Here is a 72,089-nt window from a genome sequence, read left to right as displayed (position 1 = left end):
CTAAATTTAACCTCATAGATACCTGGCGGCTTCATCACCCGGATTCCAGAGATTATACTTTCTATTCCGCTCCACATAACTCATATACTAGAATACACTACATTCTTATTTCAGGCTCGTTCACACATTTAATTGAACACTCAGATATATCACCTGAGTTAGTGTTAGATCATTTGTGCATTAGTGTTATATTGGTGGGCAGTCACAACGAACCTTCGCGACAAAGATGGGTATTTAACAATGATGTTTTATCAGATCCTGCTGACAAAAAGAAAATTGAAGAGGCTATTATAGATTATCTTAAATATAATGATACTGTAGAAAGTTACGTAAATACTCCTTGGGATGCTCTGAAAGCCACCTTCAGGGAAATAATCATTGAAATTAAAACAAAAATAAACAAACACATTAAAGCTGAATTAGTTAAACAGTAGAACTCACCAGAGAAGGGAAATTGAAGGGGAAATATTATATATTTGTATACAGAGACGAAGAGAGCGAGACAGGTAGAAAAAATAGATGGTAGTTGGATAAAAACAAACAATGGAGAGAGAGTGGGTGAAAGAAAGGGAGAGATAGAAAGAAGTGTAAGATAGACTGCTGCAGGAGAAAACAGAGGTAGAGCATAGAATGAGATGGAGGAAATCTGAGACAAAAAGTGAGAGCATAAAGAGTCAAAATAAGAGAAAGAGACAGGTGGAAAAAATGAGATGGGAGGATTTACATGGAAGTTATTCCGGGCCTATTTACAAACTGCACTTTGTAACAACTGTTTGTGGTACTACAAACATACTACAAAATGCTATTCTCAAACGTATATGTGGAGGTTCCACCACCTCCGCTTCTATCATTTTTATGCAGAGAGCACCACCATCACTTCAGAGTCTATGCACAAGCAAGTATACATTTTAGTAGTAATGTGGGATAGACAGAGGAGAGTGGCTGGAAAATGGGGAATAGTTACGACTAAAGGGTAGGGAATGAGGAAAAAGTAAGGAAGGGTTTAGGGAGAAACATTCACCCACCCACAAAAGACTAAGCCTATTTCAGTTCACAAACTGCACTTCTAAATTTACTACAACCAAGCAGGGAGCCAAAGCAGTAGTAAATTACTTTAGCTCAGTGCTGGAGTAAGTCTAGCACCACACATGGCCACTCATTGGTTCTGCAACACCCGCCCATAGAAAATAATGAAGGCAGGGACTGAAGACCCCATAGGAAATAATTTGAATTAAAATATTTATAATAGTTAAAAAATAATATAAATTACTGTCAACAAAATGTATACAAAATAAAACATATCTATTATTTAATTATAAAACATTTTAATAAAATGTGTTTTAATTGAATTAGGGAAACTTCGCAGTTGAGGGAGGAGGAGATTTATGTATGGTAAAGTATAAGGAAAACTAAAACAAATGTATTTGTTTAGTAAACTTCAGAAAGGAGTGAAAGTATTTTTATGTTAAATATTATTGCTAATTCATTCTATATATTTATTTTAAAAGTAGAAAAAAAGAAAAACATGTCACAGCATTATTAACTTAATTCTGAATTAAATCTTTAATGAATTTTAATATATTATATTATAATTATTAGATTTTAAGTTTACATTTAAAAAGCATTCCGACCTAAATAAAAATATATTTTTTATTATGCAGTAATAATTATTCAAAGTGATGTACAGAATACATTGAAGGTAATTTATATGTATGATATTTAAATGCAATGTAACATACATTTTTAAATTAAAAAAGTTTTTTAAAATTTAATATTAAATGTTATATTTGTATACTTGTTCTAAACATGAAATTCATATATTTATATTTGTAACTATTTTAAATAATTAAATTTAATTCAAAATTATTTCTATGGTGGTTTGTTGCAAGTCCCTACCTCCATAATTTTCTATGGGGGGGTCTTGCAGTATCAATGATTAGCCACGTGTGCTGTTGGACTTGCTACTGTTTAGTTTTGGGCAGTATTAACTTACACTTGTCAATTTGACTCTACCCCCTTACTTAGGGGCTAGAGACATGTAAGCCTACAATTTTCAGTAACTTTACATGCTGGTTTAGTGACAAGTCAGAAGTAGTAAAGTTACTCAAAAGTGCAAAAGTAAATAAAAAGTGTAAAGTACTCACAAGTGTAAGTTTCCTTTGTTAATAGCCCAATCATGTTTTGACCAATGCTTCTAGCTTAATGTGCTTTCAAATGCACACATTTGAACTAATTATGTACAAAATAGCATGAGATACACAAACATCCACTCGCAAAGAGGTAGAAACATTCCTATTAGAATATGGATAATATTATTTGCCCTACGTTCTTTTTTGCAAATCTCTTAACACTAGTACTCTGCTCATTCTCTTGTTATTTGTTTGTTACTATACGCTCTTGCTGAGAAGTGCATACACTTTCACATTAAAAGTTTATGAGTAATGTCTGGATCTGTTGTGAAGTTTCAGAAAAGCACAGCCAATATTTCGAGAAGTACAAGGTCTATTATGATGGTTATATCATTGTTTTTCTCTTATATGTTTCGACTTTGCCCCTATTTACTGCCTCATCAGACAAAGCCTGAGTTTTTTTTCTTTCCATACACTGCAAAGTCAAATATTTCCCCCATGCAAGTAAATGTTTTCGTTTCCCAGGACACATGGCAGGCTCCCATATTTCACAATGTTGCAGAAACATGCATGCCTGTCCAAGCAATTTTAGCTGTCTAGTCGGTGCCACAATAAGAAGTCCTTGATAGGGGCCTAGTGCACATGAAAGAAGTGGAGATATATGTCTTTTCTGGGCAACAGTTCAGTCGTCTCTACTAGCCAAATTGGAAAAACCAATCGAGCATCGGCACATATCAGATTCTTGATGCAAACTGTGAAACCACCACTCACTCGCAGACCCTAAGGGAAGGACTGCTGTCTGGTCAGCTATGTCTCTTCTGACTGGAGATGGAATTAGTGTCCCCAACCTAACCACAAGTCTCAACTGGAGGCAAGTAAGGCTAGCACCATCCCCACACCCTATCACGCCTATCTGACTTGCAAGCAGCTGTCTGACAAAGGTCTTACTTTGTACAGCTCCTTCAATGCAACATGCCTGAAACCATGAGAAGAAGAGGTGTATGCCTGTTTAAAATTCATTGATTTTTGACTGATTGTTTGATTAATGTTATTAAACTAGCTAACAGTTACCACACCTTTATGGTATTTGTCGGTATCCCCCCCCCCCCCCACACTGTTCTTAGAATTGCTGTTAAATTATATCTAGTTTTGCCATTAATTTCTCCAAACATCCTAGAAGAGTTTTGTGAGAAATTGGGTTGTTGGTTGACTGAGGTGGAGCCCTGGTCAAGCAACATCCACAATCCCTTGTAAGGTGAACCACAAAAAGTCACTAAATTAACCTGTGCTTAACTGTGGGTACCTTGGCACAAAAAGCAGTCAGTCTTAATGAAGAGGCAATGTATAAAGTATTTATGGAACACACAAAGTAATAAAGTAAAAACACATCTCAAGAAAAATCTGTGACCAATTTAGAAAAATTGAGTACATTCTAATAAACTATTTGACAGCAAAACAACAAAAATCAAATCAGTAGAGCCGGAGCTATGAAGATTTAAAATTCTTAGTAAGAACAAGCACTTAAAAGATCAAAATGCTAACCGCAGACATCTAGATGCGCGACACCGGGTCAAAGTAAAAAAATATGGACTACGGTGAGAGCACAATTCAGATAAAAGAAGTGGGTTGGTCCCACTCATCGCTTACCTTTAGACTTAGAAGACATTTTCAGACAGAGGGTCTGTAAAGTTCAGCAGGGCAAGGCTGCAGGAGGTGTCTGAGGAGGGAGCGTCATTGTCGGCTAGCAGTGGGTCGCAGCCACAATGAAGATTTCTATGCTGAGACGTAGCCTCATTTGGTGGAAACTCAAAAATCACCAGCGGCAGAGGGCTGTAGTGGAAGACAGTTCCACAAGCCAAGATACCCCTCTGGCGAAGGACCATGGTACATGATTTGCTGCTGCAGAAAGAATGTAGCGGGAGAAGCCGCGAAGTCAATCTGAAAGGTGATGCACTTGGGGGTAATAGGTAAGCTTGTTGGTCCGGTCTCCTCCTGTTTCTCAGAATAGTTTTTGGCAAAAAAATTTCTAAGTCCTCTATTCTAGAATTTGGCACCACAACCAAGGGTCCAAGATTGGTGAGACACCACTTAGGGGTTCTAGACAGGCTGGGTCCATGTGCGGGTTCAAGATGGTGGGAGCCTTTTGTGTCCCTGGGGCTCTGAATAGGAGGCCAGCAAACTAGCCCATGAAGTCACTCTGGTAGTCCTGGATTCAGGTGAAGGTGCAAGGCTCAACAGCAGGAGTGACCTCTGAGGGTTTAAAGCTGGCTCCAGGCAGCAAAGCTGGTTTTCCAGGTAGAGGAAAGCAGTATTGCAGAGTGTACAGGAGCAGACAGTCCTCTAATAGTCCTTCCACAGGTGCGGGAGTAAACTAAATAGTTGGTGTCCCAGGTCCTATTTTTATACCCTGGTGTCCTCCTTCTAGAAGGTGGGAGAGGTTTCTAGACAGTACCTACGAAGTGCAAGGAATTTCCTGACTCCACTGATCTGGCTCCAAGCTGACTGCAATGATAATGTGGAGGTGATAGGTCCTTTGTGTGAGGGCAGAGCACTCCCTATTTAGTTGCAGGTATTGCTATAATCAGCTCCACCCCTAACCCCCTCCTGGAAGCAGATGGCCCATTCAGGCACACCTAATCCCTCTATTGTGTGATTGCCTGGGAGAAATTCACAAAGTCTAACTCTCAGTTACTCTAATAAAAGAGAGAGGGACCCTCTACCAAAGGGATGGGGTACCAACTATTGACTTTGTCAAATAAGAAATTCCCTCTGGCCACATAAATCAAGACAACATAAATGACAACCAACAATACAGGCAAACTAAGTAGTGCAGTAGAAACCGAAACTATGAAACAACAAATAAATCTCCAAATGTATAAATTTATTAAAATATAATTAAAAACTAAACAAATAGTAATGGTAAAATCAAGGGAACACAGTCAATATAGGGAACATAAAATCTTCACAGTTAATCACACAAGTTCCTAAAGTATAAAAGAAGGAAGAACTCAATAAGGTTATATTCAGCAACAGTCAGAATAGTCCTTAGTTGGTAATATGAGTTCTCTCCCCCAATTCTCAACGCGTTTCGACGGACCAAAGCAATTGTAGCCGTCTTCTTCAGGAAGTTTATTAGCTGTATTCCCCAGAGTTACTTTTCAAGGGGTGTCGTTCACTCCTGATGGTTAAAAAGGGGAAAGTTCTCTCTTTACAATGCCGTATGTACGTGCAAAAAATGTGATAGTTAATATAATCCTCTTAATGATCCGCGCTCACTTTCAATCGAGCGAATACCAAGGGTCTGTTCTTCATAAAAGAAGTCTAGCACTCCCGCGTGAACTTCCCGCGTGTCTTCTCCGTACAAAGCTTTCCTGTAATTACAGGAAAGCTTTGTACGGAGAAGACACGCGGGAAGTTCGGAGTTTCATTCCTTAAGAAGCAATAGCCACCACTGTTTGGGAGACGGAGGCAGCCCCAGTTCAGTTGAGTTGGCGCTAAGATTATCGTATTATTTCCTTCTGTTCCTGGAAGATTTTAAATTTAACAACCCTTCTACCGCGTGATCAAAAGAGTGCTAGACTTCTTTTATGAAGAACAGACCCTTGGTATTCGCTCGATTGAAAGTGAGCGCGGATCATTAAGAGGATTATATTAACTATCACATTTTTTGCACGTACATACGGCATTGTAAAGAGAGAACTTTCCCCTTTTTAACCATCAGGAGTGAACGACACCCCTTGAAAAGTAACTCTGGGGAATACAGCTAATAAACTTCCTGAAGAAGACGGCTACAATTGCTTTGGTCCGTCGAAACGCGTTGAGAATTGGGGGAGAGAACTCATATTACCAACTAAGGACTATTCTGACTGTTGCTGAATATAACCTTATTGAGTTCTTCCTTCTTTTATACTTTAGGAACTTGTGTGATTAACTGTGAAGATTTTCTGTTCCCTATATTGACTGTGTTCCCTTGATTTTACCATTACTATTTGTTTAGTTTTTAATTATATTTTAATAAATTTATACATTTGGAGATTTATTTGTTGTTTCATTGTTTCGGTTTCTACTGCACTACTTAGTTTGCCTGTATTGTTGGTTGTCATTTATGTTGTCTTGATTTATGTGGCCAGAGGGAATTTCTTATTTGACTAACTCTCAGTTACACCAAGTCATGTGACCCAAGGCAGACTGCAGGCATAAAAGGGCTAAGGGCAGAAAAATTACAACTTTCTAAATGTAACATTTTCAATATTGTAATCAAAAACCCAACTTCACCATTAAATAGAAGCTTTAACTACACCTCCAAAGTCACCAAACATGACAAAGCTACTTGCCCCAATTAAAAATGACACAGCCTATTAAATGTAAAAGGAACCTCCAATTATATCCTATGGGAGAGGTAGACCGGATAGTAGTGAAAAACAAATGTAGGAGTTTTTCACTACCAAGACATGTAGAACTAAAACATAAATATCCAGCCTTTCAAATACACTGCACCTTGCCAAATGGGCTACCTACACCGTACCTTAGGGGTGACTTGTACATAATGAAATGGGTGTTTAGGGCTGGGCAAGGGATTTTATTGCCAAGTTGACATGGCAGTTTAAAACCACATATAGGGTGCAGTGACAGGCCTCTGCCATGTTTAGAGGTGCTACCTAAGTGGGTGGCACAATAAGTGCTTGACAGACTCAGCCTGTTCACAGGATTCCATCCCCATGCTTACGGAACCTTTCCTACCCACAGCACTTACCGAATTGCCTGTAACCTGGTTATGATGACGACCTGAAGTAATTACAGGTTGAAACGTCCTTGACCATCCAGCGCACCTCTTGGTGCCCTTATGGTTCCATAAAACAGTGGATTAACTCTTGTACTCCAAAAAATACTGTTCTGGAACCAATTTTTCATTCTTCTGCGCTGTTCCCCTCTGCTTTTCACATTATTTCATGTGTCACTTGCGCCAATCATTTCTTGCACGAGCACGTATGTGCACACATTTGTTTAGGTTACACCCACATACATTGATAATAGTGCTCATATAACTATTGATGTATACCTAATTTTCTTAATACAGACCGCTGTTTATATCTCATACAAATCTTGAGTGTCTTCCTTTTCAAAGTGCAATTGTAATTTATCTGTTTTACTCTATTAACTTGCTTTGTTTTAAACATTACCTGTTGAGACATTGTTGATTGTTATAAAGCAGGTCCACTGGTAGCATTTAATTTACAGGCCTTGGTCATATGGTATACCACTCTATAAGGGATTTGCAAGTAAATTACATATGCCAATTGGGTATACCAAATTGAATCTTGTTTTAGGGGAGTGAACACAAGCACTTTAGCAGTGGCCATCAGTGGTAAAGATCACAGAGATAGCAAAATGGAGGAGTAGAGGCAAAATGTTTGGGGGAAGACCACCCTTTTTAAGGCTGACAGGTCTAACAAGTATTGTCGGAGTATTGGCAAAGTCGTCTTTAAATTAGTGGTGTGCGACATTCAAACTTTTCCCCCAAATTTGTTCAGAGTTTGAAGTTTTCCCCCTCCACATAGGCAGAAATCAGTTCTTGACTTTACTTGCTGTGCAGTTTATCCCACTGGACCTCCTGTGATGGTGATTTCAAATGCAGAGTATCCAGCCCAAAGAGGTAGGACATCTGACAGAAGTGAATTGCAGAGTGCTCAAGCTGGACAACCACCAGCTCTGGTATGGTGTGCGTTGTATTCAGGTAGAAGGTATTGTGATGTTTTCACGTTCCAGCTAGTTGGAATGTGAGTAGATTGAGGTTCCTTGTTTGTGTTCAAATAGGAACATTCCCTGGAGGTCAGTTTGTTTACTGACCAGCTGGGGAGTGTCCGTTTATGTTGGCGTAACCACCTGAAATAAAGAAGATTGCTTACCTACGAGCAGAGGTCCTCATTTTCCTTTCCTACAGTGTGCTTGAAAGATCCTCATGCATGGCAGCAGACAGGTGGCAGAAATAACCCACTGACCCTCACGACACTGAACTGTAATGGGAATAGTTCGTCATGACGTCAATGGACTGCTAACATTGATCCCATTTTCAAAGAAATTGCATTTCTTCGAGCTTAAAAAGTTTAGAAACAATACAGAAGACCATAAATCAGCTGACTTTGCAGCTTTCCAATCCCCTAATTTAAACCCATCAATGTTGTGACCAAAATACGGGTAATGAGAGCCCCTCTTTCTTTTTGTGTCATTACAGGGGGGTGTGCTGCCCTGAACATATATGTCTGGATACAGGCATGCCTCCTCCCAGTCTTTGTCCTCAGCTACAAATCTAGATAATCAATTTGCAGTATTATTTATTGAAACGGGCAGTATTTCACCTTAAAGGTATTTTCTTTTAATTTACTACCCACCATCCCATTAACAGGTATCACTCTTTTCAATAATTAAATTGTTAAGTGTAATTAAGTTCTGCTCCACTCTAGAGGCACACACAGTGGGCTGATCTCATCTATATACAACCAGTACATGCACTGTATCCAACCTTTTGCAACTGGCATCAGTGAAAATAAAGGTATCTTTGCCAGTATAAAGGCTTTGAGATTAGGAGCTCTCGTTACACCAATCTTAATAGTTGTAAATTCTCTATCACAATCCTTGCTTGAAATACACTTTGGTTTTTTAACAACTCCTTCATGACACTTGTTTTATTTGATAAACTGTGAATAATAAATCTGCTGCAGAAATCTGGAATTGCAAGAAAAGAGGACAATTCCTCCTTATTGAAAAGGTGTTTCCATTACCTAATGGTTTACACTAAATCTTTCTTAGATGAACCACTACGGCCTAAATACAAAATCGCGTCTTTGTAAAAACAACACTGGGCTCAAAATTTAGTTAATGTGTCTGTTGTTTGACTGTTGAGTTCTGAGCTCTTGCCTCCCACACTAAGGGGGCTGATTCTGAGATTGGTGGTCCGACTTCCGGACTACTGCTGTGACAGTTAGGAGAACGCCGCCAAGCTTGTGGCATACTGACCACCATATCCTGCCACAGGATGGCAGTGAGTCGTAATCGGTGGAATGGCGGCAACATGCCTTGGCTCATAAGGAGACCCTGAAGCACATGCCACCGCAGAGCAGTGCCACTTGCACGTCGGGTGCACTGTGTACCATGCACCATGTTATTTATGCCACATAGTGCATGCACAACAGTGTAAGCAGAGGTGGACACACCATGTGACCCCATGTACAGTTCCCTCTATGCAAAATTGCCCAAGGGCCATGTTTGGGCCCCTTACCTATTTTTTTGCTGACGTTTTCATGGCTCACGAATCGGTCTGCAGAAAGGCATGTCAATATCACCACTGCGGTGCTGGCTTCGGCACCGCCTCCATAGGTGGACGCTTTCCTGACCGCCGTGGGACCCAAGATCCTGGTGGTTGCAGTGGTCTTGTGGTGGTCCGGTCTCCCCACTGATAATCAGGCGGTCGGACCTCCAAGGAGGCGACAGTCGGACCGTCACCAACGCTACAGCAGTCTCAAGACTGCAATACCCGGCATCAAGCCCTAAGTCCCTGAGAAGATTGCAACTGCTCACACTTGCTATCCTGAGCATCAGGCGCAAAAGCCTGTATTTCACCTAATTAGCACAGCCATAGCAGAATGGGTCCTACAACATCAGTGGCAAAAGACAACAAGCACCATGCTTGGGGCCCAGTAGGCTGTATGCCCTGTGGTTTATGAGAATGGGTCTGACACTTCTCAATGTGAGGGTGGTGATGTTGAGCAAAAAGGGAAATAATTCATCACCATCTCACCAGTCAGATGGTACTGAAAGCAAGCCACTGTTCAACTAAATGTTCAGTTCAAAGTGAAGTACCAGGAGAAATGGAAAGTGTCAAACAACCATAGTTCCCCCAAAAATCTAACAACAGACAGCAGTTGTTCACTGCTGATGCCCACCGTCTATCAATCATCAGTCCTCAAACAACCCTAGATCCTTGGGTTTAAAGTCCAAATGGATTTTTCAGGATATCCTCCAAAACACCAGTGGCGACTCCTTGAGTTAGTGCTGTGGGACGGCGGGGGAGAGGCAAGCTGAGGGGTAGTAAACTCTGGAATTGGGCCGAACGGAGTTGAGTAAAGAAATAAATCAATACAATGAATTACATTCTCCCTGCATCATTTGTTTTTTTTATTTATTTCTTTACTCAACTCCGTTCGGCCCAATTACAGAGTTTACTACCCCCCACACTGCCTCTCCCCCCACCTCATCCCCCGCAGCACTCCCTCAAGGAGCCGCCACTGCAAAACACCAAGTGCATGTACTAGTTTGATTCTGTCAGAAACTGTAGATCCCTAATTTGGATATTTTTGTTACTGTTACTACCAAGGACCACTTTGTATTTTTCATGAGAGGTTGAAGTTCATAAAAAAAAGGCTGGGAACTATGAACCTAAGCACAATGAGGACGGGGACAGTAAGTGTTGGATGGAGCACACACATAGCTAAAAAGAGGATATTCTGCAACTATCTTGTTTGCCTTTCACCATCAGATAAATGCCTACAAAATATAATGTCCACATGTTAATTGAAAAATACACACAGTTTATAGTACTCAATGGCGACTCTACTCTGATGTTATGAGAGCTCAATTGGTTAATCCAATCACTGCATCTGTTAGTGTGTAATCAGACACTCACAGGACTGTATCATGGTTGGTACAGTGGGAAAAAGTCACGTGTATTTATAGAGCTATGAGGTCCCAGCCCACCAGACTGAACACACTGTGAATATGCAAGCCATTATTTTAAAATTGTATTGCACACAGGTTAAGACTGGCCACATCAAAATATGCAAAGAGAGTTGTCTGCCTAATGCAATTAAAAAAAAATATCTTTAGTAGGACAAATAAGACTACATCTTTGTCACCATGAAGCCTCAAAGGGTTCCATCAATTAAAGCCACACAGTAGTTCCCAAAGAGCCTTTAGATTTGCTGATTAACAAATTGCATACATTTAAATTTCTATCAGGGAGCAGGCACTGTGGGAAGAATGCTTCTTTCTCCTTTTAGCCTGATGGAACTCAAGGTTGGCATTAACTGTCATAGATAGGTTGGTTTATAACAACAACAAAAAACGTACCTGATTTAAACAAATTAGAAAAAGACTGGGAACGTTAGATTCTTGCCACTTCAACCCCCTGTTTTGCATACTCTCTGACAAATGTGTGCATTGGGAATCAAGGTAGATATATTTTTCACACATAACTTGGAAGGCAAACATGCCACAGAAAAATATGCACACCGAGAGAAGCCGACAGGTACTAAAACGTCCTCATTTTGATTTCTTATAGCCAGCAAGAAGAATGAGGTCGTAGAAGCTGTCCCTCCAGCCTTGTACAATTTTGAGGACACCAAGCCAAAGTATGTTTGCAACCTTTGAAGTTTTACAAATATCTGCCCCCTGCTCTTTCTAGATCATTATAAAGCATTTCGGTCACCCAAAAAGGCGTTGGACATTTACAGCCTTCTTTTATGGCACTGGCCCTCGTTACGTTTTTAGGTCTCAGCCTGCGAAAGACTGCGCACATGCACAGTTGAGCTGGCGAGATTTAATGATATAGGGAGAGTTTCACTAGCGAGGTTAAGCCCAGCCCCTCTTCTCCATTGGCTGGTCTCCTAAACGGTGGCCAGCCATTGGAGAGGAGGTCCTAGTGAAGTTCTTCTTTCTCGCTAAGCCCCGTCCTTTTCAGACGGGGCTCCTTGACTTACTGCTGCCATAAAAGGTTTCTTATCTTCTTTATGGGTCCAGATGGCCCCATAAAGAACATAAGGAACCTTGTATGCCAGCAGGAAGTCACCAGGACGCACACCACCACGTCATCAAGACGCAGAGGAAAGAGGAAGACCCATCTCCGTTTAAGCCGAGCTGTGCTTAAGGACAGGAGAGATCTACGGAAAGTAAAGCTCCCCCCTACGAGTCAACAACGCCGGACTCCAATGCCAGCCTCTTGACGCCAGGTTATGGTCCGATCAAGCGATCAGAATCAGTGCCTGAGACCATTGCGGAGGGGAGCGCTGCAGGCGGGCCGTGTCCTGCTGATTTTGGAGCTGGGTTGGCCGGCTCACATGCATGCCATTACAGGCGTATGTTACCGGGGCCGGTTACAGCGGCCACTATAGTCTAGATTCATGTAGTCCGAGGTGCCCCCAGCTGGCGAACAGCAATCCCCAAAGTCAATATTGAGGTACTCGCCTCCGGGGCTGTGGGGTTCAGGCCCCGTAGGGTGCTCGGTCATACTCTGTAGCTCTGTAGGGTCCGCACACTATCCAGTGCCAGCCGTGTGGTTCGCACTGTCCGGCAGCGGTGTGGAGGATGCTCTCTGGACTGGGCAGGTTCAGGGACCGGGCGTGCACTGCCTCCTCTGGCTGCAGGCGACCCGGGGAGTGCATCAGCACATACTGGTCGCTGTCACCGTGAACCTGCGGGTGGAAGAAGCAGTCCGGAGGGGTGGCTATGGCCTGACTGCCAGGGAAATTAGAACGAGTAGAAAAACCCGTCTAGTCGCGCACTGTTCACACGGTGTTTTATGCACACCTTATTACAATAATCCTGTTATACCAAATCCTTTTTGCTCATGTTCCTCAATCATTTAATATTCATGAATTCATTTTTTGCAATTGAATAACATATCATATGACGATCATTTCAAGACTTGATACATAAATCATAACATGTAGTCATTGTGCATTTTCATATTACATTATCTTCATGCATTCATAATACTGCATTTCTCATTGTATTAACACATTTTTTGTTCATGCCCAATGCATTTCTGTACCAGCTGTACCTTCCTCAGGGGCCTATCTGTAAAAATAAATGGATAAAAGATGTCTTAGTGTTAATGCCCATGTGTGCTTGTGTTATCTAATGTGTGATATTCAAAGTCATACCTGTGGGTGAACTGATAATAAACTCTGTCGTCTAAAAAAGACAAGAAAAAAAGGACTCCTGATAAATAACCCTGTTTAGAATGTTTACCTAAGGTAAACAAATGAGAGTGATGTAATCTTACCCTGTAACTCCCTGAAGTGGTCAATGATGAGCTGTCAAAAAATGCAGTGAATGGATACAAATTAATATCAACAACTGATAATAACACTTGAGAACTCAAATGTATTGCTATAATGTCTGTTTAAACTGACATTCCGCATACCTGATGTGGACGAATACTGATGTCGCACCCTAGGAAAAATAATGATAATTATCACGAGATGAAAAATCGCCCAACACGTCAACAACAGTGTGTCTTTACTTTCAAAAGCCATCATACCTTGTGAGTTTGGTCTCCAAGCGTATCTAAAAATAAAATGAGCGTGACAGCGTCAGTACACTCTGACACTAATAAAGTGTAATAGTAATAAAGTCTATTCTATATTCTCGTTATCGGCTAAACGGATCCATCCTTACCTCGTAACTCCTAAACTGTGCCGGAATAACCCGCCGGGGAAATAGTAACACCCGCTGCAACACGCCACCTCAAACACGGGAGATAAATGCCATTGTTTCGAAGTCACGAGCAGTGACATAGACGATGGACTCAACGTAAAGAAACATTGTCTCTAAGATGGAAAGTCAGCCGCCATGTTGCATTGTATACACAATGGAACAGAATATGTTCCTACACGCGACCGAATCGTTCCTTAAAAAAAATGTTAAATGCGTGAATGATGGTCTCCGCTTCTAAAGTTCGACATCTAAACTTCAGAAATTGTGATTTCATGAATAATGTAGACAATATGCTCTGGGTACCCCAGTACCGTAATGAACTCTCTCTCTAGTCCATAATGACTTACATAGTTGCTGTCATGAAACCGATCTAACAGAAAAAATTGCAATGCTAAAAAAAAGGAAAAAAGGAAAGTCCTAGAGTTGAATGAAGCTGGGGGAAAATTACTAAGTAAAGGGCTCGACTAGTGCTAGACCTCTGAAATGTGGTGTGTGTTATATGTATGATCTGCTGTGTTGTCCCCTCCGCGTCATATAAACTGATATAGCAATATTTGATACTCATACCATATGGTTAAAACACATTTATGTAATAAACCTGGAACTTGTTCATCTTAAAGCTTCAGCACTCAGATATCATGGTAAACTCTTTACATTTAAAGAAATGAGTTTATGATAGTAAACCTAAGTTATAGGTAACATGAAAGATCGTACCTATCATTAAGACCTATGGGAGACATGGTACGCAACATTTTGATCCAATATAATTCACGTTTCAATAACTGTTGGTGGTTATCAATCCCTGGGCGAAGTATCACTTTTTCAATGATAAAGAATCGTAACTGAGAGATAGTGCGTTTTGCGTCTTCCCAGTCTGTGGCTAATGGTGATGACATCATCTGGTTTCGGATTCTACTTTTGTGTTCCGTGATTCTGATTTTTAGTTTGCGCTCCGTTTTGCCCACGTACATCTTGCCACATGGGCATTTAATCCCATATACTACATTCTGGGTGTTACAGTCACTCGTATGTCTTAGTTTTCCAGTTGTGAGGTGGGTGAACGTATTCCCTACAATAACATTATTACAATGAGTACAATTCTGACACCGTACTGTGCCTCTGGGTGTAATAGGTGTTTGATCAATGTTGGTCCGTTTCAATAGTTTCCGCAAATTCTTTCCTCGTGTATAGGCATATGTTGGTAATTCACTAAATAAATCTTTAAAGTCTGGTTCAGTGGATAAAAGTTCCCACCTCTGATTGATTATGCTTTTGATTGCTTTGGACTGAGTGTACAAAGCTTTATTTCTATATAACAATATCTTAAAAGCACATGACAATAGAAATACAATTCATGTTGTTAAAAAACACTTAATAAATAGTTAAAAAGACAGTTTAAAACAGTATTAAACAATTTACAGCTTTGGATTTAAAAGAGGAAGGAACAAGGGATTGCCTAAGAAAGGATTCGTCACATAGCTTTACATCTGATCACCCACGCCCAACTAAGGAATTTGGCTACCCCGCACGCCAGTACTGTGTTAGGATTAGATTGTAAAATTCTTAGTGCTGGGGCATAGCCTCTAGTCTCAAGAAGGCGACAGACTGGTTTTAGCCATTTGGATCTAGGCTTATTGTAGGCACTGCAGACAAAAAAGACATGTGGAATAGTTTCCAGTTCAGTGCTGCAGTGCGGACAGGTGGCAAGCGTCTGATAGGGGGGTTTCCATTAGGAGGTGTGTTCACGGACTGGTAGGGTTCCTATTCTAAACTGTACATATAATGCCCTATCGTTGGGTTTTCTAATAAAGTCCATGTAGGGTTCAAGTAAGGGTACAGTTTTGTGCAGTCGAAACTCGTCGGTGAGTCTGCCCAAGTTATCCGCTCTAGATTCTTGGGCGTCGACCCACCACCAGTAAGCCCGCTTGACTTCTAGTTTGGACAATGAAGCACCGGACTCCCACGCCACCCAAAGGCCAATGGCCGTCAGAAGTTCCTTTATTTTAGAAAGCCAGGCTATTTTGTGTGACCCCTGCAAGCTCATGGTTTCTTTGAGGCCGTCTGCGTAGCTCTCTAGCTCTGGTGTACGCCACAGGCGAGCCCAATAAAGAAGCGGACGCAGATTTATAAGATCTTTAATAGATCTGCGTCCAAGGTCGTATTGAATGGGCTTGCTGGGGGAGCTCCTGGGGATGGACAACAGCTCCTTGAAGAATTGGTTTTCGGCCATTACAAGGGGGTCAACATTATTAAGGCCCCAGAGCTCTGCCCCGTACAGTGCACTGCCTACTGCTTTTGCTGAATAGATCTCTAAGGCAGGGGCTATAGGCCTTGAGACTGAGGATCTGTGCTCCCTGCTTATGGCGCCCACGACCCGTTTATGGTTTAAAGCCATTTTTTCGATATGGGGTTTCCACTTAAGTTGGTCGGATATCCTGATCCCAAAATAATCGAACGTTTTGACCCGCTCTAGCAGCTCTTCATTGAGAGTGAGCGTACGATTAGCTTTTCTACTGGGATTAAAATATAGGAGCTTTGTTTTAGAAGTATTGATAACCAAGCCCCTTAAGTTACAGGAGAACAAAACCGATCCAACAGTTTTTGAAGCCCCATGGGCGTTTTGGAAACTAGTAACGTATCATCGGCAAAGAGCATGGCGGGGACCTTCACGCCAGCCAAACTAGGGGCGTCAGCATCAATGTCAGATAGAAAAGAAACCACCCCATTAACAAATAGGGAAAAGAGGGTCGGCGCCAGAACACATCCTTGGCGGACGCCTCTGTTCACCTGAATTTTTTCTGTTATCTACAAATTTGTGCCCCACCGAATGCGTGCGAAAGTTCCATCATGCATGCGGGCCAGCAGGTGCAGAATGGTCAGAGGGAACCCCATCTCATGAAGGACCTCCCACAGCCGCCCTCGGGGGACCAGATCGAACGCGGTCTTCAGATCGATAAAGGCCAGGTACAAACCACCCTTGCTAATCAAGACTGTCTTCCAATGCAGTAGTAACAGCCTGAAAGCCTGGTCTACAGTGCTTGTACAGGCCCTAAACCCCGCCTGGAAAAGGGAGATAATGTTGTTCTCCTCTGCCCAGGAGAGGATCCTTTCGAGGAGGATTCTGCCAACCACCTTCTGACCAGCATCGATCAAGCTGATCGGACGATAGTTGGCAGGGTCAGCCCTTGGCCCCTTCTTATATATAGGGATAACTTCTGCTCCCTTCCATGAGTTTGGGACTGGAGACCCAAGGAGGAGGGCATTGGTCAAAAAGGAGAAGAATTTGGACCATTGCTTAGGGCTGGCACGGAACAGGTCGGCAGGGATGCCATCCTGGCCCGGTGCCTTGCCTTGGACGATTTTACTAATTGCAGACTCTACCTCCCTCTGCCCTATTGGATCGATAGATGGGGGTATATCGTGATGGGGTAGTGTGCGTTCAGCTGTCGTTTCGATGTTCTCGGGAACCCCTACCCCTGCACACAGTTTCCTAAAGTGGTCAAACCATTTCCCATCCGTGATGTGGTTGGGTAGTGGGTCTGTTCCATCATCGTTATTATTTCTCACTAGAGCCCAAAATCGTTCCCCATTCCTATTCTGGCTAGCCATTTTTAACTCTTCCCAGTGGGAATCATCCCAAGCCCTCTTTGCCACTAATAGTGCGCGCCTATACACGGCACGAGCTAGGCGAACCTCAATTGGATCTCGGGTTTTGATAGTACAGATCAAATTAGACTTTGCCACTCTGCATTCGTGGTTATACCACCTGACAGCAGGCTTCCTACGTTTCAGCCGGCTTGTCCCACGTCCGTCAAGGAAGAGAGCGGCCATCCTATCTATTGTCTCCTCATAGACCACATTGACCTTGGCAGAGCTGGGATCATCGGCACAGAGTGTGGAAAGCTTCTCCGTCTGATCTTTAACGATTTCTCCCAGGGCATTTATCATTTGCTCATTAATGGCAAATTTGTGCCATTTAATGAACCTTTTGCAGTTCGAGGGTACTATTTCTCTTGTCGCCATTGTTAATCTATTGCTAGACGGGGGGTTCCCCACATTTATCAGATTGCACAGGCTAAGTGATAGGGGGTTGTGGTCACTATGGATAGAAGGGATAACCACCATATCCAACACATATTTCCACAGTCTCTTGTCTACCAGAATGTAGTCAATTCTACTGGGACAACTAACTCTATTATAGGTACACGCACCGGAGAAGTCAGACGGCGTGCGTCCGTTCACTGCTACCAGAGCATGTTCCAACACCAAGGCATTTATTTGGATAGTGATAGGTGTCCACTTTTTGATCGGCGCAGTCGTCAATTGCGGGATTTCCCATCTCGCATCTTCCTCCAATAGACCTGCCGCGCCGTCGACAGCCAACGGCTCGAATGTGCAGTTGAAGTCACCAGCAATTAACGGCAGTGTATCACAGAGTGAGTCTGCAAGTAGAGCTATGGTTGGAGATTTACCACCCCCCGGTATACCTCTAGCATAGATGTTAAAAACTTCCAGAGTCTCTGGGGCTTGGGGAATCCGAATCATTAGCCTCATCATGTCATGGGAGATGTTAGGGGAGTGGGAGATCTTACAGTTTAATGAAATTTTAACCCAGACAAGCAGACCTCCAGACGGGCGACCCCTTCTAGAGGTAGTTGCAGGGACATGGAAAGTGGAATAGCTGGGCTTGTATACTGGTTCCAAGCACCATGTCTCTTGGAAGATACACAGGTCCTACCTTCTTATCAGTTCGTTCCAATCAGGAAGAGCTGTTTTGTTCCCGAGACCTGCGACATTCCAAGAAACAACGCTCAAGTCTCTACTTTTACCATTGATGAATAGTGTGACAGGTTCAATCGCATGACCAACGGTGGAGGTTGGAATGTTGGGACTGGCGGAAACTATGAGCTCCTCGATCCCAGCATTACCGGTATCCTGCGGTGTAATACAATCTACCTCAATTCTTCTCTCACATAGGGTACGATCGTTGCCCTGTTCTTTGTGGTTGTCATCCCCGGTTACTAAAAAGGAGGGCATTGGGTTGCCACAATCTAGGTTTAGCCTCTGTAAATTGCTAGTTTGGTTTTCTGCAGTCTCCGTTAAAGCTATAGGAGGGCAAGATGATCCTGGGGGTTCCATAAGTCAATCGACAGCCTCCAGTGCACTGTACCGGTTGTGACAGGGGATGGGAGGTTGGGTGAACTGGGGGACATACCATTTGTCGCTACGCAGACTACCTCCGTGGGTAGGCCACCCTCTTCTGCGCTGTGGCGAATTCCATCCTTCTGCTACCCTGCCACCTGGGATGAAGCTGTTCAAGTCCCTATGCACCTCATACCTCCTCCCTCCCCGGGTATAGTTGGTATCCCTCAGCCAGCTCCAGCCATTATCCAACTGCTCCGCGGGCATATAAAAATAGGACAGCGGTCTAGCCACGATCGCAGTGCCATTGGTTCTGGGTTTCCCCATGCAAATGTGCTCTACAGTGCGAGGGTCCTCAAAAGTCACTACGACACAATCTCCCTGAAGTACTTTTCTGTTAGGACCCACCCAAGGGGCTCTCTCAACCATCAAGATGTTACTGTGGGTGTTGGGTGGTAGTGGGTGGATGTTTGCTAGCAAGTGGCATACCTTATTTTTAAGCGCCCAGAAAGGCTCTAAAGATGTCGGGGCCAATTCCGGTACACCTGTCAAAACGATTACAAAGCGACAGGCTTCAGGTGGTAAGTTGATGTTTCTACGCTTCTGGCTCTTAGCGGGGTGAGAAGAATCCGGTTTTAGAGTGGTGGCAGCGTGATTATTTGCTTTAGTTTGGTTAGTGTGCTCAGCTAATACGTGGGACCGGGCACCCCCTTTTTTGGGCTCAGGTTTAAAACTGGTCGGCAATGGAGTCTTAGGTGTGTTATTTTTTGCTACCACTGGGCGTTTGATGGCTGGTTGGGGGTTACTAGCTGGGGCAGTGGCGTTAGTTGCCCTATTCGCACAGAGTGAAACCTGGGGTCTTAGGTCCTTTTGTAATGCTTGGAGCAATTTTTCTATTCCTAGGAGCCTAGCCTCTAGGGGAGCTAGTAAGGTTTTAATGACATTGGTCAGGGCTTGGGCTAAGGGCTCATCCCCTCCAGCTGAACCTCCCAGTCTATCAGCTCCTGGCTCATCAGCTATAGAGCTGTCTTCAAGGATGACAGCCATGGTGTTGTCCAGGATGGTGTCATCTAGTATACTCAGTGGTAAGCATAGGGCCTCGTTTCGGGGCTCTTCAATCCCCGTATGGTTCCCATTGGATACTCTATCGGGTTCCCTCTCCTCTTCTATGCTGTCTCTCTCGTTATTAGAGAAGCCAGTACTTCTGAGTTTTGTTCCGCTGGCTTTCTTGGTGTTGGGGATAATGGTCTTGGGTTGCCTACATTTCGGGATAGCCCCCTCCCGCTTCCCCCTCTTGCGAATGGTTGAATTATCATGTTTGGGGTCAGCCAAAATGGCTGATGGGCTAGAATCAGGTTGGGTTTGGGACAGGGACTGCGCATCAGGAGGTGTAAGGTCTGATACTGCTGGCTGGCTGTTGGTATCATTATGAATCTCAGCGTGGATCAGTACAGGGTTATTAGTGCTTGTAGAGGTGTTAAGAGTATGCACAGAACCGATATGGCCCAGGGATGACCTTTTAGTGCTACTAGTTCTTGGGAAAGTCTTCTTTCCATCAATACAATTCCTTGGTCAATTAAAGAGTTGGCACGTAAAAGTGAAAGAGTTACTGTTTTGGAAGTCTTCCGACTGGAATAGAATTACCACACTTTAAACTAGGACACTAGAGGTGTAAACCACTACAGGAGCACCGGTGTTAGATTGTTACCTCACCCACAGGAAGCGGGTGCATAGGTGCCAAAGTGTGTCGGGTTTCGTCGTGTAGATCTATGGAGCCTGGAGATGAAGATGCTGCAGGCGGCCAGGAGAGAAGAGTCCGGTTGGATCCAAGGGTGGATCGAAGATGTAGAGTACCTGAAAGCAGTGGGGACAGAGTCTGTGTCACTAACCAGTGACCAGGATGGAACCAGGAAGGAACCAGGCAATGTCGGGCGCAATCAGGTGGTTGTCGTGAAGCTTGTCTCTGCTGCCACGTGGACTCTGGGGCATCGACGATGACCAGGAGTAGAGCACGAGCTGTCCCACAAAGGTTCTCACTGTCGGCGGTGTCGGCTTCCGGATCGGATGTAACAAGCCTTGGAAAGACCAACCCACGCAGGATTTGAAGATCGCTTCTTACTCGGACCAGCAAGGTCAGAGCGGTGGCTCCTTTTCAGGGAAGCGAGGGCAAGTCTGGAGCAACCAGACTAGCAGTTTAAATTTCAAGATTCGTCGGTTCTGGGGCCACTAGCTAACGGGCAAGTGACTGGACCAACGTGTCAAGCAGGAAAATGCAAAAGGGCCCCACACAGCACTCGATGAGTGTGGAGGGGAGATCTTCGGTGCACAAGCTGCTCGGGGCCAAGGCTTCTCAAAACCTAATGCACAGCTTTGAGGGTGCCTCAGAAGCTGCATGGTCAGCACTTTTCAGTCTTTCCAAGATGGCCGGCTCCACACTTCACGTCGCCTCCACAGGTCTCAGATTCGCTGGGACTGTGGATCAGGCTGTTAAAAATCAGGGAAGCTGGGTCTTGTTGATCTCTGTTGCTCGAGTTCTGGCAGGAACTGCAACAAAGCAAACCATTGGGCACTGGATGGTGCCTGTTTGCACAGGGTGGTCACTCCTTGACCACAAGGGAGATTCTGCAGTCTTCCACGTCGAGTGGGATGTTGAAGGGTCCAGAGTTCTGTATCAAAGTTTTGTTCAGGATAATCTAATGCTCCTGGGCACAGCTCCTACCTTTATTCCAATTCAAGGGGCTGGATTACCTGCTAGGTCCCTCCTATGGGTGGAACCCAGGAAGGGGGTGGTTACACCCATTTCCCTTTGTCCAGTTTCACGCCAGAGCTGGGACTGGAGTGTCCCAGCACTGGTTTGAACTGGACTATGTATGGGAAGCCTTGTGCTCCCCAGGCAGCGTCTAGTTTCATTCAACCCTCCCTGCTACAATCCACTATCTCCTGTCTGGGGTGGTGTAACACCTCCCTGTGACAGGATATCTATTGTCCAGGCCTCCCCTGCCGGAGTTTCGGTCATCAGCAGGAGGCCAGACTCGTGTCTGTGGCAGCAGCGTCCATTTTGTGATGCTGGGGCTTTGGTTAGATGTAACCGCGTTTAGTTAAAGTAACATGTCTTCTCCCTCTAGAAGGGTGGAATGCTACCCCCGTCACCAGGACTGGCGAGTGGGTAGTATTCCAAAGCGTATGACACCTTACACGACTGTAATGGCTGCCTTTTTGCTGGCTCTTTGGAGAAGGAGAATGATGGAGAGTGACTCCAGCCTATCACCCCCATAGCATAGGGATTAGGCCGATAGACAGGGACCCTGTTTTACATATATTAGGGCATTTTCGTACCATTTTCCTTAAAGTAAGGCTTATGAATTTAAGTTAGGGGATAGATATATAAGTATTAGTTATGATTTGCTCATTTACTAACATGCTGGGCTATTTTCTATAGAGCTATGCATATTGTGGGCTCCGTAGGCCTTAAACGAGACAGACTCCATTTTGCTTTCTGCCCGGTAGCCGAGAAGGCTTTCTAGGTCAAATGTAGTGTTTTAGTTTCAAGCTGTTGTTCACTTGGAGAGAACCGGTTCAGGCTGACCCTTATCGAAGGAATGTATTTTTCTCCACTCCGAAGACACAACTTCAGGCCGGCCGGCTGGGAAAGTGTCCTTGGTACGGGGAGGTACAAGAATTTGGTGGGCGGCAGGTTACTGGCCGTGAATTTCCATGAAGGAACGGGCTTTGATATTAGCGAAGGTGTTAGTCAGTTTGTGAGTTAGTCCGTAGGCGGCATCTAGCCGTTAGCATTTCTGCCATTATTCATCTCATGGTGGACAAGTCGCCATCTTTGAAGTCGGAGAAAGATTTAAGACCGAAACTCTCTGAGAAAGACTGAATGAGAAGCAGCGCGGAGCGCACTGCCAGAGAGAGAGAGAGACGGTAGCTAATAATCAGCAAGGTTCCGGTGTCCTGAGGGGAAGCAGACGAGGTTGAGCCTAGCGGTGCAGACGTGTACTTGTGACGGCTGAGGGTGACTGCAAGGCGAGCCAGGATACAGAGACGAGAAGGGAACCTAGATGACTGCCGAGTCCAGACTTCCCACTAATAAGGTGACCTCTGTCTAACTTTAATAGAATGTGCACTCTAATCTTTACCTTTTTCTTGCAGGAGTTATGTTGCATAGTAATGTGATTTGTGTCTATTGTTAATAAATACCCTAATTCTTACAGAATTATTGTGTACCTGGTGTTCGTGTTCAATCTTGGTAAACTGCATTCCTAGTTGAAAGCTGTTTAGGTGAACGGATGAGAAATCCCGATCAGGTAAATGGTGATCGAATAAAGAGGGAGTGAGTGGACCTTTGATGCCAAGAGCAGGGAGTACACTATACAATCTTGAACTATATTCAAAGTTATTATTGTAGTTTTATCCCGAGTAGACCACTGAGATATTATCCCAATAATGGTTCATAGGAATGTGGTCGTCGTTGATATGCGGCGTTAGTGAGAACGTTGGGGGGGAGACCAACGCTTATACCCACTGGATTGTGGCTTGAATAAGTGAGAACGCCAGGGAGGATACTGGCGCGTAGTTTCGCAGGATTGCGAACAGTTTGGAAAAGGGAGCATTGGGTTCTGCAGGCCCATGTGTAGACGCACCGGATTGTGTGTCAGATTTGCCCTAGGGTAGAACGGTCTGGGTCGGGGTGGCCGCGAGACCAACTGATGTGAATAAGATATTGTAGAAAATCCGTACATGTATATTGTCATTCCCCATCCTTAGGTGCGACCTGTATATATATCTGTATACCTATTCATTGTGAATACGATCTGAGGAGGGAAGGTGAGTACGTTTTGGCTGGGTCATAGGGGCCCCTGGGGGCTGATCCCATCTAAACAGAAAATCCAGCCATTACATCTGGCGTCACGAACTGTTTACGAAGCCTGTGTGCATTGTATTGTTTTAATCTTGTTGGTTTGCGCTCGGCTTGTACGTATAAAATTTTGTTTATAATTGTGTATATAATTTTTTTGTTGTGTCATTATGTTTGCGAAAAAATCATCGTCGGTTTTCAAGTTACCGATTCAGATTCCCGGCTGGGAATGTACTCCCTACAAGGCTTTGGCCCGTGAGTGGGCCGATTCTACTGGTTTGAGTGAAAATTGGTCTTCATGCTTGGAGCAGGCGGAGCCTGCCGATGTTGTGTCGTGCTTACAGAAAGCGCCAGTAGTGAAGGGTGATGAGCTTCCTATTTTAGGACGCAGAGGTTGGATTGTTCTTAATGCATACGGGATATTGCATGAGAGGTTAGTTCAGCTACAGAAACAGTTTAAAGACATGGAAGGTCAGTGTGTTGAGTTGCAAAATGCGCATACTTTGTTGCGTTGTCAAAATAAATTGCTTGCCGACAAACTTGAAACATATCAGACCATTCCCGAAAGGGCTGCGGTCCGTATTGCACGATATAAGTATAAACATCGGCGTGGACGTGTGTCTTCACGCAAAGTGCGTATGGTTGTAGCAAAAGCTGGAATGGATTGGAACCCCGATGAGTGGGATGGTAATATCTGGGATTCTCATACTTCTGACTCCTCGGCAGAGGAGGGTGACAAGCGCGAGTCTTCTCGCTCCGGACGCGATTGTAAATCTGCTTCATGTATCGATTTAAGTCCTGATTGTGACCGTGCTCGTTCTTCCCGTGTGGATGACGTAGCTTGCCCAGATTGTACTGCTAAATCTAAGATGCGGGCTTCCTCGGAAGCTCTTCCTGCAGTTTCTGCTCACCCGATTTTTCGACGAAAGTTACAACAGGCCCCGGGTAACCCGGGTGGTATAGCTCTTGATTGTATTGAAGACTTTACTCAGCAGGAGGTTAGTGACATTTTACAACGATTTCGACAACGGCCTGGTGAGGCCTTGCTTACCTGGATGGTGCGCCTTTATGAGCTTGGCGCTGCCGGTATTATGCTTGATGCTGTTGATTGTTTACGATTTTGCTCTTTGAGTTCTGATTCTACGATTCAGGATCATTTTCGAAATTATAATGGTGCTGGTCAAATTTCTTTGCTCCAGCTTGCGTCTGACGGCTGTAATCATAAATATCCAACTGAATCTGATTGGCCTACTGATGAGAAACCGTGGTACACGCTGCGCGATGCGTCGCAACGTTTAAAAGAGGAAGTCATGAAAACGGCTATCTTCCTTAGCACTGCTGACAAGTTATTGGATGGTCTTTTAACATCTTCTGTGCGTAATCGCATTATCCGTTCTTCTCCTGTTGCTTACAAGCAGGTCATGATGACATTATTGATTAACCAAACTGGCAATCCTTTGTCTGTTGTGCTTGAGTCTGTTCGTCAGCTTGGTGAGCTGGGTGAATGGTTTAAACCTGAAAGACAATCTCGACCTGAAGGTCGTACTGGTGGTGACTATAAGTTCTCTAGACGTGACATGTTCCTTGCCCTCATTGCTGATGGTGTCAAAAGGGAAGACATTGATGGCGAGCCTAATAATCGCTTATGGGACATGTTTCGTAAGCGTGGTTTGGATCGAAAGGAGGGTGCCCGTCGTGTGCGAAAGAATGAGTATGATCGTGGTTCGGATGACAGTGGTGATGAGAGACGACGTGTGAATTCTGATCGCCGTGATGATCGGCGCTATGAACGTGATGGATCCCCTCGTCGTACTGATGGGAGGGGGAGAGAGGATGATCGTGAAAGGGGAAGAGATGATCGTGTTTCTAGCAGACGACGAGATGCAAGGAGTTATTCCCCTGACGTAAGAAAGAGGGAGGATCGTAACAGACTCTCTGACCGTAACTCACAACTTTTTGAACCTGACACTAATCCGTTTCGTACTGGAGACGGATATGAACAAGACATTCTAATACCGAAGAAAACCGAGAATATTTACCCTGATTTGTCTTGGTTGACAGAGCGCAGGAACAAGGACTAGGAAATAGGTCAAGCTCCGGTACGCAAGTGGGCCCACAGAGATTATAGACCCTATGTAGATATTGAGATTTTTTGGAAACATCGTAATATCCAAAGGGCCCGAGCGTTAGTTGATACTGGGGCGGAGGCCACTTTTATTCATGGTAAGTCGAGAAAATTTCATGGACAGTCTTTTACGATTACTGGTCTGGGTGGTAAGGAGACACCCGCAGTTCAAACTGCACTCGAAATTAAAATTGGTAGAATTCCTCGTAGAGAATACTCTGTGTTGGTTGTGCCACTTTTGGAATACATGATTGGAATTGACATTTTGAAAGGTATGACTTTGCATTTAGATGATGGATGCTATCAATTTGGTACACGACAGTACATTTCGACCAGACCCGTACGGGTTGGCCGTTTACGCATGCCACCTATTAAAATACCTTTAGCAACGAAAGTGATTTCTCAAAAGCAATATCGCATCCCAGGTGGTCATGAAGAAATTACCGCTACGATTCAGGATTTGGTTGACGCAGGAGTCATTACTCCGGTCACATCTGCTTGGAATAATCCCGTTTGGCCCGTGCGCAAAAGTGACAACTCTTGGCGCATGACTGTTGATTATCGAGAATTAAATAAAAATACACCTAAATTGACCGTTGCTGTGCCTGACATTGTCACACTGATTCAGAGAATTCAAAAGCATCCAGGTACGTGGTATGCTTCTATTGATATTGCTAATGCGTTCTTTTCAATTCCGATTGCCCCCGAATGTCAGGAACAATTCAGTTTCACATGGAATGGACGTCAAATGACGTTCCGGAGTCTTCCTCAAGGCTATGTACATAGTCCTACGATCTGTCACCGGCTGGTGGCGGAACATTTGTCTGAAGTGCCCACGAATCCACAAGTTCAGGTTTGTCATTATATTGACGACATTTTGATTCAAGGTGAAACGCAGGACCAGGTGCAGTCCCATTTAGATCAAATCATTGACTGTTTGCGAGCGAAAGGCTGGGAAATCAATCCTGACAAATTACAAACTCCATCCCAAGCTGTGAAATTTTTAGGAAATAATTGGCATGAGGGTCACAGAGAGGTGATTCCACAGGTTAAACGAAAAATACTTGATTTTGCTATTCCCAGAAACAGGAAAGAAGCTCAATGCTTTATTGGTTTGTTTGGATTTTGGCGTCAGCATATTCCCCATTTGAGTCAAATCTTGGCTCCACTGTATCGAGTCACTCGTAAAAAGAATGCGTTTGAATGGGGTGAACCTCAACAGACTGCTTTCAATCTGGCTAAAGAAGCTATTCAGTATGCTTTGGATTTGTGGCCCGTGAGTGAAGGTGATGTGGATTTGAATGTGTCCGTGGAAGGCCTGTATGCCAATTGGAGTTTGTGGCAAAAGCAGGGCAGACAAAAAGTGCCATTAGGTTTTTGGACCAAAAAGTTACCTGAGGCTGGTGAGCGTTACTCACCTTTTGAAAAACAGCTGCTTGCTTGCTATTGGGCTCTGGTGGATACCGAGCAATTGACCCTAGGCCATGCTGTGATTTTAAGGCCTGAAATTCCCATTATGCAGTGGGTTTTGAGTTCACCAAAGTCCCATCGAATTGGACATGCTCAGGAGGCTAGTGTGATTAAATGGAAATGGTACATTCAGGACAGGGCACGTGTGGGTCCGAAAGGTGTGGCGGTTTTACATGAGCGAGTGGCGCAGGCGCCCTCCAATGAGAGTGAAAGTGAGTGTTCGGTTCCCGTAGTGCAGGAGTCTCCCGTGAAGTGGGGTAAATCATTTGATGATCTGTCCGCGGAGGATAGAAAACATGTGTGGTTTACGGATGGTTCTGCGAAGTTCATTGGTGACAAAAGACATTGGAAAGCTGTCTCTTATAATCCGATTACACAGAAATTGTTAAGCACAACTGGAGACGGTAAGAGTAGTCAATATGCTGAACTCTATGCAGTTTACCAAGTTTTGAAACAGGAACTACCTGGTACATGTCATATTTTCACTGATTCCTGGTCCACTGCAAATGGACTTGCGGTGTGGTTGCCAACATGGCATTCTCATAATTGGGAATTGCATTCGAAGGAATTGTGGGGCAAAGAGCTGTGGCAAGAAATTTGGGAATTGCTCCCGCAGAGTACTGTAACAATCTTTCACGTGGATGCTCATACTCCGATTGACTCCCTTGACAAATTTTTTCATAATATTGCAGATGAACAGTCTAAAATTTCTGAGGCAGTGGTTGACATGCAGGATTCTGATTTGGCGGGATTGGCGAAGTGGGCCCATCAGAAAGCAGGACATTTTGGAGAGAAAGCCACTAGCAGGTGGGCTGCCGATAGAGGAATTCATATTCCCTTTTCTTTAATAAAAGATGTCATTCTACATTGTCCCATTTGCCAGCATTCTAAGAAAAAAGAGGTGCCTCAGATTGTTCGAGGTCACTTACATCGAGGTAAATTGCCCGCCCAAATTTGGCAGATTGATTATATTGGTCCGCTCCCTATGAGCAGAAATTGTCAATATATTTGTACAGTGGTTGATACTTATAGTGGCCTTTTGGTCGCTTTCCCTTGCAAGAATGCTACCCAAGTGAATACAATTAAAACCCTGGAGCTAATTGTTCTGTACTATGGTGTCCCATTCCAGATTCAATCAGATAATGCATCCCACTTTCGTGGAAGATTGGTGCAGGAATTCTGTACGGAAAATAATATTGATTGGGTGTTTCATATTCCATATTACCCACAAGCTTCAGGATTGATTGAGAGAATGAATGGCTTGTTGAAAGAACAGTTGCGCAAGTTGACTGATGACCGTTACAGCCAGTGGAGAGATGTCCTGCTTCAAGCTTTGTTTATTTTAAATAATCGTCCTTTGTTACATGCTGAATCTCCTTTAATGCGTTTGTTTCCTCCACATGTTGATGCGAAACCAAATTCTATATCAAATACTGTCATGTATTGGGAAATTACCCCCGGTGCTTTGGCTCCATGTAGAGCAACCCCAGGTTCCGCAGGTCTCGACCTGCATGCTTTGAATGATGCTAAATTTCCAGGAAAGGATCGAATTATTGTTGAAACTGGCGTTGGTGTCTGTATACCTGCCGGTAGTTTTGGATTAATTGCCCCTAGATCTGGCCTGGCCCTGAAAGGTGTACAAGTACTCGGAGGAGTAATTGACAGTGATTACCAGGGAGAGATTAAGGTTCTCCTGCTTAATAGCAGTGAGACGGATTTGTTCATCAAAAAGTCTGACCGTGTTGCTCAGTTATTGATTATGCCTGTCTTCAGTGGTGAGATCAAAAAAGGCTCTGCCCCAACGTTGCTAACGGTGCGAGGCCAAAGAGGCTTCGGATCGTCTGATCTTCCTGGAGCTAAGATATGGGTGCAATCGCCTAAAAATCCTCCTGAACAGGCTGATATTATTGCGACCGGTCATGACAACACCGTTTTGGTGATGAAGCCAGGGAAAGATGGCTGGGAAGCTGTCCCAGCTGATAAATGTTACTTACGAGAATGATTAAGGCCTGTGTTTGTATTCTTTCAGATCATTCTTTGGATTGCTGCTGCAGGATGTGTCGGCGCTGGACTCCTTTTGGCCTGCTACGCCGGGAGAGGGGAGGATCCACCGACGCCGGTTGATGGGATAATAAGAGCCCCGCGGTCCGCGTGGGAAACGTCATCGAACTTTTGGATTACACTCGCAAAGCGGGTGACGAACTCTCCGCATTTTTGCCTTACTCCCATGAAGTCTGTCACTGACATTTTAGCGACCTGTTTGGTTGCTGTCCCTGCATCCACTGAAACTTTACGTCATATTTTTAACATATCTAATGCCCGACCTAATGTTATTCTGGGCGACTTTGCGGCCCATGAATTTTGTCCCTCATGTACTGCTCTCCCGGACCTTGATGTCCCTATTCATTCCCGCATTACTACTTTTAATATTACCCCTGGAGATCTATGCTTTATAATGACTTGCGACCCAAAAGCTATTACTGAGTGCTTGAAGCTTAAGCTCCAAGCCGCTACTTCCTTTTCAGCTCATCAACGTTTGTTATGTTCACAGAGACCTCCGAATTCATGTCTTTCAGTTAAAAATAATATGACATGTAAACGTTTATTAGTAGCCACTAGTCATTATCGTTCGATGCTATTGCCAGCTGGATGGCTCTTTTCCTGTGGGAATTCATCTTGGCCCTATATTCCTGCAAATATTTCTGGTGGCCCATGTGCCATCACTAGATTAAGTTTGCTAATGTTTTCCTCACATCCTACTTCACATTCCCGTATTGTACGTGATTCGATGTCATTGCATGAAGATTGTGATTCCTCTGTTCATCTCTATTCTAGATCAGAGTACCTTGGTTTAGCTTTTTCTATCATTGGAGTGCCTGCATTGGCCGTTTATAATGCCAAAACAATCGGCAAAATGGCCTGCTGGATGGTTAAGTCCATTAACCAAACATCTACTGTTTTATCTGATCTCTTATTAGATGCCCAAGGTGAACGTAGAGCTATTTTACAGAACAGGGCCGCCATTGATTATCTCTTGTTGAAACATGGTCATGAATGTTCTGATTTTGAAGGTCTATGCTGTTTTAATTTGTCTGACCATTCTAAAGCTATCCAATCCCATATTGACAAACTCCATGACTTGACTGCAGAAATTAGACAACACATAGATCAGGGTTTCTTTGACTGGCTTTTTAATTGGGCTCCCTGACATGCATTCCTTACGACAGATTTTAGGGGGGATTATTGTCGCTATTTGTGTCCTAATAGCTATTTGTTGCTTTATCCAGTGCATCCCTTCCCTGCTGCAATTTTTTAGACTTAACAAGGGTCGTAGATCAGTTAGTTTTGTTTCATATTATTCTTCTACCAATGTTAGTTCCATTTAGTTTGTGGTTAATAGACTGGAGTCAAGGGGTGTAATGTAATGGCTGCCTTTTTGCTGGCTCTTTGGAGAAGGAGAATGATGGAGAGTGACTCCAGCCTATCACCCCCATAGCATAGGGATTAGGCCGATAGACAGGGACCCTGTTTTACATATATTAGGGCATTTTCGTACCATTTTCCTTAAAGTAAGGCTTATGAATTTAAGTTAGGGGATAGATATATAAGTATTAGTTATGATTTGCTCATTTACTAACATGCTGGGCTATTTTCTATAGAGCTATGCATATTGTGGGCTCCGTAGGCCTTAAACGAGACAGACTCCATTTTGCTTTCTGCCCGGTAGCCGAGAAGGCTTTCTAGGTCAAATGTAGTGTTTTAGTTTCAAGCTGTTGTTCACTTGGAGAGAACCGGTTCAGGCTGACCCTTATCGAAGGAATGTATTTTTCTCCACTCCGAAGACACAACTTCAGGCCGGCCGGCTGGGAAAGTGTCCTTGGTACGGGGAGGTACAAGAATTTGGTGGGCGGCAGGTTACTGGCCGTGAATTTCCATGAAGGAACGGGCTTTGATATTAGCGAAGGTGTTAGTCAGTTTGTGAGTTAGTCCGTAGGCGGCATCTAGCCGTTAGCATTTCTGCCATTATTCATCTCATGGTGGACAAGTCGCCATCTTTGAAGTCGGAGAAAGATTTAAGACCGAAACTCTCTGAGAAAGACTGAATGAGAAGCAGCGCGGAGCGCACTGCCAGAGAGAGAGAGAGACGGTAGCTAATAATCAGCAAGGTTCCGGTGTCCTGAGGGGAAGCAGACGAGGTTGAGCCTAGCGGTGCAGACGTGTACTTGTGACGGCTGAGGGTGACTGCAAGGCGAGCCAGGATACAGAGACGAGAAGGGAACCTAGATGACTGCCGAGTCCAGACTTCCCACTAATAAGGTGACCTCTGTCTAACTTTAATAGAATGTGCACTCTAATCTTTACCTTTTTCTTGCAGGAGTTATGTTGCATAGTAATGTGATTTGTGTCTATTGTTAATAAATTCCCTAATTCTTACAGAATTATTGTGTACCTGGTGTTCGTGTTCAATCTTGGTAAACTGCATTCCTAGTTGAAAGCTGTTTAGGTGAACGGATGAGAAATCCCGATCAGGTAAATGGTGATCGAATAAAGAGGGAGTGAGTGGACCTTTGATGCCAAGAGCAGGGAGTACACTATACAATCTGGAACTATATTCGAAGTTATTATTGTAGTTTTATCCCGAGTAGACCACTGAGATATTATCCCAATAATGGTTCATAGGAATCTGGTCGTCGTTGATATGCGGCGTTAGTGAGAACGTTGGGGGGGGAGACCAACGCTTATACCCACTGGATTGTGGCTTGAATAAGTGAGAACGCCAGGGAGGATACTGGCGCGTAGTTTCGCAGGATTGCGAACAGTTTGGAAAAGGGAGCATTGGGTTCTGCAGGCCCATGTGTAAACGCACCGGATTGTGTGTCAGATCTGCCCTAGGGTAGAACGGTCTGGGTCGGGGTGGCCGCGAGACCAACTGATGTGAATAAGATATTGTAGAAAATCCGTACATGTACATTGTCATTCCCCATCCTTAGGTGCGACCTGTATATATATCTGTATACCTATTCATTGTGAATACGATCTGAGGAGGGAAGGTGAGTACGTTTTGGCTGGGTCATAGGGGCCCCTGGGGGCTGATCCCATCTAAACAGAAAATCCAGCCATTACATCGACATGTTTTGATTAAGCCAAACCAGAGTTAGCAAATAACCGCGAGGATTATAATGCACTTAAGAGTATATGGTATGGCAATATCCTGGAACAGCTAAGGGAATTGGTCCCGACAGCTGCAGACAGGCTCAGCTCATGCTAGAGCACCATCTCACATAAAACCAAGCACTCTGCCTCCAGGATTGTTAAGGCCTGCCATAGGAGTGACTTATAGGTATATATGTGTCCAGATATAGGTTTAGATATAGGTATACTATATCTAAGCAAGGGGTGATTACACGACCTTGCCCCAGCTGAGTGATCAGCCAGTCGTGTCTGTTTGGATAGCTAGCCAGGGGTGGCAAAAGATATGCTGCTGCCCCTTGTAGGCCTTGGATACACCTTTGCCCTGGGCACCTATAGTGCACTGTACAGGGGCTGATAAGGTGAACCAATGTCCAATTGGGTATGTACCTAAAGTACATGGATGTGAATTTAGAGAGAGAACAGCAGGCTGTGGGTCTGATTAGCAGGCCCACAGCCACATTATGTCGAAAACCAGTGAAGAAAAAGCAAAAATCTGGGGTGACCATAGGAAAGCAGACCCTACTCTCCTACACTCTGTATGTGTGTGTGGCTCTATGTGTGTGTGTGGCTCTGTGTGTGTGTGGCTCTGTGTGTGTTGTGTGTCTGTGTGTGTGTGTGGCTCTTTGTGTGTGTGTGTTTGTGTGGCTCTGTGTGTGTGTGTGGCTCTGTGTGTGTGTGTGTGTGTGGGTGCAAATGCAATAGGTCTCGCATTTGTGAGAGATTAAGCTATTGGCATTGTAAATTAAATGCCATTTATTTATCTGTTTTCAAAACCAACACATAAATATACATTTTGTCATTTACAATGCCAATAGCTCTAACTTTTGCAAAGGCGAGACCGTTGCATTGTAAATGCATGTTTTCTTTACCAAGAATGTGTTAATTGTCCCAGTGAACCTGTAACATTCCCTACAGGGCGTTTACACAAAAATTCTGTGAATGCACAGAATCTATTCGTCCAAAATGGTAGGTACCGGGACACTATACCTACCTTTAATAGACAAAAATGTAAAAATAGGGCATATACATCGAGGGAGTCAGTGATGAACATCTTTCACCTTACTACAGGTACGTACGTATATGGATCAGCGTACTGTAACAGAATACAGCGGCATCTCTACATATTATTCTAATTTCACGGTTGTGGCACTTGGTCAACCACCAGCTCAACTGCCATGCAGAGAATTCACTGGCACGTACCTATGCTATGTTCAGAACGGGGCAGTCACACACAGTTGTCAACACCCTAATGAAATCCAGTGCCAAAATCCTGAAAAGCTTACGCCAAGGCTTATGTTGGTTCTTGCAATGACAGCATTATGTCCTTGAGCTGGGAGAAGACAACCATGTTCACTACCCTGTTGTGTTCACTGACTGAATGTTATTTAGCAGGATTTCCTAAAACAAGAAACATGGATTGCTGCAATTTCATTCAAATGTTGCAAGTTATGTAAACAAATACAGTCTATATAATCGAACAATATCCGAGCGATTTATGTAAAGACTGAAAGGAAAGAAGCCATGTTTCACAAATAATACCATATACGGTATTTGTTTATGTACCGTTTTGCCATTATTTTTTTTTTAAATAGATGGATATGTTGTTGTTCTATATAGGTTTACATTTTCTGATTTATTGCATTATTTGTTTTCTTAATGCTGCCATTTAGCTTTTGTTTTATATCTACCTACGAATGACCTTTATATTTTACATACATATACTGTCCCAATTAGCCTGTATCACTTATTATATTTTATGACCTTGTATATTCCTTTGGTTTAAAATTCCAATAAAATTATTTAAACACAAAACAAAAAGTTGCAGGGTATGTGGACATTGCAGCTTTTTTTCAGAGCCCGAACGATATCAAATAGGCTGCAAAGCACTTCTGGGATACCGCAGCCTGGGTTACCATAATGAAAATAGACTATCACCTGTTTGTACAATAAAAGCCATCAATAACTATGCGATGCTGGGCAGGCGTTAAGCACCGAGAACTTTCTCACTTCTTGATTGAGAGAGAAACTTGTTTATTTAGACCATAGTCTTTTAAACAATACAAACAAAATGCAAACAGAATCGGACAAAGTACGAGCAGACAAAATATTCCTACGTCATAAATAGTTAAAATTCATATTTGTTAAAAAGAAAAAAAAAGAGAAGGTTAAAAGAGGGTAACACCTCCTGATACACAATTCATTAAACCCAAATTCTACCAAAGTTTTCACATATCTGGAAGAATAAAAAGACAGATTTAAACTTTATAAAAGGCTTAAAAGAACTTAAAATCAGTGCCCATCCTTCGATATCTCCCTACCAAAATCTTTTACGGCCTTCAGGAATTTGCCCAATGCGATTGCAATTTCTAGCGAATGCATCTCTGTTAGTAAGCCTATCGCATGGGCACGTGTAAATGTCTTATGTGATAGGAATATAGGACGTAAAAACAATTTCCTTAAATCCTGTACAAATGTGCAATCAAGCAAAATGTGCAACATATCGTTTCTTATACCACGCCCACACTTACAATTACCTTCTGGAGCAATCAGTACAGATTTTAATTTCCCGTCTATCTTCCAGGGGTTGATCCCACCCGGGCCCTTAATATTTCATGTCGTAACCCTTGGTTAGGCAATATTTCCAGATAAGGGAACCAGCCTTCATTTACCCATGAGATCTTTAACCACTGTACTGACTTTTTCTCCTGCATGTAATTTAGGTCCTGTGACCTTGAGAGCGACTGGCCTTGTTCCCTAAGTGTTTTCTTTGTAAAGTGGCCTGGGCAGGACTCAATTTAAGACGCCCTGATACTTTCTGGAGAGTCTTTCTAACCTCCTTTGCCCAGCCAAGATTGCTTGTCAGGATTTCCTCTCCATACCAATGTGAGACCTTAGGTGTCACTCCTGGGTCTTGGCGCTTCCAGAATCTTGCTAGGGCCATTTGAGATTGTACACTCCAGGAAATCAGCCCTAGTTCCATTCTGATTGCTTGAACCATTGTACAATTTGGTAAAGACAATAACATTTTTAAAATTTTTCCCTCTTCCTGTTCCCACGTATGTTTACCGCTCAAGTATAACACTTCTGCCCCATACAATACTTGGGGGGGGATCATTGCTTCAAATGCCTTTATCATTGGTTTGTGTGTCATGTCTCCATATTCTTTATTAAACTTTTTTAGCCCACAGGTGGATGAGAATGCTTTTGCCTTTTGAGCCTCCAAATGGGTGCGCCATTTTAGTGCACTGTCAAACCAGAGGCCTAAATATCTATATTCATTAACTGTCTCTAGTTTGTCATCACCCAAAAACCAATTGAAATTCTTCTTACTCTTCCCAAAACATAAAACCTTAGTTTTCTCCCTATTTACAGTCAGTATTTTCCTATCACAATAGTGTTTAAAAGCGGTTAATTTCCTTTGAAGTCCTATTTCAGTTTGATCCATGATCACTAAGTCATCAGCATAAAGAAGGCAAGGGACTTTATGGCCATTCATTTTTGGGCTTGCACTTCTTTCTACTTCAAGGGCAGCGGGGAGATCTGCCAAAAAGATTGAAAATAACAGGGGTGCCAAGACGCACCCCTGTCTAAGTCCGTTCCCTACTAGTATCTTGTGAGTTAGTGCCCCCTGCATATCTCTAATTACCTGGGCCCAGTTTCCACTGTGAAGCTCTTTTAAGATCATCAACAAGCCAACCGGTAATCCATACTTTGACATATCTTCCCAAAGTTTATTTCGATCCACAGAGTCGAACGCTGCCCTAAAATCGACAAAACAACAATGTAACTTCCCATTTTGTTCTATCGATTTCCGGGCCAGGGCCCATAGGGCGTTCGGTCAACACCCTAATGAAATCCAGTGCCAAAATCCTGAAAAGCTTATGCCAAGGCTTATGTTGGTTCTTGCAATGACAGCATTATGTCCTTGAGCTGGGAGAAGACAACCATGTTCACTACCCTGTTGTGTTCACTGACTGAATGTTATTTAGCAGGATTTCCTAAAACAAGAAACATGGATTGCTGCAATTTCATTCAAATGTTGCAAGTTATGTAAACAAATACAGTCTATATAATCGAACAATATCCGAGCGATTTATGTAAAGACTGAAAGGAAAGAAGCCATGTTTCACAAATAATACCATATACGGTATTTGTTTATGTACCGTTTTGCCATTATTTTTTTTTTAAATAGATGGATATGTTGTTGTTCTATATAGGTTTACATTTTCTGATTTATTGCATTATTTGTTTTCTTAATGCTGCCATTTAGCTTTTGTTTTATATCTACCTACGAATGACCTTTATATTTTACATACATATACTGTCCCAATTAGCCTGTATCACTTATTATATTTTATGACCTTGTATATTCCTTTGGTTTAAAATTCCAATAAAATTATTTAAACACAAAACAAAAAGTTGCAGGGTATGTGGACATTGCAGCTTTTTTTCAGAGCCCGAACGATATCAAATAGGCTGCAAAGCACTTCTGGGATACCGCAGCCTGGGTTACCATAATGAAAATAGACTATCACCTGTTTGTACAATAAAAGCCATCAATAACTATGCGATGCTGGGCAGGCGTTAAGCACCGAGAACTTTCTCACTTCTTGATTGGTCCTTCCCCATCTATGCAGAGCAGGGCCAAAACAGCACCACTCTCGTCATCGCATTTCAAGAGCGAAGTCATCAATGCTTCTCTCACCCCTAAATAGTAAGTACAGCAAAAGTTCAAAATGTTCCATAGTAGTTCAACAGCAGCTCCTCAAACGGCCGCTAGTTTTAAATAAAGGTGATTGGCGATGTTTTTCCAAATTTCAACTCCTGGTAGCTTAACTGCAAACTGAAAAAAGACAAATTCCACAAGGCTAGCAGAAAAAAAATGTTATAGCAAAAACAAATAGTTGATTCTGAAAGACTGAACTACTGAATATCGAACCCCAGAATATTGTTTTTTTAAGTTTTTTTTTAATATACACATTTTTATTTGCTTTTACATAGAATACAATCACAGCCACTGTTACAGGGTTAGCCTAGCTTGGGCAATAGTCGTTTACGCATTGGAGTACATATAGGTAGCCCATTTAGATTGTTTTTTGAGAGAGAAAGAGATGTAAGATGAAAGGATAGACAAATTAGTGGTGAAGCCGAAGAGGAATAGGACAGACAAGAGAGAGATATAGTCTCAGTACATTAACATTGGCATCAGCTATGCAAACTGCATTACATCAGGCGCTATACATAACATTTGCATCAGCTATACATATTACGTTGCTACTGACAAAATTTCTGAATTTTTTAGTCCAGATGCCTGGCCACCGGTGTTATGATAGGGAGCAAACACTTGGGCGGAGGTCGATTTGTTGTTGAGAATCTGGAGCAAAGAATATAGAGGGAGAAAGACAAAGGCTATGATCTAGACCTCATGCCGTATACACACAGTAACTTAAGAACATGCTGTCATGCATAGAGTATGATCAGCATGCAGACCGTGAAATTACCACAAACTCACATCCGCTTATTCCAGCAAGATTGCCATACAATACACTCCTGAGATGCTAGGGCGGTGCTAGGGCGGAGGACTGATTGCCATCGTGGTCAGAGTGTGCCCTCTGCGCAGTATCGTTCGATGCCAGTAAAGTTGAATCCCTTTGACGAAGAAAGGATAGAAAAGGCTCACATCTGTGGGTGGAAGCGTAATGGTAATTTCAGGAGGACGGCTAAGTTTAGGAGGACGCATAAGCTCAAGAGTACAACCAAGGTCAAGAGTAAGGCCAAAATTCAAATGTGCTGACGAAAACAAGAGTGCGGGTAGGCTGAAGAGGAAGTGTAATGTATTGACTTAATTTTCTTGCTGCCTTTCATAGGTGGAAGTTGTAAAAAGGGGAGCTGTGAATACGTTTTTGATATATCCAAGGAGGGTATGCTTACAAAGGGGTATTGGAAATCGAAGACAAGATAGGGTGCAAAACAAACATGTTTCCGGGATGGCGTTTGTAGTCCTGCGGCACCCACATCAATTGGTTTGCCACCCTTAGTTAGTAACTCCAGGGGACAAAGGAGAATGGTTGTTAGGTCGGACTTTACTCAGGTGTTGAAGCAGGGTCGCTGGCCATTCAAACAACGAAATAATCAAAAATGTGGACAGGTGAAGGTCGTCTAGTTGAGAACGGTATGGCAGAATGCCGTTAGTTTAATCGGTGGCCGAGGGGCAGCGGCGATCTAACAGTGCCTTTTTTCTTTCTATTCTGTGACCTTCATACTGTAGTTTCAAGGCATCGGATGCAAGTATGCTGGGGTGGAGATTTTTAGGCAGCAATATTATTATTCCGGTGGGCAGAGGGGGTGAAGACGCCCCTATTCGCTACACTCTCGGGGTGAGGAGCTCACTGCCGGGCATCATCTATATGTTTGTCGGAGGTGCTCCTGCGTCAAGTTTTGGGGGGGGCGAAGCTTTTGGCAGTCACGCGTTATGCTCTATTAGGCATACCAAGATACAGGCAGCGAAATCGGAAGTGTACCTGGCAGCGTGCAGCAGTCCAGCGCTGGGTTGGAATTATTAGTCACGCTATATTGAAGGGCCTTAGCGCTAGATCTGGAAGGTGAAGCTGTTTTTGGGGGGAGGGCGAGAGCACCAGTAGGTTTCTCACCCTGTGGCGGGGTCCCGGGCAAGGAAAATGGCAGGACCTCCTGTTTGACGGGGACTGGCCGGTCTTGGAACAGGGAGGCAGTCAATGGGGCTCCCGGCTGGTGGGAGAGGGGGCGGTCCTGCTGGTGGCCCTGGACTCTCCGGCCCTACCCGAGATGCCGGTGCTTGGAGGAAGCAACTTGGTGAAAGCTGGTGCGCAAGGAAAGTGTTGTAATCTAATTTATCTTAGTACATTCTCTCAGACAGCTGCTCAGCAAGGATGTATGAGTTGTGTGTGTAGAATGTTAGAATGCCTGATGACAGTGTGATTGGAATGTGTGAGAGTGCTTGCTTGTGGGGGAGAATGACAGTTGGAGAGAGTGGGCTGAGCAGCAGTCATGCAGCTCCTGGTGGGATTCCCTTTACCAACTAAGTTACCTTCTTAAGATCTTCTATGGAACAACTATGGATTACAAATAAACCTCTACATGATTATACCACTTGGCTACACCTTGTCATCTATCCAGATTTAACCTTCAACATTTTGGCGACGCTTGGAAAGGAACCCTGTGTATTTGGAACAGAAGTCTAATGAAGGTGAGAGAACATTTATCATTTAAAGGAACTTATTTACAAGTAACTAAAGAAAGACTGCCAACGTAATTAAATAAGAAGACAAGAAAAGAATGCCCTTGAGGATCCCACCAGTGTCCTTTTTCACACGGACAGCCCACTACGGGCAATTCAACCTTCTTGTTTTTGAGTCGAATTTGAAATTAAAAAAAAAAAACATTGCGGTCACATTTTTAAGTAGCTGTCTATGTTTTTGGTTGTGCTGCAACCAATTAATTTAAAATGCTTTGAAGCTGATGTTTGTTACTATGTCTAGCGGCAGCACGTTAGAAACTGCGCACCTGGCAAATGGAATATAAATGTCGGTCTGATCTTCGTTTTTAAAAGGCCTGCATGTTATTAACTGTGCAATGATAAGTGCGCCATAAATGTCAGCTGTATATTCGAGGAAATCTGACAATTGTGTATTCGAGGAAGTGGTTTACTGGTTTGAAACATCGCTTTTGGGACTGTCTGTATTCAAGCTGTTTAAAAGCTGTTATCAGTTCAAATGAAAAGAAAACTGTGTGCCTTTCACAGCTGTTCGAGACTATCACCACACTTTATGATCAAGCGTTTGGAAAGTGTAATTAACGAGGCACTGTTAATGGTACATATCTAAGTGCTGCACACATTTGTTTTGTAAGGAAACCATTAATTTGAACAGCGCATTTGTTTTCTTTCAACCGACAACTTTTTATTTAAAGCATTGCGTGAGGAGCGCGGAAAGCCTACCTTCGCCTCAACCCCTTGTGACGCAGTCTTTCTCATTATACAGCACTTACGTGTTGAGCTGCGGAAGCGTAACCAGAACCACCCGGCCTTACGTCAAAAGACGTGCCACCATCTTGGAAAGTCACGTCCTCCCTACAATCGGAGAATGAGGAAATGCCTGCTGTTCACGTTTTTTGTCCATAAAGTTAAATTAAAGAAAAAACATCTCACGGTTGACAATGGAAAAGCATCTCACTTTTGACTAACCGGATGAAATTACATTAAGGAATCTTTTAAAATGTTCATTGTTCTTTGACTGAGATCGTTGACTTCCCATCGTTAAACTTGACATCTCGTGTGAGAGAGTTCGCTCACCGGCGTAACTTTAACTTGTTTTCTTTGCAGGGTTATTTGCCTTTATTGTTTTATTTATGAGTGTTCTTGCTGTAACTTATTTTCATTCTGGGTTGTTGATGTTTTACTTGATAATGTTCACTGCCATTATTTGCCTGTGTATGTGGTTGCCAGGTGATATGTTGTACTTTGTTTTTATTTTGGCACAATTGTTTCTTGGGTAGTGGGGTGTGGGAGCAGGTCTCCTTACCCTGGTCCATTCTCAGTGTTGGGTGGTGCGCACACTCTTTCACTGTTTCCTTCCCATAGGTGCCTGATCTTCTTTGTTTATGTATTTCACAGAGTGGGTTGTGTTTTTCTTGGCAGTTGTTTTTATGTAGCAGTGGCTTTGTTTATAGTGCACTTTAATTAGTGTAACTTAAAGTGGTATCCAACCCATGTTTAAAAATACAGCGGTGTGTCTTTTACTCTTTTGGCTGTACTTGTAATACAGCGGTGTGGGCTTTATTTTTTTTTGCTGTGTTTTGGAATTTGCTCGATTTTATGTCATTTAGTTTGGGTACCTTGGGTACGGTATTCAAAGGACAGTATACTCTATTTTTGTGGCGTAGCTTACGCCTGAGCGGTGTAGTTTGGGTACCTTGGGTACGGTATTCAAAGGACAGTGTACTCCATTTTGTGGCGTAGCTTACGCCTGAGCAGTGTTTGACACTCTTTATTTTGGTTGTGAAAGGGTACTTCATGGAGTTTGTGTTTTTTTAGGAATGGTTTGCATACATTCTTCAGGTTTACACCCGTGGTGTCGTGGTGTGTGTTGTATTTTAAGCTAGTTGAACAATGACTGTAGTGTGGAGTTTATACTTCATGAATTTCATGTGTATCCTCTACTTTCTTTGTTCTGCACTTTGCTTGAGCACCTGTTTAAGGTGCATTGTGAGGGGTGTTTACCTCCCGGTTAGCAGTGCACTTTTGTGTACTGCCTCATTGATGTTTTTTTGGTGCCTCAGTTGCATTTTGGATTTAGATATCATCCATGGATATTGGAGGTGTTTGTGACATTGATGGTGCTGTGGGATATTTTAATATCATTTTTTTAATGCACTTTTGTCTTTGTCCCATTCATGGATTCATATTTATTTTAACAATTTATATTGTTGGTGGAGGTGTGTGTGACATTGATTATCCACACTATGCCTCCTTTGTGCGATGTGCGGAAACATAGTTGGGCTGGTACTTTTAGTACCTACTTTATTAATCTGTCTCCAACTATGCTTTTAACTTGCATCTTGTTTCTTTTTCCTTTCTTTATTTTCTTGCTTGTACTGGTTGCTGGAAAGTTTATTTATGCACATGTTCATTTGTTTTTCCCTAAGAGAGGAGAAGTGATGTGCTATCTTGCATGCAGTGCTTTCTCATGCTGTGCGTTCTGGCATTCTGTACTCTAAGCTGTGCTAATTCTTTTTTAGCTTTTGTAGCTTCTAAATTCTCATCTATCTTGCCTTCTGTACTTTAGGCTTTGCTAGTTCTCCCTTAGCTTTTGCTGCATTTAAATTTTCATCTATATCTTTAGATGTATAATGCACTATGTATCTTGTTCATCAATTATCTTGGTTTTGGGGCATTATTGCAATCATTATTGTTTGTTGTCTCTAAGGGAAGAGGATGTGTTGTAATCTAATTTATCTTAGTACATTCTCTCAGACAGCTGCTCAGCAAGGATGTATGAGTTGTGTGTGTAGAATGTTAGAATGCCTGATGACAGTGTGATTGGAATGTGTGAGAGTGCTTGCTTGTGGGGGAGAATGACAGTTGGAGAGAGTGGGCTGAGCAGCAGTCATGCAGCTCCTGGTGGGATTCCCTTTACCAACTAAGTTACCTTCTTAAGATCTTCTATGGAACAACTATGGATTACAAATAAACCTCTACATGATTATACCACTTGGCTACACCTTGTCATCTATCCAGATTTAACCTTCAACAGAAAGGCACAAAGCAGTGCCCTGGTGGCCGCGTCTAGGAGGTAGACGTCAGGTAGTTGCCTGGAATGGAAGCAATGGAGATGGGTTGTGGCCTGCTTGTACAACCCGCATACAGTGTGTCATTGGAGGACCTGAACTGTGAATACAATTGTAACTGTAACCTGGGGTTTGCCCCCTCTTTTCCCACCACAAAAGGCACCTTACCAGTGGCTGGTCTTCACTGTGTAGTCTTTATTAATTTTCATATAACTCTAACCATCTTTATTTGGAGATGCACTGTCAACATTAGACCAACTTTTATTAACTAATCCAACACACATTGATAAACATTGGTTGCACAGAATTCAAAGTATGGTGGGACGAATCGCACGTTATATGCCTACTATAACTCCCAGTAATTGGATAGCTGTTCCTGACACTAATTAACATCACCCAGCCAGGCCCGGAAGGTGGGAGCAGGTTTCTGCCCCAAATGCTTGACCACCCTATTATGCGGTGCACTTTTTCACCTGCATTACGGTAAGTTCATTGGGCACATTGGTTTGAGTGCGTTTTCTTCATGAAGTTAGTATTTCAGGCAGATTGTATTGTAAGAGTGACTGAGAAGAGGAGGGATTTGAGTTACTGGGTTTACGTAGATTCATTAGGGCTGTTCTCATTCTTGAGGGCGGTGTGTAATGTGGAGTATGTTTGATGTCTACAGAAGCGGCATGCTCGGTAGCTGAGAGTGTTTTTCAGTACGTTTGATTGTGGTAAGTTTCGAGTACAATACCTACAGTCATTTTGGGTAAGCAGGCTATTTTTTTTTACATCGTTGGTTGCGATTGGTCTATGTGATCATTTCCTGTACTTGGCATGTACAAAGGTTCGCATTCAGTGTGGTTACTGCGACGAGCCTATAGTTACTAGAATTTTGCTGACTGTTAAGTAAAGACAAAGGAGGAACTTTTTTAGCTAGATTTATTATCGAGGTAATACTGGTTTTGGTAACTGGCACATGCTATTTATGACCAGTATGTTTTGAGAGCGAACAGGGAGGACATTGAGTGTACAATTACTTTTTTAGATCCTGACCATTTCCATTGAACTTTAGTAATAGACAGTGGCATTTGGCTGCCACAGTGAGTCATTATACACCATTCACAATGCTTGTTCTTGTATGTTGGTATCTCACGCATGACTGCTCGTTCCTCTAATGAGATCGGACACATTGCCTCAAGATCACTGGGTTGGTTTGTGGTATTATTTGTGTGTCATTGCAATATTTAATTTTTTATGTTTGAAACATTTTTGGTTGATCATTTCACCTTGTGAGCACTTTCGGGTCATTTCCTTTCACTCAGTTATATCTATCATGGCCAAACACTATATTGATTATTTTCCTTGTTCAAGTGCATGTATCACTTTTCACGTGATTTCCGGTTTCTTGCCGCGTGCAAGCATATAGAGGTGATGCACGTCTTTGGACCTTTTCTGAACGTATAACTGTTTGTAATAGCAATGTCCGTGAGAAATAGTGTTGTAATAATATCAATTTGTTTATCGTTTTTTTCAGTGGTCCCTGAAGAAGGGATGCATCAGATCCAGAAATGCATTGGGCTGGGCTGGGCATTTTTGCAGAAAATGTATTAGATTGTTGCAGAGTTGCAAATGATCTGATTTCTAAGCAAACTATTCATTGTTATTCTGTTGTTTTATTGTTTGATATGTATACTTCACGTGTGAGCAGACATTGTTCATTCATTTGACTCTACTGTCATTGGTGATAATACTCATACGTGTTTAAAGTAACTGTGTGCTTTGTTTGCTTATTGTATTCAATTTGGTGGAGTTTGATTCTATATATCCTGCAGTGCACCCAGTATACTGGTGGACATTCACCTGCAGTGCTACTCCCTATAATAACATCATGGCAGTGAGTCGGCGATGACAGGCAGGTATGTCTGAGACTTACCCTACGAGCACTACCATAGAAGTGTAGGGTGGTAATTATCGAGTGATTGTGTGTAATGTCGTGTATATTTCCTCCCAGAACAACACCACTCTCGAGCATTGTCATGCCAGATGGATATAGGAAGCCAGTAGGGAACCACAGAGGATGCAATGAGGATCAAGGGCAAAGCCCCATTCTAAAGAGCTGGAGCGGAGTACGATATAGACGATGAAGGAATTTGAAGTGTATCAAATGCAATTTATAGTTCGAGGCGAGGGATTCCAGCAGTCTGCAGCAAAAACCTAACTGCTTATCTGTTAAAGGAGGGTCTATATGTTCGTCACATGCCATGTGCGCAATTAGGGTGATGACCGGTGTGGTCGATTGCATACTATTGTATAGGCAAGTGATGAGTTTGTGTGGGGATGGGGAAGCATGGATAAGTTCTAGTGCTGGAAAGGGTGGTGGGGGAGAGGGGAAAGTGTCATGAATTGCTCACCAAGCAGCTCTGACTTGATAAGAAGCATGTCTAGGAGGGTAGAAGGTGATGAGGACATGGCCTCGAATGGAGGGATGAAGTGATCCTTGGGGTACGGGTCGGAAAATGTCTTGCGCTGTCGCATCACGCACCAGCATCACAGCACCTCTGTTGTGGAGCAGCGGGATCTGAGGGTTATTGACTAGGGGATAGAGGAGGCATGTAGACACACCAGATCAGCTCTCTTTCATAATCCCTCCCATACCCAGCGTACACATGCAACCGTGTAAATTTTGGCACTCGGTTATTTATTAGGTACATAACGCGCCGTTGTCAATGGCCACGGGGATGCGCAGTCTACCTCTACGGCCGTGTGGGGCAGAAATGTAGTAGAATGGAGCCAGTAGTGGAGAAATTAAGCTTAGGTGCACAGAGTATACAGCTGCATGTCGGGCGCTCCCAAAACACCCTGCACGAGCTTCAAAGTGAGTAGATCCCACGATTCGCACAGTGGCTTATTAGCCCAGCTCAATGCTGTCAGGTTGGATTTAAGACGCTTAAAAAACTGGATAGTCAGTGAAAAGGTAATATTTAGGAACAAGTATAGGAATTTGGGGAGTACTACCACAATGCATCCCGCTAAGGATAAGTGCAGTTTAGACCAAACAGGAATTCTGTCTTCTAGCCAGTCGACGGCTCAAACATAGGTAGCACAACATAGTTCTTGAGGGTCTCGGCTGAGCCATATTCCTAAGTACCAAACTGGTTTTCTTGCCCATTTGAGTGTGTATTCAGCATGGAATGGTAGTGTTCCATCTGAGAAGGAAAAAGAATGGATATGGACCAGTTGATCTGAATTCATGAGTATCTGCCAAATCACACCACCTCGTGTGATAGGGGGGCCAGGTTCTCATGAGGATAGCTAACATAAAGGGTTATATCATACATCGAAACCACCAGTCCTCTGGTGGTGAAGCTGATGCTCGTATTTGCATGACATTGCTTGAGCTGTGCCGCCAGTGGTTTCATCGTTACCAGGAAGAGTAGCTGCATTAGTGGGCATCCTTGTCGCATGCCGCAAGTGATCTGGAAGGGATCTGAGAGTAGTCCATTCAATCTAAGCCGAGCAGTGGGAAGAGTGTATAGGAGCTGTATCTGCCTGATGAACTACAAGCTAAACTCACAGAGTGCTAGCAAGGAAAAGAGGTATACCTATTCCAGGGTATCGATCGCCATCTCCCATGACCGAATATTTTTCTCGAGTCGGGTGAGCTGGCATTGAATGGCCTTCAAGGCTCCCGATTGTTTAGAGACGTATGCTCTATGACTGACCACCTTGGAGGCCTCCCATAGCGTGGATCCACAGAGCCCACATTAATGCAGAAGAAATCTTCTATGGCACAGTGGATCTTCCTCCAAAATACAGCATCACTCAATGTATCAGGCCGCAGCCACCAGATGAACATATGGGGTGCCCCCTGGCAAAGCTGCAGTTCCAGCAGGACTACGGCGTAGGGTGAGAGGGTGAGGCGGAGATGGACCACTCTGGTGGTCCATGTTTGGCAGTCCCTAGATGCGATGGGAGGACTACAGTCGACCATCACCAATCTTACTCCAGGAGTCCCCAACAGCGTAATAATCCACCAGGTACAACACAGGAGGGAGGTGCGACAGGAAGAGGACCTCACCATATCTCACCAGAAAAGGGGGGGGGTTTATGCAGAGAGTATGAGTATTTGTACAACACTCCCCATCCCATAGGAGGAGGAGGACAGCTTGGCACTGGGCACTCTTCAAGTTCAACTCTCTCTGACCCTTGGGATGCCAGGACCATGACGGGGCTGCAGCCTCCACTCCACCACAGGCGCCCAGGAGTCTAACATGTGCAGCAGCTTCAGTCAACTACACTTGTGGCATGGGGCAGCCAGGTCGTTCATTAGGCTGCAGGAATATCTATGACGCATAGAAATCTCACCTCCTGGGCGCAAGCATGGTAAATCATCAGGCACATGGCCCAATAGAAGGCATCACAGAGGGGGCGGTGTGACCTCCTGTCTGAAGGGTTCCAGCAGCCATGGATTTGTCCCCGTGTCAATCATGCCACAGAGCCTCTCCGTGGCTCTCAGAGTAAGCACCAGTAGCCGGAGGGTAGGCAAGGAACAAAGGGGGGGCACATCTGTTTTTTACCGCCAGTATGCAGCGTACGCAGCCCACCTAGTCCGCCAGCACAGCAATAGGGGGTCACTTGGGCAAGGCCGTACCTCGGACAAATTTTCCTCCAGTGCAGGCCTGCCACACTGCTGCAATCCCAGTGAGCTGGGAGCAGGGCCCACATGTCTCCTCTGTGCTTCCCTCACCTGGGTTTTATGAAACAACAATGGTCCCGTGCATGAAATAGTTACCAAACAATAAATATAGACGAAATCAAATCTATATTTAGGAAAGACTTGTCCAGCCGGACAGGGGTCCTTCAAGTTTACTGAATAAACAACAATTACAAAAGTAGAACAAGAATACCTTCCACAGAACCCCTGTGTGGTACACAAGCCTGTGCCCAACACTCGCGGGGTGATTACCGTTGGTGAAGATAGAAAAGGTTTGAAGGCAAAAGCAAACGTTTTTCTGTTTACAAATACATTGCACAGAAAATATCAATTAGCACCGTTACATCAATCTATACAATCAAATATCAGTATAGGGTGCATAAGCAAGTCAACGGCGTTTCGGTTCCCCTAGAGGGTTATGGGAACCATCATCAGGACAAACAGTTATATTGCCTTTTTCATTAAACCTTAATTTGCCTAAAAGAAGGAAAAATACATACTTTAGAGTTGAAGAGTTTGAAAAATTAAAAAACAATAAAAACAAGGAAGAGTTGTGACTTCTTGTGCACTGTGCATATCTTAGAGTGCCAGGTGAATACCGCGTTGAGACTAAGGGTAAGGCAGTGATGGTTTTGAAAGTAGCCCCTTATATTAAAAGAATTGAAAGTCACGAGTAGAACATCAAACCCGTGACTATGGCGAGTACCGCGTTGTAATTGCGGGTGGGGCGGTGGTGGATTGACATAAACGGTCTATGTTCTGAAAGAATTCTGAATATGCGCCCCACCCGCAATTACAACGCGGTACTCGCCATAGTCACAGGTTTGATGTTCTACTCGTGACTTTCAATTCTTTTAATATAAGGGGCTACTTTCAAAACCATCACTGCCTTACCCTTAGTCTCAACGCGGTATTCACCTGGCACTCTAAGATATGCATGGTGCACAAGAAGTCACAACTCTTCCTTGTTTTTATTGTTTTTTAATTTTTCAAACTCTTCAACTCTAAAGTATGTATTTTTCCTTCTTTTAGGCAAATTAAGGTTTAATGAAAAAGGCAATATAACTGTTTGTCCTGATGATGGTTCCCATAACCCTCTAGGGGAACCGAAACGCCGTCGACTTGCTTATGCACCCTATACAGATATTTGATTGTATAGATTGATGTAACGGTGCTAATTGATATTTTCTGTGCAATGTATTTGTAAACAGAAAAACGTTTGCTTTTGCCTTCAAACCTTTTCTATCTTCACCAACGGTAATCACCCCGCGAGTGTTGGGCACAGGCTTGTGTACCACACAGGGGTTCTGTGGAAGGTATTCTTGTTCTACTTTTGTAATTGTTGTTTATTCAGTAAACTTGAAGGACCCCTGTCCGGCTGGACAAGTCTTTCCTAAATATAGATTTGATTTCGTCTATATTTATTGTTTGGTAACTATTTCATGCACAGGACCATTGTTGTTTCATAAAACTGCTCCCCGAGGTCCCTGGCTGACTGTATTGGGGTCCCTTGTTGTTAAAAAAGTCCCTCACCTGGGTGGCTGATGGACCTTCATGGCCGATGGAGGCCCACGCCACTGCAGACAGTCGGGTGGGGGCAGAAGCCACTTCTTCTTTGCGGCAGGCGCTGACTTTCAGGTGGCATCCGCGTGACCACGCAGCGTCAATGCTCCAGGCAAGTTCCCCATTTCGGGGCATGACTCCTGCTGCTCTTTGGCTTACCTACTGGGTCTCGCCAAAAGTATTGGCGCATTTAGAAGGTTTTGGGGCTCAGAGTGCAGGAGGATGCCTAAGAATAAACTTGGACTTGGATGGGCGGGGAGTAACACACCCAGTCGGCCATCTTGCCGGCCACACCCCCACCCTGTGGATGTTCTTTTGCTGTAATGTCTTTTCTGCGCTTTTAAACATTAAAGCTACTTTTGTTCCTTGGCAGTAATTTTTTTTCTGATATACTTATTATGACTATTTATCCATGCAATGTGTGGGAAAGCTTGTCTCACTGCTGGCAACTATGCTTATGCAAATATGCTTCACTGCTTTTGGAGCTTACATTTAGTTTGAGTTTTATTTCAGTGTAATTGTCGAGGTTGTTGTCAGTTAACCCACACACTTTGCTTAATGGTATATGTAGTAGCTTGTAATATAATTATCTTGTTACTTTCTCCCTAGCTGCTCAGCCAATGTGAATGTGATGCATGGAATGTTGGTGTGATGGACTTGAGTGGAATGTTTGGGTGCCAGGAATATTGAGTGTGACAGTTGTAGTATGGGCTGAGCAGCAGCCAGACTGTTCCTGGTGGGGCTGCTTCACTTAAACTCTACAACTTGTATCTGCAACCTAATAAATCTACGTAAAGTACATCTTGGCTACTGAACTTAATTACTACACATTTTTGGTGACGAGGATGGGATTTTCTCCAACTATGACACCTTGTGTGATACTGAGCACTTCACTTGTGCCCTTCACACCGGACAGCCCCAGGCTAGGCGTGCTGTGCTCATGATCATGTTTTGGACTTCAAACACCAGTGGCAGGCTACACCGTTCTGGTGTGCGCTTCTCACGACATCAATGGCTAGCTATAACAAGCTGCTTTAATATTTTTCTCAGTTGTCATGTGTGTGTAAGTCACCCTGTGCTACACGTTTGTTATGTGGTGTGTATGTCACCCTGTGCTGCACCTGTTTTGTATGGTGTTTGTTAGTCACCCTGTGTGTCACGTACACATTTATTTGCTATATGGTGTGTAAGTCACCCTGTGCTGCTGTTGTTTTATGGTGTGTTAGTCACCCTGTGCTACATGTGCACATTTGTTTGTCAAACGGTGTGTAAGTCACCTTGTGTTGCAAGTTTGTTGTATGATGTGTAAGTTACCCTGTGCTACACGTATACATTTATTTGTTAAATGGTGTTTAAGTCACCTTGTGCTGCACGTTTGTTGTACAGTGTGTAAGTCACCCTGTGCTGCACGTACACTTTTATTTGTTATATGGTGTGTAAGTCACCCTTTGCTGCATGTTGTTTTATGGTATGTAAGTCACCCTGTGCTACACGTTTGTTATACAGTGTGTAAGTCACCCTGTGCTGCACGTTGTTTTGTTGTTGTTTTACTGTGTATAAGTCACCATGTGCCACACACACTGATTCTGCCGCTAGGTCATAGTGCCTGTATGGGTAATAGTCAACCGTGTTTTAATTTTTCCCTTAAACTCTTATCCATAGGATGTTGTCGGGTGTGGGTGTCCCTTGTTGTTTCACGTTAATCCACTCCCCCATGTTTTTAGGGACGTTCTTTCTGTGTCCTTCACCCATTTCTACTATATTTATTTAATTTTCAGAGGCGGAGAATGTGTGAACGATTATATTATCTTGTATATTTTTCTATGAACCTCTATGCTTCTGTATTCTATTTGCATATTTTATTATTCATTTATTTGTCTTGGTCTTCTACTTCCTTCCATTCCATCTACTTCATTTTCTCTTGTATTTCCTTCTTGCATGTTCCTTCCATTCTATCTACTTCATTTTCTCTTATATTTCCTTCTTGCATTTAGTGTACTGTTGCATTTTTCTCTTTCTTGGGTTTTTCCTTGTTAGAACCTTATGTTTACTTGCGGTTTCATTTTTGTGTTGTGGAAGGAGGGAGAATGTGTAACCTGCATTGTAATTATCTTGTTACTTTCTCCCTAGCTACTCAGCCAGTGTGAATGTGATGCATGGAATGTTGGCGTGATGGATATGAGTGGAATGTCTGGGTGCCTGGAAGGGATGAAGTGATCCTTGGGGTACGGGTCCGAAAATGTCTTGCGCTGTCGCCCACGTACCCGCATCATAGCACCTCTGTCGTGGAGCAGCGGGATCTGAGGGTTATTGACTAGGGGATAGAGGAGGCATGTAGACACACCAGATCAGCTCTCTTTCATAATTCCTCCCATACACAGCGTACACATGCAACCATGTAAATTTTGGCACTCGGTTATTTATTAGGTACATAACGTGCCGTTGTCAATGGCCAAGGGGATGCGCAGTTTACCTCCATGGCCGTGTGGGGCAGAAATGGAGTAGAATCGAGCCAGTATTGGAGAAATTAAGCTTAGGTGCACAGAGTATACAGCTGCATGTCGGGCGCTCCCAAACCACCCTTCAGGAGCTTCAAAGTGAGTAGATCCCATGATTCGCACGGTTGTTTATTTGCCCAGCTCAATGCTGTCAGATTGGATTTAAGACACTTAAAAAACTGGACAGTCAGTGGAAAGGGAATATTTATGAACAAGTATAGGAATTTGGGGAGGACTACCATAATGCATCCCGCTAAGGATAAGTGCAGTTTAGACCAAACAGGAATTCTGTCTTCTAGCCAGTCGACAGCTCAACCATTGTTAGCACACTATAGTTCTTGAGGGAATATGTGACTTTATTCCGCACACAAATACCCCGCATACCATCACTCCGCAAAAAAAATACCGCAAGTACTATTACTCCTCAAATTAAGACAACGAAAACTTTTACAACGAATATGCCTTTACCACGCATGCCTTTACAACGCAAAGGCATGCATGTTAAAGGTATACTCATTGTAAAAGTTGTAAAGGTAAGTAAGAGTACCCTACCTGTGGAATTTTAGTTTGCGGGCTAAACATCGTCTGCGCCAGCTTGTTACCCACGTACAACATGCATAACAGCCATTTTAGGTAACATGGTCTCTCTGTCCACGATCGACCGCCAGCGCGCCCTCTGACCCAGCAAGCATCCTCCGCGCACCCTGGCTCCCCCTCCCTCCCCCTTATGAGCATAACCCTTCTGCATGACCCTGTCCTTGGGAGTCACACCAGCGCCTGACCAGCACCTCCTCTCCTCCCATGAATGCCCCTCTGTTGATAAACCTTCCCTCCGCGCTCAATTGTCCACGCGGCATGAATACCACTCCATTGATGACCCCTTACCCCGTGTCCGACTGTCCACACAGGTCCGAGGCCATCGCCTAAACCAGGAGATACCGTTTACTGCCCCTCATTGTATGGAGTCGCCCCTCTTCAAAGGACACGCTGTTGATCAGGGCCTCCCCACCCCCTGGGATATGATCAGGCGCACACATCCTAAGACTTGGCGAAACACTCAGCTGCGTGATGACCCCCTCCTCTTATCAGCGGGTTGAGGACCTCTATTGTAAAGGTATATGGGGGTGGGATTGACACGAGGATTACGGGGATGTCTTTTTCCTTATTTCACAATGTTCTGATTGTAATAAAGAGAGATCACATGCCATAAACCAGTGTATAAGAGGCCAGGCCTCCGAGAGGCTGTTAGAGCACCTCGAGACGATACCTTGTTGTCTGATCTGATGTGTTCTGCTCCGTCGGAATAAAACTTCTGTTTCCTGCCTTCTGGTCTCCGGCGCCTGCCTCATTGCTTGGTAAAATTGAATGGTACAAGGGCGGTTAGCGCCGGGCAAATCTTGAGAAAGGTCCTAGCCCTACCTTTTTTCACAATTGGCGTCCCAAAGCGTGGGGCCCATCAGCGACACGTGGATCCAGTGGGAGAGGTCCCGACGACAGAGTGAACGACTGCAACGATCGGGAAGAGCTCGTGTCCGATAGACCCTCGTCTGACAGCCGATCATCCGACCTTCACTAGTTCTGAAAAGACCTCTCTCGAGTGATCTACGGTCCTGACTGGGAACCATCAGGAGTGCCACGAACATCACGAAGGAGAGAGGACGATCGGGCGCTGGATCCAGAGGACAGGAAACCGTCCATGCGGTCCGGGTAAGGTCGTGTAAACGCGACGAATTGAGAAAAGATTGTTTTGTTTGGATAGTACTAGTATTACGCTTTGTTGAAACCTCTGGAGATTCGCTGTCTGCAAACGGAGAAAACAACAGGCTCTCTCTTTGCAAACAGTGAAGGATAGTTAACGCAGACTTTTGTCCCCGTTGTAATCCGTCGTGCCTATCTTCCTCCCCCACTGTTTCCCGAACTGTCGTTCGTGGATTATTGTCTGGAGATTCTTTGTCTGCAAACAGGGAAGAACAAGGTCTCTCTTTGCAGGTAGAGAAAGAGTGGGTAACGATAACTTTTCGTGCCCACTTATTCTCCCCACTGATTGTTTGATTGACCGAGTGTTCGGTATTGGTTCGTTTGAGGTATTCACCGCCGGCAAACAACGGAGAATAGAAATATTCTGTCTAGTCTTTGCCCGCCATGATAAGATAGGTAGTGCAGACTTTTGTCCCCATTGTAATCCGTCATGCCTATCTTCTCCCCACTGGTTGGTAGCCTGTTTAGCCCGGACCGCTTATTAGAGATGAACCATCCGGCTCCACTGGAGGGCACCCCTAATAAGGACATGTTCACTAAGTATGGACTAGTCGCTATAGCTTATACTAAGCTATGGCATAAATATACAAAAAAGAACCCTGAAAGTCAGTGGCCACTGATAGGTTCCTTTGATGATCATAAGATAAAAGCATTAGAAATAGCGCTCCAGAAAAATAAAACTACGCCCACTATGCTCGACAGTATCGGCATGTGGCGCAAAGAAACGGAACAACGAAAGAAAAGAGAAGAAGCAAAAATAGGGAAAGAATTACGAAAGGCAGCCCACCTGGCCGCAAAGCACCTAGAAGAAGAAATAAAAGAAAGAAAGGAAGCAACAAAACCAAGAATCAGGGTCAACTGGCCAATGTCCTGTTAGGACCCCCTCTGCACTCTACCCTGAATTGCCCTCCAAACAACGGGCGAACGATGAGTTACTGCTAGGCCCCCCAATCATCTACATGCCCCCTCCATATGCCCCCTGCCAACAAAGCTTGCAAGCCCCGAGTGCGAGCCAAAGTGACCTTAGCGCTAGTGCACCAGCCCTCGCGGCCTCTGCACCAGCCACATTAACAACATTGTCAGACGACCCCGAGGCTAGCAAACAACCACCAGCCAGACCAAATAGGTTGAGCAAAAATGAGCGGGATGGGATCGATAAAATAGCAAAGACATTAGTAGAACGAAGGGAGAGTGAAGATTACACAATGAGCGTATATAATTCACATGCCGACAGCCACAGACGGCATTTCATCTTGCGATTCAGAAACCACACCCTGAACGCATATGAAGATAGGTATCAAAGTAAGGGTCCCGCTAAACTAACAACGCTGTATAGGAAGATTGATGTTGGAGATGGGACTGAATGTGAGGCGGCGGAACTCTTCATGCAGATACTTGAGGTCCTCCGCCATCTCACGGAACAGAAACCAGAAGCCAAGGTTACAGTCCCTGAAACGACCTCGGTAGAAGTAGCCAATACTATGATGCCTATCAGAGAAGCGGCCCCTTACTGGATCCCGCCACGTGGCAAGGGAACGAGCGATGATATTAATGATGCAGATGCAAAAGGGAGGGTTGTGTACAATTGGGTTTACCAACCATGGGACCGACAAGATATCCTAACCTTCAAACAAACCCTGCCCGATTTAAGAAAGAACCCGACAGCATTTTATACCGAATTAGGCACAGCCTTGGGTTCGACAATAATGACTTTAGCGGACATTGACTTGTTCTTTGGGTTATGCCTGCCAGCTGACGTGTGGAAGCAAATCCGGAAGGCTGACCACACGGATCTGTTTGGACATACCTGGGACCAACTCGGTAAACTAGATAGACAACGAGAGCCTGGTAGGAAACCAGTGAAAGACATACTGGAACTCCCAGACAAACTAGTCCAGAAATTAAAGACGCTGATCCCAGAAAGAAAGGTAGATTGGTCGATAGTCACGGCCTGTCGACAGAAACCGCAGGAAGATGTGTCAGAATACTTCTCCCGATTCGAGACAGTGTTCTCCGACTACAGTGGCCAAGACATGACCACCGCAACCGGACAGCACCTGTTTGTACAAAATTACGTAAAAGGCCTAACACAAGAAGTCTCCCAAAAGCTGCAGACGAGCGAGAGTAGTTGGGGGGCCTCCAAACCCGCAGCTATCCTTCAGATGGCTCAGTATTACGAACACCAAAAGAATGAGAGTGATAGGGCGTCCGAGAAAAAGAAGAAAGATTTAAAAGAAAGGGTAATGCTAGCCCAGATACAAGGTATAACGGTAGGACGAGAACACCAAAGGGGGAACTACCAATCAACCACCCCCAGAGATCTACCTTCTAAAGATCACACCCCAACACCTCACACTGGACGTAGAGACATTAGCAATGACCAATGCGCCTTCTGCAAAGGGTTCGGCCATTGGAAATCCCAGTGTCCGGTTCTACTAGAGATGAATAGAAATAGGGACTCCAGGGATGTGGCAGGAGGGCCGAGAAATAGAGTACAAGGACGAGGGCACACTAACGACACCAACAATGACAGATCAGGGAGATTGAACACATTTGACCGTCCTCGGCAGAACCAATATCAGCTGTCCGAAGGTGAAAATGCCCCCGACTTTGCATAGGACTGCCAGGGGCAAGGGAGGGATCCAGTCGAGCTCTGTGTTGACCAGCAAGGTCCTTATGTCACCGCTAAGGTCCTGGGTACAGAGTCTCCATTCTTGGTAGACACTGGGGCGACACGTAGTGTGTTATCAAAATGACTGATTCCAAGGGCACCCTTGTCTGGCTCACACATAACGTCGATAGGTTTCGATGGAACGCCCTCCACTAACCCCCTGTCCGTACCTATTACCTTTGACCTAGAAAACAACACCACTGACGCGACATTTCTGCTCTCCTCCAACTCCCCTGACGCCATTATGGGCATTGACTTACTGAAACATTTTCGAGCTACCATTAGGTGTTCCCCAGATGGAATACGAGTCATCCTGTACGACAACCCAGACATGCCCAGATCCCGTCCCCCACGACACATGTGCTCCATTACTGACGCTGATCTGTCCCTGCTTGACACCCTGCCTCCGTACCTATGGGCCAAAAATGACTCTGATGTGGGGCGAATGATGATTGATCCTATTCACATAACTGTACGACAGGACGCTATGCTCCCGAAACTCCCGCAATATCGGATATCGCCAGAGGGTGAGAAGGCACTGGTAGCGATCATTCAGTCTCTGGTAGATGCAGGAGTGGTTGAAGAGGTGGTTAGCAACGTCTGCAACAGCCCAATCCTACCTATTGTTAAGAAGCAAGGTGAAGGAGATGAGAAAGCGTACCGCTTCGTCATCGACTTACGAGAGATTAACAAAGTGGTTGTACCCCAATATCCTGTAGTCTCCGATATCACCACCATTCTGACCCTCATCCCGTCCACTGCCACCACCTTCACTGTTATCGACCTTAAGAACGCGTTTTTCTCTATCCCCATCCATCCAGACAGCCGTTATCTCTTCGGCTTCACTTTAAAATCCCGCTCGTACCGATTTTGTAGAGCTCCCCAGGGGTACACTGAAAGTCCCAGCATTTACAGCCAGGCCCTCAAAAGGCAGCTGGATGCCTTTCAGCTACCAGATGGAGTGGTGTTGATCCAATATGTTGACGATATCCTTTTGGCGGCCGACACCACCCCACTTGCCACGACAGCCACTGTCCAACTCCTACACTTTCTTGCAGAAAATGGCCATAAGGTCTCCAAAAAGAAGTTGCAGTTCTGCCAGCCACAAGTGACTTACCTAGGCCATCTCCTGTCCAAAGAAGGAAGGAAACTTACACCCGACCGAATCCAAACCATCCAAGACACCCCCATCCCAAAAACACAAAAGCAAGTCCGCTCTTTGTTTGGCCTAACCTCTTTCTGTAGACAGTGGTTACCTAACTTCAGTCTCATTATAAAACCTCTACTTGCCCTATTAACCAAAGATGCCTCCTTCCCGCTCCCTTGGACCCCTGAGTGTCAAGCATCCTTTAAGGAACTACGAGATGCCCTCTGTTCAGCGCCTGTCCTAGGAACCCCGGATTACTCCAAACCCTTCTCCCTCTTCACCCACGAAAGGGAAGGGTGTGCATTGTCTGTCCTAACTCAATCAATTGGTCCTAAGCAGCGCCCTTGTGCCTACTTCTCCGCCACTCTTGATCCTGTAGCCAGAGCCTTACCTGCCTGCCTTCGAGCGGTAGCTGCCGCTGCCGTCTCTATCCGTCAGAGCGAGGGAATCGTACTTTCCAACTCCCTCATCGTGCTAGTACCCCATGCTGTCGACACCCTCCTGAACCAAACCAAGACTCAACACCTGACTAGCGCACGACTGACGGGGTACGAACTGACGCTACTTGCACCCCACATCACACTAAAGAGATGCACGACTTTGAATCCTGCCACATTGTTACCCCTGCCTGAAAACGACCCCGACGTTCCTCCCATCCACGACTGTGTGACCCTCACGGACGAACAGACAAGAAGTAGGGTTGACCTCCGAGACACGGCTTTTACTGACCCCGATGGAGAGCTATGGGTAGACGGCTCATGCATCAAACTCCCAGATGGCACCACTTCAGCTGCCTATGCAGTAACGACAGCCCGAACAGTAGTTGAAACCGCCCGCATCACACAACGATCTGCCCAGGCAGCAGAGCTGATAGCCCTTACTCGAGCCTGCATCATAGCCACGGGAACCACCGCGAACATATACACAGACAGCCAGTATTCCTTCGGGGTGGTCCACCATTTTGGACTCCTGTGGAGGGAGAGGGGATTCCTGACGTCCCACGGCACCCCGATCCTCCACGGAGATCTAGTCTCCGCTCTGATTGAAGCAGTTCTCCTCCCCAAACGATTAGCGGTGATCAAATGTCAGGCACACAAAAGGGTGACAGACTTAATCGGACAAGGGAATGCATTGGCCGACATCACTGCACGAACCACAGCTAAGAATAGGACGGTTACACGCATGTATGTGACCAGGTCACAAGCAGAAACATGGAGTGACACAAGGGTAATGATCAGAGACATACAGTCGGCCAGCACCCCTCACGAGCTGACTAAGTGGGCAAGGGTGGGTTTGAAGGATGAAGAGGGCTGCTGGCGAACGAAGGATGCAAACAAGTGGTTGCTGCCCGACTCATATCTGATCCCCATACTGACGATGGCACACTCCCCCGCACACATAGGATCTGCACCCATGATCGAACTCATTTCCAAAGTCTGGCACAACGACAAAATCCCTGACTCAGCCAGACGCCTAGTTCAGCAGTGCCTTATCTGTCTGCAACACAACCCCGGGAAAGGAACTGTGGTACCCCGGGGAGGGTTCGGGACCCCCAATCACCCCTTTGAGGTCCTTCAGATGGACTACATCCAACTAGAGAGATGCCAAAGCCTGAAGTATGTACTAGTCATCGTATGTGCCTTCAGCAAATGGGTAGAGGCCTATCCAACCCGTGACAACACTGCCATGACTACTGCCAAAGTACTACTGAAGGAATTCTTCCCTCGCTATGGTCTTTGTCGAATTTTATGGAGCGACAATGGCCCCCACTTCATAGCTGAGGTTATCCAACTAATCCTAAAGGGGTTGGGGGTGAAGCAAAGGTTTCATGCGGTCTTCCACCCCCAATCCGCCGGTCTGGTGGAACGCCATAATGCCACACTGAAGCTGAAATTGTCAAAAATAGTGGCCACCACTGGACTTAACTGGCCGGATGCCCTCCCACTGGCCTTATTATCGATGCGTTCCACTCCCACCAAGCACCATTTGACCCCCTACGAGGTCGTGTTTGGGCGACCGATGAATCTCTGGACTGCTCCCAAACCGACCTCCATTCATGATGTCCCAGACGTCCTACTATCTGATTATTTGTGCAAGTTAACTAAAACATTGTCTGTCATTCATCAACAGGTGCAGCAGGCCATCCCCGATGCTTCCAGGGGCCCCGGCCACGACATCCAACCGGGAGATTTCGTCCTAATACGAAATTTCCAGCGGACCAAGAGTCTGGAGCCTCGGTGGACGGGCCCCTGGCAGGTGCTGATTACCACCCGAACGGCGCTTCGGGTGGAGGGGAAGAAGCACTGGCTGCACGCGCATCATTGCCGGAAGGTCTCTGCGAACCTAGCCACGACAGAAGGTGTCAGCACCCAAGAAGAGCTCCTGAGCAAAGATCGACCAATATTGGACTGTTATCCCGACACTGAGGCACTCAAACTTGCGAAATTCTCTGATCCCACTGTGCCGTCCAGAGAAGGGTATTTCCTGCGTCGAAAGGAGGGAGTTTCGGCTAAGTAGGCCACGGACCAAGTTGAATCTCAGAACGGTGACCTAAGCACAATCAAGGGTTACCGGGAGAGAAGCTAAACGAAGTCTGTGGTTCTGCCCACTACCGAGCCCCCTTGAAGGTGATGGAAGCGCCAGATAAGAAGATGATGGAAGCGCCAGATAAGAAGATGATGGAAGCGCCAGATAAGAAGATGATGGAAGCAACAGGAAATACCCACTATAGAGACCCAAAGACTGACAATTTGCACAAATCAAAGACAATCGCCCTCTTTATTGTCCTCCTCTTCTGCCTCCTCCTCATGACCTCCTTCTGGATTCTGGAGGAAAGCACTCCGGCTCACGAGGCATTGCTACCTACTGCACAACCAACACCCCTGAAAGAACATCACCTAATCTCTCTGTCGCCTCAGCTGCGAGAAAGGCGCAGGGAATTCTGGAACAATTCCTTCGTGCAACTGTTGCACCAACACAACCTTGCTGCAAATGTTACGAACTGCTGGATCTGCGGGTTGCTCCCGCATGCCACTGGACACTCCTTCCCCTTCATCCCTTCTCCTTTCTCAGTTCACGGCTCCTGCCTCGCCTGGTTGATCCTCATGCAAGAGAGCCACAAGGACAACGCCACTTCCAGCCAGACAGTGTCGCACTTCTACTCTGGGTTCTGGCTGAACAAAACCGGAAAGACTTCTGCTCCCCTGTGTCCTGCGCTCACAGGCGCCACCTTCCTTAAAGACATTCCAGCCAAAGAACGTGTTGAAGTACAGGTACTCCACAATACAGCTAGATCCACCTTCTCTCATCTGCAAAAACAAACCACCGCCACTCTGACTGTGGCTCTGTCTGTTATCAATGTCACCGGTCTTGTGTGCCTAGAAGGCCAGGGAACGCAACTGGTGGGTCACAGTTCCTGCCGAATCACCAGAACATTGGACTCAGTTGACCCCCCTTCCTTTGTTGCTTCCCCGAATATGTACTTTGTGTGTGGCACCAAAGCTTACACCTGGCTCCCGAAAGGTTGGAAGGGTACCTGCTACATTGCCTTCGTTCTTCCACCCACATATATAGCCCCTGCCAACCATCACCGGCAGAGGCGTGCAGATGACATTGGACAAGCCGACTCCACCGGAGCACAGTTCCTAGATGCAGCTAAGGGACTTGTTCCTCTGTGGGGCCCCATGGCAAACAGCCGCGCTATCCGACACCTGACCCAGGCAGTAGAAACAACGATCAACATCACGGCTGGCATCCTCGCCAACAACACGGCAGAACTTCAGGCGGTCCGCCTTGTGACCCTTCAAAACCGCCTTGTCCTAGACGTGGTCCTAGCTGACCGAGGAGGAGCATGCCGCATCATCGGATCCAGCTGCTGCACATACGTGCCAGATAACTCGCCTTCAGTCTACAAAGCCATTGAACACCTCCACAGACTTTCCTCGGAGGTTCACCAAGAGCAGGAAGGATGGTCGCTTGGGAGCTGGTTTTGGGACACTTTGAGGAACTGGGGTTGGAGGTTGTTTTCCTTCGTGCTGATACCTGTTGCGATATTATGTGGGTGTTGCTTGGGTATTCAGTGTCTACCCTCCTTGTGCAGCTTCATTTCTAACTGTATGTGCCCAAAGACTTTGGACTTCCGAACTGAGCGCATGAGTCCCCTCTACGAAGTCGAAATACGTGGCCTTATGGGGATAAATCCAAACTGACAAGTTGGCGAGACATGTTAAAAGGAGGACTGTGGAATTTTAGTTTGCGGGCTAAACATCGTCTGCGCCAGCTTGTTACCCACGTACAACATGCATAACAGCCATTTTAGGTAACATGGTCTCTCTGTCCACGATCGACCGCCAGCGCGCCCTCTGACCCAGCAAGTATCCTCCGCACACCCTGGCTCCCCCTCCCTCCCCCTTATGAGCATAACCCTTCTGCAATACCCTGTCCTTGGGAGTCACACCAGCGCCTGACCAGCACCTCCTCTCCTCCCATGAATGCCCCTCTGTTGATAAACCTTCCCTCCGCGCTCAATTGTCCACGCGGCATGAATACCACTCCATTGATGACCCCTTACCCCGTGTCCGACTGTCCACACAGGTCCGAGGCCATCGCCTAAACCAGGAGATACCGTTTACTGCCCCTCATTGTATGGAGTCGCCCCTCTTCAAAGGACACGCTGTTGATCAGGGCCTCCCCACCCCCTGGGATATGATCAGGCGCACACATCCTAAGACTTGGCGAAACACTCAGCTGCGTGATGACCCCCTCCTCTTATCAGCGGGTTGAGGACCTCTATTGTAAAGGTATATGGGGGTGGGATTGACACGAGGATTACGGGGATGTCTTTTTCCTTATTTCACAATGTTCTGATTGTAATAAAGAGAGATCACATGCCATAAACCAGTGTATAAGAGGCCAGGCCTCCGAGAGGCTGTTAGAGCACCTCGAGACGATACCTTGTTGTCTGATCTGATGTGTTCTGCTCCGTCGGAATAAAACTTCTGTTTCCTGCCTTCTGGTCTCTGGCGCCTGCCTCATTGCTTGGTAAAATTGAATGGTACAAGGGCGGTTAGCGCCGGGCAAATCTTGAGAAAGGTCCTAGCCCTACCTTTTTCCACATACCCTACCCTACCCTACCCAACACTCTAATGTAGTACCCCTGCACCACCCAACCTTGACACACGGTCCATTTCCTACATTAACACTACCCAGCACGACCCCCCAACACTACCATAAAGCACTTTACTTCCCTACACAAACACTACAACACTACCTTAATACACAACCCCCAGCATGACCCTACACAACCACTACAACACTACCCTAAACCCTAAAACACTTCACCCAGCATGACCCTACACTACACAAACACTACAACACTCCCCTAAACCCTAAAACACTTCACCCAGCATGACCCTACACTACACAAACACTACAACACTAACCTAAACTCTAAAACACTACAACTGAATGACCCTACACTACACAAACACTACAACACAACCCTAAACCCTAAAACACTATCCCCAGCATGACCCTACACTACACAAACACTACAACACTACCCTAAACCCTAAAACACTACACCCCAGCATGACCCTACACTACACAAACACTACAACACAACCCTAAACCCCAAAACACTACCCCTGCATGACCCTACACTACAACACTACCCTAAACTCTATAACACTTCCCCCAGCATGACCCTACACTACAACACTACCCTAAACCCTAAAACACTACCCCCAGCATGGCCCTACACTACACAAACACTACAACACTACCCTAAACCCTAATACACTACCCCCAGCATGACCGACACTACACAAACACTACAACACTACCCTAAACCCTAATACACTACCCCCAGCATGACCCTACACTACACAAACATTACAACACTACCCTAAACCCTAAATAACTACCCCCAGCATGACCCTACACTACACAAACACTACAACACTACCCAAAACCCTAATACACTACCCCCAGCATGACCCGACACTACACAAACACCACAACACTACCCTAAACCCTAATACACTACCCCCAGCATGACCCTACACTACACAAACATTACAACACTACCCTAAACCCTAAAACACTACCCCCAGCATGACCCTACATTATACAAACACTACAACAATACCCTAAACCCTATAACACTTCCCCCAGCACGACCCTACACTACACAACCACCACAACTCTACACTACACTAACACTAGCACTACACTACACAATCACTACCCCAGCACGACCCCCACCCTTAAAAAATTAACCCAAACCCCCTTACCTCTTTCGTCGTCGTGGTTCCACACACCTCCTGGTTCCATCTTCATGAAGTCTGTTTTTTTCACAACGCAAGTGCATTTACCATACATGCCTTTACAACGTAATTCGTTGTAAAGGCATGCGTGGTAAATGCACATGCGTTGTGAAAAAATGCGTAGTGATAGTATGCGAGGTCAATGACCTTGCGGAGTAATGGTATGCGGACTGAAAGTCCGCGGAAAAAAAGATGCGGAGTAAAGGTTGATTACCTTCTTGAGGGTCTCAGCTGAGCCATATGCCTAAGTACCAAACCGTCTTTCTTGCCCGTTTGAGGGTGTATTCAGCATGAAATGGTATTGTCCCATCTGAGAGAGGAAAAAGAATGGATTTGGACCAGTTGATCTGAATTCATGAGTATCTGCCAAATCACACCACCTCGTGTGATAGGGGGGCCAGGTTCTCATGTGGATAGCTAACATAAAGGGTAATATCATACATCGAAATCACCAGTCCTCTGGTGGTGAAGCTGATGCTCGTATTTGCATGACATTGCTTGAGCCGTGCCGCCAGTGGTTTAATCGCTACCGGGAAGAGTAGCTGCATTAGTGGGCATTCTTGTCGCATGCCGCAAGTGATCTGGAAGGGATCTGAGAGTAGTCCATTCAATCTAACCCGATCAGTGGGAAGAGTGTATAGGAGCTGTATCTGCCTGATGAACTACAAGCTGAACTCACAGCGTGCTAGCAAGGAAAAGAGGTATACCTATTCCAGGGAATCGAACGCCATCTCCCATGGCCGAATATTTTTCTCGAGTCGGGTAAGCCAGCATTGAATGGCCTTCAAGTCTCCCAATTGTTTAGAGAAGCATGCTCCATGAATGACCACCTTGGAGGCCTCCCATAGCTTGGATCCACAGAGCCCACATTATCGCCAACAAAATCTACTATGGCACCGTGGATCTTCCTCCAAAATACGGCATTGCTCAATGTATCAGGCCGCAGCCACCAGATAAACACATGGGGTGCCCCCTGGCAAAGCTACAGTTCCAGCAGGACTGGGGCGTAGTGTGAGAGGGTGAGGGGGAGATGGACACACTCTGGTGGTCCATGTCTGGCCATCCCTAGATGCGATGGGAGGGGAGGACCATGGTCGACCATCACCAATCTTACTCCAGGAGTCCCCAACAGTGTAATGATCCACCAGGTAGAACACAGGAGGGGGGTGCGACAGGAAGAAGACCTCACCATATCTCACCAGAAAAAGGGGGGGTTTATGCCGAGAGTATGAGTATTTGTCCAACACTCCCCATACCATAGGAGGAGGACAGCTTAGCACTGGGCACAGTTCAAGTTCAACTCTCTCTGACCCTAGGGATGCCAGGACCATGACGGGGCTGCAGCCCCCACTCCACCACAGGCGCCCAGGAGTCCAACATGTGCAGCAGCTTCAGTCAACTACACTTGTGGCGTGGGGCAGCCAGGTGTCTATTAGGCTACAGGAATATCTATGAGGCATAGGAATCTCACCTCCTGGGCGCAAGTGTGGTAAATCATCAGGCACATAGAAGGCATCACAGAGGGGACTGTGTAACCTCTCGTCTGAAGAGTTCCAGCAGCCAAGGATGTGTCCCCGTGTCAATCAAGCCACCAAGCCTCTCCGTGGCTCTCAGAGTAAGCACCAGTAGCCGGAGGGTAGGCAAGGAACAAAGGGGGGGCACGTCTGTTCTTTGCCGCCAGTATGTGCATAGCCCGCCAGCAAAGCCAGAGGGGGTCACTTGGGCAAGGCCGTACCTCGGACAAATTTTCCACTAGTGCAGGCCTGCCACACTGCCGCAATCCCAGTCGGCTGGGAGCAGGGCCCACATGTCTCCGCCGTGCTTCCCTCACCTGGGTGACTGATGAGCCTCCATGGCCGATGGAGGCCCATATCACTGCAGACAGTCGGGTGGGGGCAGAAGCCACTTCTTCTTTGCGGCAGGCGCTGACTTTCAGGTGGCATCCGCTGGACCACGAAGCGTCAATGCTCCAGGCAAATTCCCTATTTCAGGGCATGATTCCTGCGGCTCTTTGGCTTGCCTGCTGTGTCTCGCCAACAGTATGGGCACATTTAGAAGGTTTTTGGCCTCAGAGTGCAGGAGGATGCCTAAGGATAAACTTGGCCTAGGCGTGCTGTGCTCATTATCATGTTTTGGACTTCAAACCCCAGTGGCAGGCTACGCCGTTCTGGTGTGCGCTTCTCACAACATCAATGTCTAGCTATAACAAGCTGCTTTAACTATTTTTCTCAGTTGTCATGTGTGTGGAAGTCACCCTGTGCTACACGTTTGTTATATGGTGTGTATGTCACCCTGTGCTGCACCTGTGTTGTATGGTGTGTTAATCACCCTGTGTGTCACGTACACATTTATTTGCTATATGGTGTGTAAGTCACCCTGTGCTGCTGTTGTTTTATGGTGTGTAAGTCACCCTGTGCTACATGTGCACATTTGTTTGTCAAACGGTGTGTAAGTCACCTTGTGTTGCAAGTTTGTTGTATGATGTGTAAGTTACCTTGTGCTACACGTATACATTTATTTGTTAAATGATGTTTAAGTCACCTTGTGCTGCACGTTTGTTGTACAGTGTGTAAGTCACCCTGTGCTGCACGTCCACTTGTATTTGTTATATGGTGTGTAAGTCACCCTGTGCTGCATGTTGTTTTATGGTGTGTAAGTCACCTTGTGCTACACGTTTGTTATATCGTGTGTAAGTCACCCTGTGCTGCACGTTGTTTTGTTGTTGTTTTACTGTGTATGTCACCATGTGCCACATGCACTGTTTCTGCCGCTAGGTCATAGCGGCTGTATGGGTAATAGTCAACCATGTCAACCATGTTTTAATTTTTCCCCAAACTCTTATTTATCCATAGGATGTTGTTGGGTGTGGGTGTCCCTTGTTGTTTCAGGTTCATCTCCCCCCCCCCCATGTTTTTAGGGACATTCTTTCGGTGTCCCTCACCCATTTCTACTATATTTATTTAATTTATAGAGGAGGAGAATGTGTGAAAGATTATATTATCTTGTATATTTTTCTATGAATCTCTATGCTTCTTTATTCTATTTGCATATTCTATTATACATTTATTTGTCTTCATCTTGTACTTCCTTCCATACCATCTACTTCATTTTCTCTTATATTTCCTTCTTGCATTTACTGTACTGTTGCATTTTTCTCTTTCTTGGGTTTCCCTTGTTAGTACCTTATGTTTATTTCCGGTTTCATTTTTGTGTTGTGGAAGGAGGGAGAATGTGTAGTAACCTGCATTGTAATTATCTTGTTACTTCTCCCTAGCTACTCAGCCAGTGTGAATGTGATGCATGGAATGTTGGTGTGATGGACATGAGTGGAATGTCTGGGTGCCTGGAATCTTGAGTGTGACAGGTGGAGTACGGGCTGAGCAGCAGGCAGACTGCGCCTGGTGGGGCTGCTTCACTTGAACTCTACAACTAATATCTGCAACCTAATAAATCTACTTAAAGTACATCTTGGCTACTGGACTTAATTACTACACATACTTTAATCAAATCAAATTAAATAGCACTTGTAAAGTGCACAGCTACGCTGTGGAGTGTCCCAGCGCTATAAGTACTGCAACCACTGAAAACGACAAGAAGAGAAAGTTAAATGGCACCATTAAACTACCAGGTCTTTCAGATGCACTTAAAAGAGCCAGCATTCTTGGTAGCATGAAGGTGCAAGGGAAGAGAATTCCAACCAGCGGCCCCCAGCGCAGAGAAGGAATAGCCTCACAATCTCTTCTCTCATGTTTTGGGCACCACCACAAGTAGCGCATCAGCAGAACGTGCAAGGCGAAGAGGAGATAGTGATAAGGTCGCTTGGTGAGGCAGCTGGAACCAAGGCCATATTACTGTGCCCTAACACTAAAACCCTTGAACTTCACTCTCTCCCAAATGGGTAGCCAGTGCAGTTCCTTGAGATGTGGCTGTAAAGTGGTGTTTCAGGGATTTTAAACAAGAGCCGAGCTGCAGCGTTCTGCACCAAATGCAGTCTCTTAAGTTGGTACAGGTGGAGACCCCAGTATAGTGCATAGCCTAGTCCAGTCGAGATGTTATAAGGGCATGGACTACCATCCTCTGGCAAGGGGCTGGGAGCAGGAATAAAAAGTGTCCTCAGGAACCGGACGAGGCAGAAGCAGGTCCCAACAACAAACTCTGTCTGTAGTTCGAAAGACATGTTATTTTGAAACTTCACTCCAAGGTTCCGCATCACTGTGGTCAGAGTGGGGTTAGGGGGCAGAGCTAGGCCAAACCCCACCATCCCAAAGTGGGGGAAGAGAACCAAAAAATACATTATATCCACATTACATTTCCTTCCAGATGAACCTGCTCCATTTTGAAGCAAGACCTGCTTGTCTGTAACAAAGGCATGTGCTCTGCCCGCACAAGCAGACACTTGCTTATACTTATTGAGACCACAGACCACAAGTAATTTCAGAGTCAAATGTATCAGACTAGGCCTTCAATTCTGAGTTAGGTGGGGCAAAATGACAGCATGGATTTATTTCATGCATGATTCAGAGTTAGTAGGGTTTTTCACATCTGTTTTTTTCAGAATTTGGGAGAACCTTACGTGATTTTTCTGGTCAATAATTCAAGTCTGAAAAATTGAAAAAACTGGTTGCATAAGTCTCAGTTTTTTAGGTCTAGCCTGGGCAGTGCAGGCGCTGCCGTGAGGAATGCAGTAGTGGAGTATGACTTTGAAGCCCTGCCCACTCTCTGCCCATATTTGTAATTGGCTTGTTTCATTGTCCATTGTAAATGCTGGCTTCCAATTTATTGTGAGGCTTGTTAGTCCCTCCTTGGTACTGCCTTGTCTCCATTTTTTACCGCCAATATGGACTGGAACTATGACTGGTGTTGTTACATGGTCTGCATTATAAGTTGGTGAGCACTATTTGCAATAATGATTTTCCCTTATTCCACCCACGACATCGAAGCAGATAGTATGCTTACAACAGTATTTATTTAAATTACTACGCGGACCGCTTTAACTTATTCAATTATTTAATTTATGCACGGTCCGCTTTCAGTTTAGCGGCTGCGCTTATTTAATTATTTATTTTGCAGGCAGCCGCTTTCACAGTAGCGGCTGAACCTAATTAATATATTAATTATTAGTGCAGGCTACTTTCACTTCACCGGCCGCGCCAAACGTTTCTAAATATTTTATTTTTGCTTTGTGTGGAAGCACACCATATGCTGTTTCACTTTAATATTGTCCGTGACCCTTTGTTTAGACGCTCCTCACTGTAACCTTAATACGGTGAGCAGCGTCTGAAGCAAGGGGCGCGTCCAACATTAAAGTACTCTAGCATTTGCGAGAGTTTGAGCCATTGGCATTATAAATAACAATGCCTTTTATATATGTGTTGGGTATAAAACACATAAATAAAAAGCATCCTCATTTTCAATGCAAATCGCTTTAACGCTCGCAAAAGCAAGACCTACTGAATTGAAAATGCTTTTTTAAATTTCTATTATCCTGAAATATTTGGTTCCCCACAAAGGGAGATTTCTATTCCTCGCACTTCGTTTGGCCGGGGCCAGCGCTGAGAAATGTCCGCAAATGTTGTTTTCTTAAATTTTCTATTTCATGGCACTTGTGGCCTGCTTTCGGAGTTCTTATTCTCCAGAAGGAACAAAACGAGCATGAGAAAAGAGAAAAAATAACTCTCCAATAGTGAAGGAGGTGGGGAGCTTGCGTTTAACCACTTTAGTAATAAACCAAGTTATTTAAAAATAAATTGTATTAATGGTTTCACTGCCATCCTTCACCTTCTCGGAGCAGGTGGACCCTGTGTCACTGGGTTACAAGAAACGGCACAGACGCCACAGACGCTTCCCCAGAGTCTGCATGTAAACATCACTCGGCCCACAGAATTCGTTGATTGATTATTTAGCCATTTCTTTTAATTGACCAAGCTTTCATTAATACGCCTAATCGGGCCGCTCACTGGGTTAAAGGGCCTGCTGTCGAGATCAGTGTGCAAGTTCTTACTGCTGCATTGGACATAGGTAATATGTAGTGGTGTATATCACAGGGTCTTGTCTGTTGTGTGTGCATTCCGGAACAGAATTGAGAATGTGGGGTTTTTGAATATGTTGCGGCGATTGTTCGGAGTTGGTGCTTGCGGCTGCTGCGCAGTCTCTATTACCAAATAAGCCAAGTTGAAGACGCTTACCTGATTCTGCTATGACGTTGTTTACTACATAATACCTGGTGTTTTGCTGCCTAAAAACCTACTGGATTCCCTGGATAGGATAACTCCCCACTGGTCTGGTATTAGCTGAGACTGTCGCCCAAGAAGACAAGGCCCTCAGAACTGTTTTGCCCCAAAAGCGTAACATATTCAATTGTAGGGAATTTTGAATATGTCATTTTGTCCATCCTGTTCCTCTTCTTCCCAGCTTAATTTCTGTTTTGTTGGCTGTGATCCAGCGCCCAAATAGAAAATCTGTCTCAACAACACAACCCTGCACCATGATACTCACCATTAATCATAAACTCTTCACAAGGCCCATAAATTACTGAGACAAATATTGGGCAACTGAATCATGTGACCTAATTAATCAAAACTGTTCTCAAACTATTTACAAATTATATACAACTGCAGTTTATCATCATCATAATTATGAATATAACGGAAACATTTAATTAAGTCACTTAGGTGAATGGATCAACTAATGGTAACTAGACTAAGAATAAACAAGACCAGCTTGTCATTTCAAAATCTATTTTATTAATTTTATTTTCAATCAAAAAGCATGTTTGAATTAGAAATCTTTTTATTAGCAATTCGAAAGCATCTTTTAATCAAAGTAAAGGCACTTTAGACTGACATTTCAAAACAGTTCAGCTTGTAGAGAATTAATGTAGAAAATATCTCATTCCCTAAAATCTATTTCCCTGACTAAACTCAATTAAACCTAAAAGGAAAAGTCATTAGTTCTGTTATCCTTACGTGAGTCAAAAGTCCATCAGCACTTCACGCCCATCAGGATTCAGGAACGAGCAATCAACCCTCCTCCCAAGGGGTCAGGTTTTATACCTTTTCTCTAGCTAAAACGTACTAATCTACACTAAAAGAATACTTTTTCTCCGTCATTCAGCATTTCCATTGGCTGACAACCGTCAGTCTATGTGAGATCATAACTTTTTCAATCCAAAGTTGTGCCTTTCTAAAACGTCTTTTTCCTTTGTCCACAGGCGACATTAGCTTCCGAGGATTTTGCGACATCTTATTAAATAACAGTTCGCTGCTTCCTCAGCTTGGCTGATCTGCCGTTTCCTGTCCTTGAAGTTATTCAACTCAGAGCACATCTTGCACAGTTCCATTTATTATTTACTTTTGGATATCCTTGTGGCAAAATCTTTCTTTGCTGTGCTCGGCTCATCACAACAGGATTCCAAACACCCCTTTAAAAGCTAGGCCTCAGGCCTCTTTCTAGAAAACTAGTATGCAAAGAAACACAAAACATTAATTAATTAGAGTAATGAAGATTATTCTGTTACCCACCCCCTTGCTAAATATTAACCCATTAGTTTATGTTACCTAGCTTTAAGCACATGAATGCAGCATTTATAAAAACCTTCTTCTTATAGACCTCCAGGATTCTCCACGAGCCTTTGCCACATATAAGACATGACATAGACAAAAGCACATTTAAAATAAGCACATGCCATTAATTAAACAGCCGCAATTAATGTTGACAAAACAAATAGACAAAGTTAGTTCATTTTTTCAACGTTCTTGCAAATGCAACAAAGAGCACATAATGTTAAACCCTCATGTCGTGTATGCATTTTAATCTAGGTTGATTAGTACTTTATCGTGAATTAACTCATTAATATGAATAATCATTATGGAAGTTTACCTTCGTGAGTCAAAAACAAAATTTATTTCTGAAACTCGCTTCATCAACTCCCTCATCTGGTGATTTCAAAATCACCAAACAAGACCCAAAATTTTACCAAATTTCAACTTTTGATGACAACATGTTTTGAACACTCTCTGTGTTAGTATTTCTAAACTCCTGTCTCAGCATTTTGTTGACAACTCTCATATTGTGCTCTTCGAAACTCTTCCAATTCTATTTTCTTCTCCTGCTCTTTTTTGAGTTTATAAATCCTTTTCTTTTCCCTCACATGCTTCTTTCTCTTGTGTATCATGCAACTAATTTTTAACAAAAGTGTCACTATAACTATGATTATTACAGGATAAAGTTTTTTGCCAATGATTGAACTGCCAATTTCTCGAAACCAGTTTCCAATTGCTGCAAATCTTTTGCTCAGACGTTCTGAAAAATTGTCATCTTCCAGGGGTTCTATTTCAGAATGAAATTCAGTAATGTTTTTGATAAGCATTTCTATATTCTGGCTCTTGTCTGGCATATATGTACAGCAATGCTGGACATGCAAAATCCCACAAACTCCTCCTTCTTTTGCTAGCACAATGTCTAATGCAAGACGGTTCTGCATTACCATGCTTCTCGTGGCAACAAGTTCAGTGTTAACTAATTGGAAACCACTTGCGGTGTCTGTGGACAATCTGTCTACAATTGTGGAAACTTTTCTGATTTTTGGGTTATTCCCACCATAGAAATTATTGCACCAAATATGTCACCCATGATGTCTGAAAAACTTTCCCTCCTGTACCTGTTCAAATTTTTGCCATTTCAAATGAACCTTCT

Source organism: Lissotriton vulgaris, chromosome 3_1 (genome assembly GCF_964263255.1).
Source record: "Lissotriton vulgaris chromosome 3_1, aLisVul1.2, whole genome shotgun sequence".
Taxonomy (NCBI): Eukaryota; Metazoa; Chordata; class Amphibia; order Caudata; family Salamandridae; genus Lissotriton; species Lissotriton vulgaris.
Note: the sequence above shows the minus strand (reverse complement) of the source record.